The 72,089-nt window shown below is 44.1% G+C and overlaps 3 protein-coding genes, 1 long non-coding RNA gene and 1 pseudogene across 9 annotated transcripts; 3 read left to right on the top strand and 2 right to left on the bottom strand.

The window, feature by feature from the left end:
• The first annotated feature begins 147 nt into the window (after positions 1-147).
• On the top strand, positions 148-2,464 carry LOC144103551 (uncharacterized; annotated as a pseudogene).
• Positions 2,465-21,846: 19,382 nt separating this feature from the next.
• LOC144103910 (uncharacterized) lies at positions 21,847-47,156 on the bottom strand. Of its 6 annotated transcripts, XR_013308368.1 has the most exons (5): positions 46,952-47,156; positions 34,596-34,755; positions 32,033-32,078; positions 28,507-28,603; positions 23,355-27,664 (listed from the first exon to the last, which is right to left on the bottom strand). XR_013308368.1 is itself a non-coding variant. In XM_077636627.1 (4 exons), exon 4 carries the CDS (start codon positions 23,637-23,639, stop codon positions 22,860-22,862), a length of 780 nt encoding a protein of 259 aa, XP_077492753.1. In that variant the 5' UTR covers positions 23,640-28,603; positions 32,033-32,078; positions 34,596-34,755; positions 46,952-47,156; the 3' UTR covers positions 21,847-22,859. The 6 variants fall into 6 exon arrangements, 5 of the variants coding, with proteins under 5 accessions (XP_077492753.1, XP_077492754.1, XP_077492755.1 ...); XM_077636627.1 differs by having other exon boundaries at positions 21,847-28,603; XM_077636628.1 differs by lacking the exon at positions 46,952-47,156 and having other exon boundaries at positions 21,847-27,664; positions 34,596-42,487.
• A 1,992-nt stretch (positions 47,157-49,148) lies between these two features.
• LOC144103912 (uncharacterized) lies at positions 49,149-54,897 on the bottom strand. Its single transcript, XM_077636632.1, has 2 exons — positions 54,779-54,897; positions 49,149-53,830 (listed from the first exon to the last, which is right to left on the bottom strand). The coding sequence occupies exon 2, from the start codon at positions 53,822-53,824 to the stop codon at positions 53,060-53,062; it is 765 nt and encodes a 254-aa protein (XP_077492758.1). The 5' UTR covers positions 53,825-53,830; positions 54,779-54,897; the 3' UTR covers positions 49,149-53,059.
• Positions 54,898-64,956: 10,059 nt separating this feature from the next.
• On the top strand, positions 64,957-67,183 carry LOC144103917 (uncharacterized). Its single transcript, XR_013308372.1, has 2 exons — positions 64,957-64,995; positions 66,937-67,183. It is a non-coding gene; the product is annotated as an uncharacterized LOC144103917 (long non-coding RNA).
• A 1,295-nt stretch (positions 67,184-68,478) lies between these two features.
• LOC144103908 (uncharacterized) lies at positions 68,479-71,714 on the top strand. The gene is made up of 4 exons (XM_077636622.1): positions 68,479-68,765; positions 68,876-68,952; positions 69,351-69,404; positions 70,060-71,714. Exons 1-4 carry the CDS (start codon positions 68,746-68,748, stop codon positions 70,782-70,784), a joined length of 876 nt encoding a protein of 291 aa, XP_077492748.1. The 5' UTR covers positions 68,479-68,745; the 3' UTR covers positions 70,785-71,714.
• Positions 71,715-72,089: the final 375 nt, after the last annotated feature.

Here is a 72,089-nt window from a genome sequence, read left to right as displayed (position 1 = left end):
ATAGACATTGAGTCTAGGGGAAACTAACCAAATGCTTTCACATTTTCTTTTCCGAGCAACCACCCTAACCGAGTTCGTCTTAATGGGAGTCTACTTAATGCGGAAGACATGCGATCTAACAACTTTTTTTTTCATGTACATAGAACGATGAAAAATGACTGCTCAGCCAAGATAGTCCTCACATCACAGCGTGCCAGTGAACAGCTAGAGATTACAGAACTCAAGCTTGAGCACAATCACGAAGTGAACACCAAGATATATCGCGCTTACCCTGAGTGCCGCAAGATGACTCCAGAAGTAAGCTCTGTAAAACCGTTCGTGGAACTAAATGCGCCTCCGAGCCTGATTGTAGAAAAGCTAATGGAAGAAACTTGCTATTACCAATGACAACAAGGGGCGCCAAATACTGTTTTTCCAAACCCTGCACGTGAAACACGCCTTTCACACATTCCCAGAAGTTCTCATCCTTGATCCCACATACAGAACAAACTGTGGATGGGGCCCCTTTTTGTGCACGCTCATTGTGCGAGACGGTCTGGCTGCAGCCACATTGTCGCATATGCTTTTGTTTTCTCTGAGCAGCAGCATGTAGTGACACGGCTCTTGGAGGTATTTGTTGAGAAGAATCCTCCAGCAGAGAACATGAAAGTAGTGGTGGTTGATAAGGACTGCACAGAAATCACTGCTGCAAGAATAACATCTCCAAGTACACCAGCAGTACAGCTATGTCAATTTCATGTGGCTAAAGCCTTAAGAAGTGGAGCTGGGCAGTTTGCCAGGTCAGCTGATGAGCGAGACCGCCTTTTGAACAGTTTTAATGAAATGCTGCATTCACCTGCGCCACAAAACTATGTTGTATCCCGTACCGTTGGGGAACTGCCCGGTCCGACTGCCCGGAGCAGCCTGAGGATACTGAGGATACTTTCTGTTCTTGACTCTTCATTTGAAAAAATGAACCGGAACCAGAAATACACATCTGCAATGAGGACACTAAAAGCTGTTGCCGACACCTTGGCTGAATGCCAGCCAGAGGTGTTTGCCATGCAGATGCCTAGGTTTTCTAGAATCTTTAAATACCTCATGGCTGTGAGGGGAGGATGTCACAGAAACAAATTTTCAAGAGCAACAAATGACGGCAGACGTGACACCAGGTATTTGCCCTGCCATCAGTACATAAAGCGATGACCTGGAGAAAATTGGAGAATAAATCATTGATGATGCCATAGAACATGCCTGTGACAACAGCATGTCATCCACATCAGCAAAAGTCACAGCGAACAATGAAAACTTAGGCAGCATTGATCGTGAACATGCCTGCGACACCAGTCTGGCATCCACATCGCAAAATGTGGCAGCGAACAATGGACACAATAAGTGCGCTTCTTCAAACAGTAAGTACACCATACAACTTCCTGATGTCAGAACACGTGGGCGGCCCTCAAAAAGAGTACTGCAGAACAGAGTAGTAAAAATAATAATAATAATAATAATAATAATAATAATAATTGGTTTTCTGGGGAAAGGAAATGGCGCAGTATTTGTCTCATATCTTTGGACACCTGAACCGCGCCGTAAGGGAAGGGATGAGGGAGGGAGTGAAAGAAGAAAGAGAAATAGGTGCCGTAGTGGAGGGCTCCGACATAATTTCGACCACCTGGGGATCTTTAACGTGCACTGACATCGCACAGCACACGGGCGGCTTAGCGTTTTTCCTCCACAAAAACGCAGCCGCCGCGGTCGGGTTCGAACCCGGGAACTCCGGATCAGTAGTCGAGCGCCCTAACCACTGAGCCACCGCGGCGGGTAGTAGTAAAAAGGAAAAGTGGAAATGAGGATGAGCCTGTTTCCTTCATGCGTCTAGCAGAAAAGGCCCAAGAAGAAAGTAAGATAATAATAATAATTGGTTTTTGGGGAAAAGAAATGGCGCAGTATCTGTCTCATATATCGTTAGACACCTGAACCGTGCCCTATGGGAAGGGATAAGGGAGGGAGTGAAAGAAGAAAGGAAGAAATAGGTGCCGTAGTGGAGGCCTCCGGTATAATTTCGACCACCTGGGGATCTTTGACGTGCACTGACATCGCACAGCACACGGGTGCCTTAGCGTTTTTCCTCCATAAAAACGCAGCCGCCGCAAAACCACTTCTTGGTGTTTGATGCCTTCCCAACCTTGTCCTCCATTCTTTTTACACTGCTGTTGTGTGGAATTGCTGACAAGAGCTTGTGTCAGCGTGTAATTGACGGAATGAACTTGCTGGAGGAAAGTGATGTTGAACTTCGCCCAGAAGCCTTGCCTAGTGCCTTCCTGGATAACAGAGTTTTCCTTCCCAACCTTAAAAATACATCACACCGATTGCATGGACTGCCTTGACATCCTCAGGTGTGCAATATTGTAACTTTTTAAAAGTCATGCTTCAGTACTTGGCTGGACATTTTCATGTCTTGCTTCTTTTATAGTTGCAGTGAAGAAAAAAAACGAAATGTGGATTTGCAGTCCCTGCAAAGAAAAAAAAACACGACGGAGAACTTAGGATGATCTGCTGTGACCAATGCTTGGGGTGGTTTCACTGGTCAGTGAATGTGTATTAGTGCGCCAGTTTTGTTTGCCGCTGCTGTTGTGAAATGTTTTGTTTATTCCAATTAATAACTAAATCAGTGGGTACTACTTGGTGATGCCAGCAAAGCTGCCCGCACATCATAAAAATAATAATTGGTTTTTGGGGAAAGGAAATGACGCAGTATCTGTCTCATATATCAGTGGACACCTAAGCCGTAAGGGAAGGGATAAAGAAGGGAATGAAAGAAGAAAGGAAGAAAGAGGTGCCGTAGTGATGGGCTCCGGAATAATTTCGACCACCTGGGGATCTTTACACTGACATTGCACAGCACACGGGCGCCTTAGCGTTTTGCCTCCAAAACGCTGAGGCACCCGTGTGCTGTATGCAGGTTTTGTTTTTAGTAAGGGCATGACGTGGCACCTGAAAATATTCTACGATGATGGAACAACGTTCAATTTCAGACACTCTTTGAGAGAAGGATTTAATGAGCATTACAAGAGCTTTTCAATGGCCACATTGACAAGGTTGTACACATCATGCCACCACAATTTTTTGCTAACCTTCTGTCACACTTATTTGTGGTTTTGCTCAACTTGCAAAACTTGTGCTACTGTGAATAAGGAGATGACGAAGAAGCTTTGGTACTGTGTACACTGCACTGGACACAATTAGTACTTGTTTTTGGTGGCTGACTGCAATAAATGCAAAGAAATGTTCTGAATCTCCTCAATGTTTTTAAACAAATGCAATGGTCTACTAACCATAATAATCCTGTACTGATGTAAGCTTTTAACTGTGTTGTGACTTCGCATCCTAAGTGGTATTCTTTAGCAGCATGTCACATTTCTTTTTAACATTCAGCAACAACTGGGATAGGCGTGAGTAGTGACTGCGTCAGCATGACTGAGAGGTCAGAGTTTGCTCAGCTGCGGTGTCCAAATCACAGGACAAGCAGCCCTGTATCATGAGCTATGCACTGCTAGGTAATTGTGTATCTATTGGTTGGTAGATTTTTCTTCTTTGAGAATAGCTAAACCTCACTCATAGCTCCAACAAGGCTTTCTGTAGTATATGAAAAACTGTCCTCTGTAATCTGCATATCCTGGCACATATAACCAATTTTTTTTCTATTTTCCGATAACTCTCTGGGTTCACTGCCATCTAGGAATCGGGTCGTGCATGTGATAAGAAGTGGTGTATTGGTGGAGTCTTCCGCATGCGGCAAACTATAAGGAAGGTGGTGAGGCCGAAAACTACTAGGCTAGAAAAGCGAAAGGTGCACGAAGGTCAGCAGCACGAGGACCGGCCAGCCGGCACGTATCTAGCTAGCTCGCTTGCCAAAAAGCACTGCTGAATGCTGCGCCGTACAAGCCAGAGTAGTTTAGAGAAGGCAAGCGGTGTGCCATTATGAGAGTGCCTTAATCATAACAATCAATATGAAGCTAAACACTAGCAACGTGGAGGAGGCCATGCGGGAGGGCGCGCCTCAAAAGAAGCTTAAGACGGCAGGTGGGGATGAGCCACGAACAATGTGCTTGTTCTGACTTAGAAAACCTCTGAATGCTTGTTTCGCGAAGCTATCACACTTCTCCCCTACACAGATCTCCATCACAGCAACGCCGAAGTGCCTGTCGCCCACGATAAAAAACCGATGAACTGGTAGAGGCCACCAAGCATGGATGGTAAAAAAAAAATACTCGGCATGCAACTACGCGCCACGACAGCGGACGCCAATTTTTGTCGTCAGATGGCGCAAGCATGCAACGTCATGCGTGTACCATAGAGTTTCTTAATAGTAAGAAACTATGGCGTGTATTCGTTCGTTCCAGTGACGTTGGCGGCGCCACGCGGCCGAGCCGGTGATCGCTCTGCGTGACGCGTGCAATCGCAGTGGTTTGGAGCGTAAGATATGCGTCAAAAATTAGCATATTTCGTTATTCTACGATGTGCGAACATTCCAAACAGCAAACATGTTGTTTCTGCAAACTCATAAAGAGTTCAAAAAGCAGTGATCAAGTGCACTCAGCAGGCTGGTTACGAGTTTCAGCCCAATGACCCAACTCACCGACGTACTCTGTTGATGCCACGTCACCGTGTCGTCAATGCATTCCTATTCGGTACCTTGTTCATGCCACCAACGTAGCGTATTACAGCTGCATGAAAGCAGTGCAGTGCTTATACAATGACCTGATATGAAGTACATTGGTTATATTTTAAGGCAGACGTTTGCAGCAAACAAACATTTTTCGTCCAGCTTCAGTCCATTTTGGCCTATATTAAACACGGCTTTCTGGCCAAAACGTGATTCCTAAATAGCGATATGAATAGAAAGAACCTCAAAACTGTACTACCTTCATTTATCGGATAGAATGCGCTAAGTGGATGAATAACCGCAAGCACTTCCTGATCACAGCATTTCCCTCGCTAGTCAAAAACACATTTTGAGCGCTATTTCGACTATATTATAAATAAAGCTCGAATGACCTCTTGGCTGTCGCTTCAAACAGCAGCTACATTGCCTCTTCTATTACCGTGAATATGCGACCAACGTACACTGCAGGTGGACTATAGTCGAATACAATTAAGGCTGCAGTTTGCCCACATCCAGGAGCACCGGACAGAATTCCTCCATGAGAAAATGTAGACCACTGGTAAAACTTTTGTGTTTACCTAAACAAGCAACCAATCACGAGTCGAGATTGTAGGCTCAGGGTTTTGATCTTTCTGGCTTGTTTGATGTAGTCCAACATTAAAAGGTTGATTTTGACCTCTGTTCTAATTGGCAAGTGCAGTTATATTACGCCACAGACCGTGGCCAAGGTTACGAACTGTTTATTTCCTTTTCAACTGTGTCCTTATAAGATCAGTGCGCAGTTAATACACACAGTATTTATGCAGGTAAGGGCCGCACGAAATATAGTGTCAGACTGTTTGGGTCATTAAAGTAGTTTCTTTCCGCTTTCGGGTGAGTGCCAAAAGAATAAAAGAGTCAACGCGCAAAAAATTACAGTTCAGAGTGTTTATCGCACTCTGCTCAATTCGCAAGTTTCAGCGCCGACGGAGTTTTTGCGGCACGTGCGAAGTAGCGATTCCAAACTCGTATCGATAAAAATTTATTTCGAGCTTGTAATGCAGCCAAACTTAAGCATAGGGTCTTATTAATAACCGACAATTACTTACTACTGCTTATCTACACTCTAAAAATCACACGAAAGGTGCCACGACGTCAAGAAGCCGCAATGCTTCTATAGAGACGCACGCTATTGCATCGGCGCCATCACCGCCTCGTCCGCCATGTCGTACAGCCGCCGCACCGAGCTGAAATGACCGAATAAACTTCCGGTCAATGAACACGACGTCGTGCGTATACAATCACTCTTTCATTCACCGTGCTTTGCCGGGCTCGCGTCAGTGCAATAAAAAAATTTACAAAGGTTTCGCAGCGCCAACACTAAAATTTTGGTACAAACAAAACTCCACCTTATAATTTAAAAAATAACAGTGCATAAACAACAAGCATAAAATTTTTAATTTTTTGATTGCCTTCCTACTTTGCAGAAAAAAAATTGACCGTTTGCTGAGTTTTGGAAGTGTCGTGCTGCCACTCAAACAAGCCTCTGCAATGGCGTGCTATTTAAACTGGCCGGCTTCAAAGTGTGCGTGAGTCTCGTTGTGGGTCCTTTACCGATCATGCAGTAAAGGCAGCGTTCTTCATCGAGGTCAAATATATATGTACGAAAAATGACAGTATTCACAGACATCTTCATATTTCTTATATTAAATATATACCTCATGATTTCATTGCATGCTTTCTTTTCTGTGAGCATTAAAATTCCAATAAGTATGGATGCCAGGAACATTGACACGATCTCTCGAACGTTGTTGACCACCTGTTTACTAGAGCTCAATCTAACAGGAGATATTGAGAGACCTCAGTTGGGAATGGAGGATGACAGTCAATGGAAAATATCTCATTATTTTGCTCGTTGATGGCATTGCCTTGCTAAGTCACTAAGTGGATATGTAATGCAGAACACGATCAGTGACATACTTAACAGGTAGAGCTGAAAAGGTGGGTCTAAAGATCAATATGCAGAAAACCAAAGAAACGTTCAACTCTCAGAAGTGAACTGCATGTTTACGATTGGCTGAAAGGCACTGGCAGGGGTAAAGAAATATCTTTGCCTGTGAAAAACAAAAAAATCTAAATTTCAACTGCAATCAATTGACATTTCAGTTGGTTAAAATTGGATTTTACAATTGGTTCTAGGAGTTTTTTTTTTCAGCCGCCCGACAGTAGGATGGGTTAATAAACTGAGGACTTCTATTCGCTATTTGATAACTCAGATTTTATCTCTGTCTTGGCTACTTGATTTAGGTGCAGTTATTGGGAATAGAGCGATGAGTCTGCTGTGTAACGGATGGAAAGGCGACGCTTCACACGCGAGTCGTCGTCTAGTCAGTGTTTACGTGAGAGTGAGGAGGAAGGCGCTTGCTGAGGGCCCGTGTGCCTGGCGCCTGGCTTGCAGGTGTCACCCCACTGCTTACGGGCCGCCCAAGAAACTCCTATGACGAGCTGGAGCCAACAAGTAGTACGGGACTGAAAATTGAATGCGGCCAGTGGCTCGTGCGATAGACAGTTGTCACATAGAGGGGATCGATCAAGTTGATATCAACTAAATATCGAACTTTTTTCAGCAACTTTGACAGCGAGTATGACGCGACCCGCATGCTTCGAAGCACAACCTCCTCTGCACTGGTAAGACTGCGGGAGAGGTTTACCACACATGGAAGGATGATAGCACATGTAGCCGAGGCAATTACTTGGTTGGTGCACGACCTACTGTATGCAGTTGGTCGTGGGTTGGTGTCGCTTGGCATGTCGCAGAGTCTGCACGGCTTTAGGAGCTAAGGAGGTCACGTGGTATCCACTCGATACAAAGTCTGCAGAATACGGGCTGCCAGACGGCTGGATCCAACTCAGTATAACGGCAAATTTCAGAAGACAGAAACCACCTTCCTTGTCTTTAGCACTAGTTATCATGTGCCTTGAATCTCAACATCACCATCTAGCCCAGCTTTCCGCTTTAGATGCAATAGATATATCTCTCATTAAGGTATGGGTCTGGGCTAGTTGCAAAAACCGCGTTTGACGTTAAGCGTGCAGATGACACGGACGAGTGAACACGACGGGCAACTGTCATTCCAGCTGCTGTCATCAAGAGGCAAAAAAAGAAGTAAGCTTCAGGACACACGTGCCGAGAAACATGCGTGACGAATTTCCCTGATGTTACTGCATGCTGCCAATGAAATGAGCCTGTATTCCTCAGTGGTGAGTTATTTAAAAAAAATAACGAAAAGCAAGAAAGATAAATCACTACAAAGGAGAAAAGGCTCCTTTTGTTGCCGTCTCGTAACGACTTCTTTGGTTACTGATGCACTGAAAGTAGGTATTCCAGGATATCAGAAATGAGCGGGCACAAAGAATTAGAGGGGGGGAGTATCCTGAAAGAATACAATACTTGTGTTTGCAATCTACTTTAGTGCTGTCATATATATATATATATATACGTTTGTATAACTGAATCGAATAAACTTTTACTTTTGGCTCGCTTATGCACTGTCATCAAAGACCATCAAATACAAAAAAAAATGATGCAGTGATCATCGGTCCGTACAGACATATAGATTTGGAGTGCACGATTATCGAAATTTTCGAATATGACTCGAATACAAACATGAAAAATTGTCTTTGAATATCGCATCGAATATTGCATATCTGTTCAGTATAAAAAATGTTCAGAAAAAGATCAATGGGCAAACGTCTCTATTATTTTCAAAACAATGCACAGGAAAACCTGGATATTTCAAACTCCGTTAATTAGAAATCTGATAATTCGAAGAATTTATGCGGTGTCATAATTTCTAATGCAAAGTTGACTGCATAATTCAAAGCAGCGGTCTGCACAAGGCCGGTTACTTCGAAGGATTGGGGTGCTACGCGAGGATCCACGATCCCGATTTTGCTGCAAGACCGGTGAAGCGACGGCGTCTAGGAGCCGCAAGGCAGCACCACAGAGCGAGGCCAACTGGAATTACAGTACAAGGACCTAGAGTTGCACGTTTGCTTTTCCTGCGCTGCTCGAGCCTCTATTGGTTAAACGTGATCACCTAGTTTGAAAAGCATCCTAGCATTGCGGAGAAGACAACTCCTTTGTATCGTTTATAGCACTACACCACTGCTGAGAGGCCATTCAAACAACTACTGGTCTCGTGCTTTGTGGCATTTTATTTCGTGCAGCAGATACCCGCCGCGGTGGCTCAGTGGTTAGGGCGCTCGACTACTGATCCGGAGTTCCCGGGCTCGAACCCCACCGCGGCGGCTGCGTTTTTATGGAGGAAAAACGCTAAGGCGCCCGTGTGCTGTGCGATGTCAGTGCACGTTAAAGATCCCCAGGTGGTCGAAATTATTCCGGAGCCCTCCACTACGGCACCACTTTCTTCCTTTCTTCTTTCACTCCCTCCCTTATCCCTTCCCTTACGGCGCGGTTCAGGTGTCCAACGATATATGGTACAGATACTGCGCCATTTACTTTCACCAAAAACCAATTGAAAAAAAGATGCACAAGTAGCATGCTCGATCATTCAATGCAACTGTAATCGGCCTGGAATAAAGCAAGTTCGGGAGCCAGAATCAAGCAGATTGAGCCTGCAATTGGTGTAAATTCTACATCAAATCCGCCTCCTACATGCAAGAGTCGTGGCTTTATCTCATAATTTGGAAGCTAGGGAGACCAATATGGCGTACCTACATGTAACTGTAGTACCGATGCTTGATATGCATAGCACCCCAGCCCTGATACTTACAGCACATAAAAGGAGCGCCTGCACTTATCCCACAATATGACGCTTCATTTCCCGCCTGTGAAGTGTTGACTGCACCCGAAACCGGCCTGCACCATTTCTTTGAGCAGTACGTGTGTCGGGTTTAGTGGGTCAGGTTACTGGCATCTCGGACTACTTTACTACCACCACGTGTGTCGACCTTTCTTCGAAAAACAAGCTGCCAGGATGGCTCAGTGGTTATGGCGCTCTGCGGCTGACCCGAAAAACGCGGGTTCGGTCCTGGCCGTGGCGGTCGAATTTCTTCTCCAACAAAATTCGAGGCCCGTGTACTGTGCAATACCAGTGCAAGTTAAAAAACCCCAGCTGGTCCACATTTCTGGAGGCCTTCACTACGGTGTCCCTTATTGCCTGAGTCACTTTGGGACATAAAACCCCTATAAACCAGGAAGCTTTCTTCGCAAAGTAACTATGCGGCATTGTTGGGGTCAGCCCGAGGTAGTTTTGGAGAAACGGTTGGTAGTGCACGCCCCGCGCCAGCATCAGTTTTAGAGAAGGATCTACAGTGCTCCAAGCAATTAAAAAAATTGATGTGGCTCAACTCAGCTGAGCCAGGTCATACGGAGCGGAAGCTAGCCACTGCGGCTTCGAGCCGTTCTCTGTCGCAGGGATCGGTAGAAGCAACCCAGAGCCTGAAGTGCTCAGTCAAAGAACCCGCCCCGGTGAACGTTTCTGGCTCCATATCCCTGCGTTGTCTAGGCTAGCTGTCATTGCACGGGCCTGCCAACTGTCTCTATGTTGAGCCACCACCGCTGTCTGTTGCGGATGGAGAAGTTAGATGATGGGGAAGCGAGCACAAAGAGAGAATGACAGAGAAAAAGAGAGAAGGACAGAGAAAGGAAACGCGCCTCGCAATAGCCACCGTCTAGCCGGTGAAGCAGCAAGAGCAACGATGGCATGAACTACAGATACGCTCTGTTGCAAGAGGACCCCCGCCGCAAGTGGTAAGGGCCCTTTAAGTTCAGGAGGGCATTTTGGTGGGCTAGTTGATGCATGAAGCTACAAACGGAAAAGAGCGCAAACAACAATGGCTTGGCGAGAGAATGAGACAACAGGAGTGCTGACTATGAACTGCAGTTTAGTTTCAGAGAGAAGGAACTTATAATCACATACAAAAAACAAAGAACACGATACGGGCCGCTGATAACTTGCACAAAAGAATGAAAGGCGTCACTTAATTGCGGAAGATAACGCGTTAGAGCAAAGCTAATCCGTCAAGAAAACAGGATAAAAGGAAAAGGATAAATACTGCGAAATTAGATTGGGGAATGACGGCAACAAAAAGACACGCAGACAGATCAATGCGGATGAATATGGTCGCCAAGGAAGGCAAGCTCCTTTTCGTGCAGTGCGATAGACGGGGTGCTGACACTGGCCTGCCCAATCTTGTGAATGCATAGCACATCATAAATCTCGCTTATACATTTCTCTGTAGCATGTTAATATACTGCACTGGTCAAAGTACTGGTGGTAGCCTTCGCATGGCGCACAGTGCATGCACAGCCATATTACTTCCAATTCTAGTTCTGAGGTCGTTCTTGTGTTCGAGCAACCGATCATTTATGCAATGGCCGGTCAGGCCTACGTAACACCTGCCACACAAGTGGGGGACCTTGTAGATGACACCGGTCTTGCATGCAATGAAGGGCCGGGTCCCTGTGCTTTTTAGGGCACTCCACTTTCCTCTTCACTCTGCAGCAAAAGCTGAGAAGGCTTTCTTGGGTCAAGAATAGAATTACGAACTCTTGCTTGGCCTACAATCTTCTTTAGCCTATGGGAGAGCTGATGTACATACGGAATTACCGCTGTCTTCAGCTTAGTATCGCCTCTCGCCTTGATAGAACACTTACCCTGAAGTTCTCCGAAGAAAACTTGCGTGATGTTCCGTAAGAGATGGGTCGGATACCCTGCCGATTTCAGCCTTTGCACCTGGGCACGAAGACTTGAGCAGACTTCATGCTCACAGGACCTGTCGACTGCGCTTTTCATAACAGCCACGACAATGCCATGTTTCACCAGCTTGGAATGTGACGATGTGAATAGAAGTAGCTTCTTTTTTAGCGTGGTTCATACCACCAGCATACGTGCTCTGGGAGGAAAATTAGTCGGAGGTCAAGGAAACGAAGATGCCCTCCATTTGGTGCTTCTTTGGTTACTTTAAGAGGGTTTAGGGTGTCAGAAAATAGGTTAAAAACCGTTCTGAGATGATAATCTGAAATCTGGATGTTGCCCTTGTAAAGTATTAAAAAAGTAGTCAACTAATCACAAATCTGACGCCTCTGAATGAGGAGCGGCGTAGAACATGACCCAATGCATACCATTTCTTTCCGACGAAAAGATGCTCTTCATAATCTACGAAGGTGGACTGCAGACAGAATGACATGAGCTCAAGGAAAGAGGCTCTGCACTGGCTCGACGCTGGCACTCAGCCTTGGAAAGGACGACAAAGCCGCCTTCCTTGCCTGACTCGAGGCCGGCATCACGAAGGCTGGCCGCTACAGAACTGACTGCTACTCACAACTTAGATTGCACAAATCTTTTTGTAAGGTGTCAATGCCTTCGACAATGCATTTTTTCACTTCATCACTTCTAGCCTTGGAGGCAGAACTTCTCACCAACGACACCATTTCTGCCTTGCCAAGGTTGGGCTTCACGCAGAAATTCGGCCTCAGAGCGTCATTAACATGGCTCGGTAGGGTATCTGGCCCAATCAGGTAAACATCTTGGCCTGCAGGCGACCGGGGCAGGCGGCGTGTAGGTAGTGAGGTCAAGATCTTCCCCCCTCTACCAATGCGAGAGGCAGTACTGAGGTGAATATGGCGGTTAACACGTATATAGATCAGTTCTCGCATAAGCTAAGAAAGATTGTAGGACAAGCAGGAGTTCGTAGTTGTATTTATGGCCCCGAATAAGCTTTCTCAGCTTTGCCGCAGGGTTAACGTCACCAAGAGGAAAGTGGAGTGTCCTAATAAGCACAAGGGCCCGCGGCCCTTCAGTGCATACAGGACTGGAGTCATCTACAAGATCTCCCTCTCAAATGGCAGGTGTTACGTTGGCCAGACCTCATCATCATCATCAGCCTTACTACACCCACTGCAGGGCAAAGGCCTCTCCCATGTCTCTCCAATTAACCCTATCCTTTGCCAGCTGCATCCACCCTTTGCCTGCAAACTTCTTAATCTCATCCGCCCACCTAACCTTCTGCCACCCCCTGCTACGCTTACTTTCTCTTGGAACCCACTCCGTTACCCTTAAAGACCAGCGGTAATCTTGCCTTCGCATTACATGCCCTGCCCAAGCCCATTTCTTTCTCTTGATTTCGACCAGGATGTCATTAACCCGTGTTTGTTCCCTCACCCACACTGCCCGCTTCCGATCTCTTAACGTTACACCTATCATTTTTCTTTCCATGGCTCGCTGCGTTGTCCTTAACTTAAGCTGAACTCTTTTCGTTAGCCTCCACGTTTCTGCCCCGTAGGTGAGTACCGGTATACCGGTATGGCCAGACCTGCTGTTGCACAAATGACTGGTTGCTGGAACTCAAGAACTACCTCAAAACTAAAACCGGAAGTAATATGGCAGTGCATGCAGTGTGCACCATGCAAAGGCTCATGCCCATACTTTGACCGGTGCACTTTATTAAGACAATAAAAAAAATGGACATGCAAGATTAACGAGGCGTTGTGCATTCACAACATTGGGCAGGCCTGAGACAGCACGGCGTCTATCGCACTGCGTCAAAAGGAGCTTGCCTTCCTTGCTGACCCTTTTCATCCCCATTGATTCGTCTTTGCTCGTCTTTTGAAAATTGGTTTTTGGGGAAAAGAAATGGAGCATTACCTGTCTCACATATCGGGGGACACCTGAACTATGCCTGTGTGAAAGGGAAGGGGTAAAGGAGAGACTAAGATTTTAGAAGGAAGGAAGAAAGAGGTGCCGTAGCGAAGGGCTCCAGAATAATTTCGACCACCTAGGATCTCTTCATTTCAGTCATTCAACAATCTAATGGACATTCTTTAATCCTTTTCCTTTTATCCTGTTTTCTTGACGGATTTGCTCTGAGACTTAATTTTCCATGTTAAAATGAGGCCTTTCAATCTTGTTCGCAGATTGTCAGCAGCCCCTATCTTGTTTTTTTTTTCGTATGTGTCTAAGTTGCTTCTGTAAGAAAATAAACCTCAGTTGATAGCACTCGTGTTGTCTCGTCTCGTCAAGTCGTTTTTTGCGGTGTTTTCCGTTTATAACTCCCTTTGAGTTCCCAGTCCCGTAGGGCCAGGAGCAGCAGCCCTCCACCGCTGTCCACCTCGTACTATATATAGGCGGCGAACGCTGCCCTTTTATCTAGCAAAAGCGAGTAACCGGATGAACCACGTGACACAACTGCCGAGAGCGAACGGTTGGAGCGACGGTCAATGCAGCGGCGGACGTGACTGCGAAGCACAGTTGTGGCGCCAGCGCGCCTCACGTACGAGGTCATTTCAGCAACAGATTTGCCCTTCAGCTCTGCATGCGAGAAGTGGAGCTTCGGACCGAAAGTCGATAATTCGCATGCAAATCGGTGCCTCTACAGAGAAGTCGAATTGCGCGTTTTTAACCTGGTTTGTTTGCGCTGGCGGACGCTTTCCTTCAGCGAGCAATCGGGAGCGCAAAAGTGAACTTCCAATCATCTGCGAGGCGTGCGTCGCACCGGAAACTGAAACTTCGGGACTCATTGCATTTCGGTTTTGACCTTTAGTAATTCAGGCCACACAAGACAGAGCGCCATTGGCTTCAGACTGCCATTGGCTTCAGACTGCAGTCCTGGTGATCACAATTTTAAACATTTATTGCTTTGAGTTGCGTGCGTGGTGCGAATTCATCCAGCGGGAAACTAGAAAACAAAGTGCAGCGAAGGGAGGGTTGCATGTGCCTACTTGTACTTAGAGTCAACATTTCTTTTTGGCCAGCAGGGGCTGCGAGTCTGGGGTAGACTTTTAAGCGGCAATATATACAATAATCCCAAGCCTGTCCATATATATATATATAGAACAAGAGAAGGGAAATAAGGGACTCGCTTGATAAACATATGAAGGAAGCCAACAGTCACCGAAACCAAAGTTCTTAGGGGAAGGCCTCCATTTTTTTTAATTTATAGTGCTGAAATGGGAGCAATCCATTTTTTAAAATTTGTAGTGCTTAAATGGATTAATTGAAGTATTATTCTCCCATTTCAGCACTACAAATTTAAAAAAATGAAGACCTTCCCCTATGCAGCTTGGTTTCGGTGACTGTTGGCTTCCTTTGCATTATATATATATATATATATATATATATATATATATATATATATATATATATATATATATATATATATATATATAGCATACAAGGCAAGGAAAATGAGGGGCTCTCGTTATACATGACAGAAGACAACAGCCACAGAAACCAAAAGCATAGGGGATTTTGTTTTTACTTATTATTTATAGTTTGGTCAATGGATATTATTAGTGAATATTTTATTGCTTGAAGATAACTGATTAGGAAAGCAGAAAAAAACCACATGCCAACAGTGGGAACCAAACCCACTGACGCTGGTAAACACCCTCAATGTTAGGTCAAAACGTAAAAAGTTTAAATACCCCCGGAAGCAAAACATCAAACATTCATCACTGTAGCTCAGTTGGTAGAGCACCGGATGCGTAATTCGGAGGTCATTGGTTCAGTTCCCATCGGCAGCATGTGGTCGTATGTCCTTTTACTTTTATAATCAGTTATCTTTAAGCAATAATATATTCACCAATATTTATCCATTCATCAACACCCCAAATAATAATAATAATGAAAACAAAATCCCCTATGCTCGTTGGTTTCTGTGGCTGTTGCCTTCTGTCCATTGACAACCCTTGACAGCCTGGTCAGGTAGTCCACCCCTGAGATAAGGAAAAAGAGAGTAGCATGAGCATGCGCTTCATAGTCTGATTAAAATCGATCAGACTGGCACATGTGTCCATGCCCCTTAGAGTTGCCCACAAAAAATAGCAGCAAAGGTGCAGGCAGCACAGGCAGCATAACTGAGCATGAGCAGCAAAGAATAAGAATGCAAGGCATGAAGAGGACTGCACCATGTGCGACATAAAACAGCGGGAGAAATTTTTTTTAATTTGCAAAGAAAGTTACCATTGTTTTTTTATTAGAATTGATCTATGCAAGGGTTTTCATGGTTGCTGAGAGAATGAAAGATTTAAAATTTTCTCCAAAGCAAGAGTTCTGACTTCAACGCGTGCGAGAACGGGTTAAGCGTAACCCCGACATCGGACGCCGGAGGCCCGCCGTCGTGCTCGCGGGCCCCCATAATTGCTGCCATGAAGGTATACCGTGGAAGGCGAGACGTTCACCCCCGCAGACCTCCCCGAGGAAGGATGGAGTACCACCAGTGGAAAATACGAAGGAGCACGCCAAACCAGGATCCGGGAAAGAGCGAAGCAGCTTGGCCTAACGCAGCAGCACGCCGGATCGACCAAAGCCGGACGCAGCCGAAACACAGGCAAGTCATCAGTAGTGACCGATCATAAAAAGTCGTCAACAAGACGTAGAAGGCCACCGCTCCCACGCCTACCGGAATATGACCGCAAGGTCGTAGTCAGGCCGAGGAACTTATACCTTCGCACAACTACCTCGGGGCAGTTGCTCAAAGCGATCTGCCAGCAGCTAAACCTCCCGCCTCAAGAAATCTTCACGAGCGACAGGTTGCGGATCAACCCATAGAACAACACCTTCACGATCAGCACCCCCGTGAAAGAACGAGCAGACGCCTACCGGAGCCTGCCAGGATTCACAATGAACAACGAAGACTACCCAGTAATGGCGTACTTCCCCACGCCAGAGCGATCCGTAAGAGAAGTGATTTACGGAGCCCTCGGCAATGAGACACCGGATGAAATTCTTCATTACTGCATCAATGAAAACCCACAACTCCCCATCGTCAACGCACGCCGCATGGGACGCTCCAGAGCGGCCGTCATCAACTTCGAGGGCACCAAACCGCCGAAGGAAATGATTTTCCAAGCAGGCCTTTTCACCTGCTATCCGTATAAAGAATGGGTAGCAACATGTCTCAACTGTCGCAGGGTCGGGCACCGAGCCGATGTCTGCTACAGACGGAAAAGCCAACGTTGCCGTCTCTGCGGGGAGGAGCACCCGCCACCGGAGGAAAGCGAGTCCCCCAGCTGCGAGGCCAAATGCATCATTTGCGAGGGTGCGCACGATGCGGGAAGCCGAAACTGCAAGCACCGTTTCGTCGAGAAACCGAAGAAACTCCAGGCCAAGAAGCCACCGACCGGAAATCAGTACACCCTGCTCTTGTCGGAAGATGACGACAACCCCGGATGACGCTCGAGATCCAGAAAACGGTCATCGAGCCGACGCCGCAGCGAAAGTCAGTCGAGGGACAGGTCTACGTCCTGCCGCCCCTGGACGGCCGCGGAATAAGCATCCCGAGAAGCAAGAGCAACGAGTGCAAGAAACCTCTCCTGTCAGGAAGCAGCAGCACCACCCGGAACGCTGACAAACAGGTGAGCTGGGCAGACATTGTCTTCCAAGCGGACGCTAGGGCGCGCGCGTCTCTGGAGCAAAATAGAAAGCTAAAAGAAGAGAATGCTGCACTCCGTAGTCGTCTAGACGAGCTTGAAAAACTCGTCAAAACAAGTCCCAATTATATCCCCCTCAACAAACCGGTAGCCGCGCGACCGTCTCAACCTACTCCGAACCAAATCGTAACCGAGGATGCGACGGATACGGACGCTAACCGCAGAACGCTAGAGACAGGCGTCGACATACATAGATGCTAACGCGAAGAGAGTTGCTGAGGCATCGTCAGAGGGTGTGCTGCAGCCCAAACCAAAAACCACCGTCACCTCTAAGGCACTGCGAGCATAAACGAGAGGTTAGACAAACTTGAAAAAGACAACCAGGTAACCAAAGACAATCTTTCACTACTCGGACAGACCCTCCAACCAATCCTACAATGGCTAACAGCACTAGACAGCCTTGCGGCTCCAGAAGCTACCGTGCAAATCGTGCAGAAACTGCCACGAAGCCCCCCTCAAACAACTTGGTATGGTCCCTCGACCTCAGAAAATTAAGATCTGGCAGTGGAACTGCAGGGGCTACAAAAACAAACACGGAAGCCTGCAGCTCCATATTCAGCAGCTATCTGAAAAACCGGATGTCATAGCGCTACAAGAAGCCAGTTACCCGATCAAATTAACGGGTTACACGTTTTACATTCTCCCAAACACGGATCCGAAAAAACGTATCTCGGTCACCGCGACTTTGGTTCAACGCAACATCGCAGCCATACAACACGAAATCGAAGACACAAAGGTCCAGCACACGCTAGTGGAAATCCCGCCACGTAGAAAAGGGGATGGAAACGTCTACATTCTTAACATCTATAGTTCACCCAAGGACAGAACTAAAGCAACCTCCGACAGTATCCGTAAGGCCGTAAAACTAGCAGGGAAATCACCAACTTGTAGTGGTAGGCAATTTCAACGCGCAACACCCGGCCTGGGGATACCGGATAGCGCACGTAAAAGGAATGGCGCTATGGCAGTCCATACAAGACGAGGGTATGATGATCCTTAACGACGTCAAAGCACCTAGTAGGATAGGAAATAGCGTCAGCATGGACACAACCCCCGATCTTGCCCTTAGTAAAAACATTACCTCAGCCATATGGACAAATAAAGGCCTCACGTTAGGAAGCGACCACTGCATAGTGGAAACAACTTTCTAGACAGCCCCATACAAACCTCCCCCGTTAAAAACGAGACTCACAGATTGGGACCGCCTGCACAAAATTAGGGACAAAACCGCTCCGAAAGAAATCGGCAGTCTGAACGAGTGGACCCGCGCCTTGAAGGATGATGTAAAAGCCACCACAGAGGACACAGAAGCGATAACCTCGCAACACACGACCGACCGTAAATTGAAACATGTGGGAAGCCCACCTGAGCTTACAGCTGAGGCAGAAAAAACAAAAACACAATCGCGCCCTAAGGAAGAGGATAACACAGCTGCAAAGGAAGATAGAAGCGTAAGCGTTCGAGCTGGAAAGACAGCAGTGGGGACAGGTATGCGACAGCATGAACGGGCACCTGGGTAAGAAAAACACGTGGCTTCTGCTGCAACACTTACTCGACCCCACACAGACCAAATCGGCTCAACGCAATAGACTTGCTCAAGTAGCACACAAACATGCAGGTAACACAGAAGACTTGATCAAAGAACTCAAGGATAGATACCTAAACACCACGCAATCCACCAACACCCTTCCTTGGTATAAGGGTGAGCCGAACCCAGAATTAGACCAGGAATTCAGCACGGCGGAAGTAGAGAAAGTCATGAGCCAACTAAAAACGACATCAGGCACAGGACCCGATGGCATCACCAACAAAATGTTAAGAAATCTAGACCTTACGTCAGTGACTGCCGTAACTGACCTAATCAACAAACTCTGGCAGGAGGGTGAAATCCCTCAAGAATGAAAACACGCCAGAATCATCTTTATACCTAAACCAGGCAAGAAGCTAACAGCCGAAAACCTAAGACCCATCTCCCTTACATCTTGTTAAGGGGAAACTAATGGAACACATGGTTCTAAACAGACTCCAATAATACACGGAGGATAACGACTTCCTACCCACCTTCATGCTAGGCTTTAGAGCCCAACTGCCCACGCAGGATGTCATGATTCAACTTAGTGAACATGGCTTTTTAGCAGCGCAGGGGACAAAGGACGTGACAAGTGCACAGACACGGCGCTGTCTGTGTGCCGTGTCTGTGCACTTGTGACGTCCTTTGTCCCCTGCACTGCTGAAAAACCATGTCACACCAACTTGCCCAAGCTTCTACAGTATTAGTGAAGATGTAATCTCTAAACGCAATAACACGAGAGCTATCCGCGGATTAGACTTACACAAGGCCTTTGAAAACGCGTCACACGAGGCCATCCTCACTAACCTATCGAAGCTAAATCCAGGATTCAGAACCTTCAATTACATAAGATAGCTTCTGGAACAAAGGACGGCAGAGATATTGGTCGGTGGGGTGATCTCGGATGCCATACGCATGGGCTGTCGGGAGACCCCGCAGGGCTCGGTACTCTCGCCGTTCTTATTTAACCTGGCACTCGTAGAACTACCAAAACACCTCGAGGCCATCCCTAATCTCAGACACACTTTCTATGCCAATAATATTACCCTCTGGATTACGAAGGGAAATGATGGGGAGATAGAAGAGACCCTAAAAAGGGTAGTTGATACCATAGAAGCCTACGTCAAAACGGTTGGACTAGAATGTTCACATCCCAAATCGGAGTTCCTAATTAAAAGAGACATTCTGAGAGGACAGAAATCCAGCCTCCCACCAGCCAACACAAGCATACAAGTGCAAAACAAAGTAGACGAGTGAATTCCATCCGAATCCTTGGAATAATCCAAGAGAACCGCCAAAATACCGAAATAATCGAAAAATTAAGCACCTCAGTTCACCAAATCATTAGACTGATCCGACGCATAGCGAACAGCAGTTAAGGAAAAAGATCTATGTCGGTTGGTGCAAGCCTTTGTCATCAGCAGGATAAATTACGCTCTTCCCTATCTACAGTTATACAATGCTAAGAAGCTCAAAATTGAAGGACTCGTAAGGCAGGCCTACAAGGCAGCCCTAGGTGTACTCCACACCTCCACTGAGAAGTTACTGCAACTCGGCCTACACAACACGCTAGACGAATTGACTGAGGCCCATCGTAGAATGCAAGAGCTCAGACTCACTCGAACCAATGCGGGTAGAGCAATCCTAGAAAGGCTCGGAATAAACGCGAATACTTGAAAAATCCTATCCAACCTCCGAAGGACAATCACGGTAAAACCATTACCGAAAATATGCACCCCGTCCATCACGAAGGAACACACAAGGCCAGAGCAAAAACCTTAGCTAAGAAACTTAAGGGCCGACAGGACGTAGTCTACGTAGATGCGGCAGCTTGCCCAACACCCGAGAGAGTATTCACGATAGCCGCGGTGACCAAGGCCAACTCATAGCAAATGCGACAGTACACACCAACTCTTCAGAAATAGTCGAAGAAGCGGCAATCACCTTGGCGTTGACAAACCCGCGAGCAGAAGTGATTGTCAGTGATCCAAAAGCAGCCATTGGCAATTTCGCCAAGGGCAGAATATCGCCCATCCCCTTGGTAATTCTCAGGAATTACCCAAAATACAGGACAGACGTGGGATTGGTTTGGGTACCGGCTCACTTGTCAAACCCGGGGAATGAGGCAGCCCACGGTAAAGCTCGAGGATCTATCGGCCAAGCCGTGGATGCTAACTCGGACGTCGAAATGACGAGAGACAGTCTTAATACCTACGGTGAGATTACTCAGCATTACAGGCTAGAAGGGCTAACCTTCCCTGCTCCGCATAAAAGCCTAAACAATTAAAAAACAGGAGGTACTGTGGAGACAACTTCAAACAAAAACTCTCCCTAATCCAGCTGTCCTAAGTCATGTGTACCAGGACAGATTTAAGCCGGAGTGCAGCAAATGCGGCGGAAAACCCACCATAGACAATATCTTCTGGGACTGTCCGAGAGATCCCCCACCAATATCGCTCAAGAGGCTCACGCTCCCGGGCCCGTGGGAGACATTGTTGCTCAGCTCCGACCTGGAAACCCAAGTACAGGTGGTGACGAAAGCCGAAGAGGTCGCCACCAGTCTCCATTGACGGCCACCTAACAAGCTCAACAAACCCATTTATAACTCAAGCCGATAATAAACGTTTTCCAATCTAAAATCCAAAGGAACCACTAAAACTAAAGCAAGTTGGTCAAATTATTTAGGGAAATCTCCCAAGCTGGAGTAGATTTGTAATGAGGGTGTAATAAGTAATTAGCATTAAGCTAATTGCAACCTGACAGCTACAAAAAAAGTTATGCAGCCTCCACAGAAGCCTCTTTGTTAAATAAAATGTTGGCACAGCGACCGCTCCAGTAAAGCAGTTGTCCCGGGTTTGAATCCCGGACCACGACTAATTATTCTAATACTTCGATTAATTATTCTAATTAATCTGATTAATATTCTAATTAGCTTCAACGAGGTTTTCAAGGAAGCTGAAAAAGGAAGCAATTCCATCAGATAGAATAGCCTTGCTGTGAGGAAAAGCACTGAGTGCAGAAGAGAGCAATAAAACTTCCATCATGAATACAAGGCACAATGATGGCTGTGGATGCTTGAAGTATGATAGTGAAAAATATGAACCGCAGGTTTGTGAAGAAGCAGGCTAAAGAACTGCACTGTTTTTGAGTTTTAATGCACATTATGTCAAGTGAGTCATACAAACAGCAAGAATGTATTCAATGTTTTGTAATGGCAAATGAACGCTCATGTGCATTAAGCAATTTCACACAATTGACCTAAATTAGGAGCTTCATAATACACTACAGTTTACAATATTTTTGTCTGCAATATGTAATTATTTTCTATTTCAATAAGCACAGATCATTGCAGCTTATGAGAATGGATAAACCTTTTTAAGCAACACAAATAAAACAAAGATAGCAGACTCAAAGTACACAAAAAAGCTGATATTTTGACAAGCAAAATGATTGAAAATGGTGTGCGCCTAATAGTCTACACATGTAATGCCACTATATCCAGCAGAGACAATGCTCTAAGGGATCGTGAGGCAGATGCTGGCGAACTTTTTTCGTTAGTTTTCGTTCCAAGCAACACTGAAATCTTGATGCCCGCAAACTAATACAAAACACAAAATTCTGAGGCTGAACACCTATTTGTCCCCACTGGTTCCTGCCACTAACACTGCTAGAATAAACACACAAAAAGTTTTCACAGGAGCAGATATTCATGTCCTGTCAATTACAGGGGCAGTGATGTCAATGAGCGAACTTAAAACGAATGTCACTTATTATAACCCACTCAGACGGCAAGATTAAAAAGAAGTGTTGTGCGCGTTTTGACTCCCCCAAATTGCTTCACTGAGCCAGGCTGACAACTGGCACCAGCCGTAAATATTGGGTATAGTGTTTCAAGGTCTCTTTTCAACAGATAGTGATGCCATGCCTGTATGCCATTGTTTTATATACTCTCAAGCAAGTTTACAAGCTTAGCAGGCTCGCAATCGTTGTTCAGGAAAGACTTAGTCCGATGTTCTGTGTGTTATCTAAAGGCAAAGCAAATGTTATCTCATGAGTCTGTCAAAATGAACCCAAAAATAGAAATGTAGCCAAACACAGAGGTTAGCTACCAACATCTTTCATAGGGTATTCAGCTAAAATCTTGTTAGCTAGAACACAAAACAGTAGCTAGCAAACATATTGATTAGGGGCATCATGGACCACTGCTATTCTTTGTGCATTGTATCCTTGTGGTGTTTCAAGGTTGCCCTCCTAAAGAATGTCTTCTGGCACAAGTCACATTGGAAGGGCTTTTCACCCTTATGGGACCTCACGTGCCTTGCAAGGCCCGAGTGTTTTATAAAGGCCATGGGGCACATATGGCACTGATAGGGCTTTTCACCCGTGTGGGTACGGATGTGCGCCACCAGCTGACCCCTCACTGAAAAGCTGCTACCACAATGGCCACAATGATAAGGACGTTCACCAGTGTGAGTACGCAGGTGTACTACCAGGTGACCCTTATATGCAAAGCTGCTGTCGCAGTGGTCACAATGATAAGGACGTTCACCAGTGTGAGTGCGCCGGTGGTCTGTCAGGGTTTTCTTGACTGCAAAGCTGCTACCACACTGGTCACAACGATAAGGACGTTCACCAGTGTGAGTGCGCCGGTGTTCTGTCAGCGTTTTCTTGGCTGCAAAGCTGCTACCACACTGGTCACAACGATAAGGACGTTCACCAGTGTGAGTGCGTAAGTGGCGTTCCAGGCTGAATTTTCCAGAAAAGTTCCTTCCACAGTGCTCACAGTAGTATGGGCGTTCGCCGGTGTGGACTCGGAGATGCATCACTAGATGGGATCTCTGTTTGAATCCCTTGCTGCAGTGGGTACATTCATGCAGGTTCTTTCCTGTGGGTTTACCCTGGCGGCTCCCTATGCCAGGAGATTCCATGCAATGAGTGAGATGGGAAGAATCTTGGCCAGGAGATACACTGTGTTCGGTCTGCATAATCACAGAACCTGCATTATAAAGGGAGAATACTTTCAGTAAAATACAAGAACCAACGGTCCACAGTTCACTTGGAGCTAGGAATACGAGATGAACGTGGAGGATAGACTCATCAAAAGCTGTGGATGTCTACTAAAAGTTTTATTCAGTAGGTTAGCCTTAGAGAATTCAGGCTAGTAGCAAGACCTCCCTAGAGCGAATTCTGCACGCAGCTGAAGAGAACACTTAGGCTGCTATAAATATCATCATTGCCAACAAGATAGGTCAGCCATTGTAATCCACGCAGTCACTGCCTATCACCCTTGAAATTGCATTACTAGCAACATGACAGTGTCTCAAGTCAATCCAGGTGGGCTTGAAGACATCTAACTTTTGGATGTGTGCTTTCTTGCTTGTAATGATGCATAAGGCGTTATTATACATGAATTACCACCTGGTATTCTCTGAAGACCACTAAATAATTTATAATGAAATTTCAGTTATTGGTTTCAATAGCTGAATGAGCACTCTAATGTTAGTGTGGTTATAGGTTGCGTGAGGTATGAAAAAACAGATATAATCTCTGATTCCGCATTCGTTGTCATTCTGGCTCTTGAGGAAGGCTGGCTTCAGCACTATAATGAATTATAACAATGAAGCGGTGGTTATATCGGCATTTCTCCATGCCTCCCACGACAGAAAAACACACTGACCATCACAGCCATCGTTCAGCTATTGAAATGAAACTGAAACATTATGACAGAAAAATATGATCAATGATTTAGCAGTTGTAGGTGAATAACACATGGGGAAATTCATGCGTAGTAGTACCTTCCACATCATTGTAGAAAAAACATGCCACCAAAGTTAGGTGTCTATAGTCCTTTATTAATTAAACGAGTGGCAATCAGCTATGCTTAGCATATCACTATTTTTTTCCTTTATTTGCTCCTCAGACAGTGTCAATGAGGAGGCCAAGGCTAAAATTTTGGCGGAACAGAATTCACAAGAGTGACAGCTCGATCAGTAGTTCACATATCACACAAAATACCTTCCACAATAGCAAATGCAAATATCACCATCATTCGCCACAGTTCAGTGAAATAATTATCCAGTATCCTTCATAGTCATCTTTGAATGTCAACCTTCAAGAACTTGAGGAGAAAACCTGCAGAATTTAATCTGGCAAGTTCTTGCACATAAGGTGCATTATGTGTGCAGTCCCTGATGAAAGCCTGAATGTGAAAGTCAGATTATATGCACTGAGACAGAAGTCAACACACGGCACTGCTCATTTTGTGTCGCATAAATGAGAAGGCGAATATGAAATACAATCTCGTATAATGGCTGTGCAAATTCAGTAGGGTCAGCTCATAAAAAAGAGAGTCTCAAAGCAAACATTCCTAACTTCTAATTCTATGTGCACAGGACAGCTCGACTTGTGCTCATAAAAACTGATGATTGCCTAAATATTCAGGCATATTGGATTCAAGTCAAAAGCCACTTTACTAACCTGTTAGCTTGCACAATTACTGGCTTCATGGGAAAGATAGTGCAAGTCTACCTTATCAGGCTATGAACTCATGAGTGTCAGTTATGCAATGAATGACACAACACACTGGCACAGCACCATAATGAATCGAAACCCATACATAATGAATTACAGATGTTCAGAACAGCAATCAGTATTTTGAGAAAACTAAAGAGTTTCTACATCACAGTACGCTTCATGCAGCCAAGTATCGCCTGTTATTAAAAACACCACAAAACCACATGGAAGATGTCAGAGTGAGGATAAATGCACACAACGAATACTGTTTTGAATACAGTGAGCTATGTGCATGAGGAAAGAAGGTCTGTCATTTGAGAACAACCACAAGCAATCTCAGGTGTTCTTTTCAGCAATGCAAAAAAATTCTTTTAAACCAGTGAACAGTTACAAATAAAATAATGTGTAGAATTCACCACACGATACTGATAGCACAGGTTTTGCATAGCTCCAGTCTTTAGAAAGCCCCAGCCAGCAGGAGTGAAATGTGGTGGAGTCACATAGATTGACGTAAGCTAGAATTTCCAGATTCATGGCTGTACAGCACAATCATCAAGACAATAATTGATGTTATGCCAAACACAGATGCACCAAAAAGGTTATTTCAACTCAAGCAATTTTCACCTCTATTTCTGCTCTGAGTGAAAGACAAAAGGAAACATAACATGGCAGAAATGAAATCAAATTGCAGGCTTAAGAGAACGACTAAACACTGTCCATCATAACTCCATTTAGAACTCTGATATATGATGTGACACGTTGTTTTACAATGGCGATCAAGTAATCTTATTTTGAAACACTCAATAGGGTATGATTCACCAAATTTAGCACCTAAAATAAAGCCATTATAGTCTGCTATTTGTATTCTTAATTCAGCATAAAGATTTGGAACCAGTGAGCTTTTTTTCCAAATGGTGAGCTCGAGCTGCAGTTTTTTCTATAAAGTGACATGGAACGTCCGACTGACACCGGCACAGACTTTCTTGCAGCAGTGTACAACTCGTGAATGTAAAAACTGTTCTAAAACTTTCGCCAAGTTGATTCATTGTCTTCTGTAATGTCCCACGGCCAATCAGACCGCTTGCCTCCCCTTCTTCCTTATTCTCGTGGGGTGCTTGGCTTGCCATCGATCACTGCAAGATGAGCTGGCCCTCATGCGCCAGGCCTCCCCTCTTAACACTTGATACTGAGTGACCAAATAATGTGATTCTAATACTATTGCTACTACTAAGTGCACATCACAAGAGTACACAGGTCGGAGAGTCTGCTTGACCGCTGTGCACGTGAGGTGCTCTGTATGCACCACGACTGACATGGGAACCTGAGTGAGAGCTCAATGAAAAACGTGCAACCAAAGTGCACCAGTGGCTTCTGTTCTACGACACTTGAGCCAAAAATAAAGAACATGGTACCCCCAGCACCACAAACAGCTGAAAAGAACCCTATGCAGCCATCTATTACTCCCGTTATTCCCTCTCATTTCCAAACCCGTTGTCATTCCTGTGGAAAGAAATATATTGCTTACGAAACAAGTTCAATAAACAAGATTTCTGCTTTCAGGGTGATGCCCATTTCCCTTTGCATTTAGATCCCTGTGATTCAGACAATTACATGAAAACCATTTCGATTCCACCCTGGCCATAGACACAATGCACTGAGTTCAACGCAATGGAGTCATGGAAAGCTCGCGGGTGCGGAACTGAAGGTTTCTTCCTCTGGAACCATGTATGCATTGGCTCTTCAATCATGGCCTGAAAAATAACGAAGAACACAGGAGGGTAATTATAAAAAAAACTAATCCCACAAGCAGCGGTGCTTAGTGCTATTATATAAATGACAATGCCCAAATCAGAAGTGAGAATTCACAAAAACCACATCTGACTGCACATTGTCATTTTACCACTTCTGTAGGCACCAAATCTGAAAGGATCTGAACAAGAAGGAAGTGCACCTGGCATTGTGCAGTAAAATATGAGAACAAACTTTGAAACTGATGTTTTCTAACGTGCTAAAATGCAATGTCAACTGTGGTATTTTTAGCACAGCTGGTCAGGATAGCTTCACATAGCGAGATGGATTTTCGTGCACCTAAATTCCCACATGCAAGTAAATGAAGGTAAGTTTCTGCACAGTTCGCAGCACTCGGTTTCTTTCAAAGGTTCTTTCTCAGGCATGCACTCTTTGTCCTCGTAATACTTGTCCTCATGCCTGCTCTTTGAAACACAGCACAGTAGCCCAAGCAGGAGACTCCAAAGGCACAGCAACATTGTTTATATGCTTTGTGTACTGAGCACGTACAATGCAGCAGGCACTTGCATGCTTGAGAGGCATCACATTATGTTTATGGCTTAATGCTTATGCAATACCCGATACTACTAATGGGTATGTGAATTTACAGCCTTTCAACAGTAAGACACCCAGAATGTAAGGGCTGAAAGCAACTTGAAAGGTTCATCCTTGGCATATTCTATTCCCTGGCATACGTTGGTCTGGAAAGCTAAATAAAGCAAAGACAGTAAAAGTAAGGAAAAAACCCAAATGCCACTAGCAGAAATGCCTATGTGTCCTGTACATTAACAATCATACAATAGCATCTAGGTGTTGATTTCAAGAGCAGATTAGTTAACTTCAACAGCCATGGGTAATAATTATCTGTGGAGCAGCAGTGATTATAAGCTAGAGATATGCTTTGGGTACAATGGAATGATTTATTTACTGGAGAAGGGATAAATTTTATCATAGTGTGAAAGGGCCTGTTAAAATGCAGCTACCAAGCTCCATAAGCCACCAGAGTGGACATAGAATTGCATGACGTAATGCAGCATTGCCTTTTCATGCCTGCCAAAGTAAATCTGCCCGATTGTATTGAACAATGCAGCAAACTCACTACATCACTGGATGTGTAATTAAGACCTGAAGAAAAGGCATACATGTGAGAATAAATGAACATAGAGTGTTTTGCCAGCACCCAAGAAGATCATCAGGCCAAAATTCTAGGACACGTAACTGATTAAGTACTCAGGGGAATATGGGAACAATTTGCTTTTCTTAGCCATGTATTTTTGCAACCCCTGTTTACTGCAGGATCAGCAGATTATCTCGGATGAAAAAAAAACAATCAATTCAGCTCAACACAGCCAAAAGTAAAAGCAATAAACACAACTCAAATCCAACCAAAGATAGTAACCGTAAACTTCGAAGTGGTCCGCAGCAGTATATAGGCACTGCAAATCTAGACCTCTCGTTTTCGTCACAAATTACCCAGCAGGATTCTGATGTGCCTAACTGAGAACAGAGTCATCAGAAATTCAGAGCTTAAGACACAGTTTGAAAGGATACAAGCACGAGGATATTATCTGCACAGTTTGGCAGCAGTTGTTCATGCAGGTTGTTCCTCTATCATCTAGCAGACTGTCTCTGGCTATGTTTGATTTGCCTGCAAAATAACACACAAAAGCAGAATGTGCACAAAGAAAAGTGTCAGTTACACAAAGCAGGGTTTAAAAGCAGCCACTTGTGCATGGGTAAGGCAGAGAATATTTAGTGTGATCAAGAGGCACCATGGCCTCTTAATGTCTCAGCTGCAGCCATCAAAATCCAAGAATATATTTAATCTTGCGATCAACCCACGCCAGCAGAGAGACAACTCCCACGCATACGAGACCCGTGGTGTGATGCATCTAGGGAACGCTGATGTGATTTCAGATGCAGACACCTGGCTAAGGTAAAACTAAGATCCACCACATCAAGGAAGTGCCATGAGCCAGCAGAGTGCAACCTAAATTGCATATCATACGTATTGCAGCTGTTGCCTATTTTATCAGCACAACATCCCTTATGCATTTCAAAGCAAAGCTATTTTTGTGGATATCATCTCCGAGACAAATTCGGAAGGATAGTCGATAATATGCAGTCATAACATGATATGCAGCTCGTACCCCAGCAGCAAAGTGCCGTTACCTGCACTTGTTATGTACAGAAGTGGTCCCATGACAAAAAGCCTACAAGCTGGAAGAAAACTTTCACTGTATTGCTATTGGAAAAAAACTGCAGCAGACACTTTAGCCCCGCCTTAAGGGTAGGATGCAAGAGGGTTACAGAATTAATGAGCATATATGTTGAATAGGTCATTCTTTAGCTTACACTCAGCACAGTAAGGTGATTGAAGTGCTCTACCACTTTAATTTTCACTTTTCCGGTGTTCATGGGAGGTAGCTATTTGGATAGCTATAATGGATTAATGCCCAGATATGAGGAATTATCATTCTGAACATTACATTCATAGATCCCTAGAAGTCCTCGTACTACTCCTGGTGCAGTGGAAGAGTTGTTAAGCAAGGTGCCTCTGCCCTGCCATGGCAGGTCCTGCCATCGGTGTGACTTGGGTTGCTTGGGGCTGTTAACGCGCAGCCTCTTGCGAACCTGTCACTGTCGGCAGGTTGCTAGGTGTGTGTGCATGCATGTATGCGCACGCACACACACACACAAACTGGGCAGGTTCCCCACAACCCAGTGAGCAGGTGGCAGCAACCATTGAGCCATCTGGCACAAGGCAGGCTTCAGACAAGCAAACATACAGACAAACACGCAACGGCTAAATGTGGGGAATGCCCATTATAGGTGCCAGCTTATAACAGACATAAGCTTTGTTCAATATGGCAGGTAGCCTTACATTTTGAACTAGACCGCTTAGTGCAATCAAAGGGTAGCACGCATTTTTCATTCCTGGGTCATGGCTATTAGGACATGGAAAATATTCTAGAGTTGTATGCCACGCGAGCATGCACAGGGGGACGACCTCTATATACAAATTCCTAGTGATATGCAGTGACTAGTGGCTGTTTGTATGTTTTCAACGCAAGCTGCTGGCTGCAGCCATCGAGATATGGCTCACCAGCTTCCAAAAGTCACAATAGTACACCGTGAACTGTTTTCAGACATACCGCTACAGATTTAATAAAATATCCCACTTTTCACAGCAACTCGAAAGGACTAACTGTTGCATTTGCGCTGCAATTAAGGACACAGAAGAATGCGTAAATCCAAAAACTGTGAATGGTGCGATCTCCACGCACCTGCCATCTTTTCCTAAAGCACGCTACAAGAAAAATAAAGTGTGGAAAGCTCAGTGGCGACCAAGTCAATGAGATGGTCCTGGCTGAAGACACACTCTTCATGAATTTAGATAGGTTAATGTCAGTTCCACCCTTGGAGCCTCTATTGTGTTTAACTGTTTCACAGATGCACGTATTGAAATAACCGGCTTAAAAAAATAACACCGGCAAGTTTCACCGAAGCGAATTAGTCTGCAATTGCAGCTATACATTTTTCCAGCTTTAGAGGTTAAGGCGTGAACAAGGCCAAAACTGTCCTGACTTTGCGGTGGTGCACAAAGACGAACCACATTTTTACAGCCGTACAATGCAAAAGTGACATTCCCCAAGTCACTCACAATTACACATTCTCTGTGGACATACAGATTTTTCTGCGAAGCTTTGCTTTCTCACAGACTAATAACACACGAAAATGAATACGTAAAGCACCACTGTGGAACCGGAACAACCGGTGACACACGAATTTTGTGCTAATGTCGATGCAGCTAGTGTCATCATACAGTTTCCAGCATGGTTGCCATGGGCATGTTTCAATACAAATGAACACTATGAAGACTGCATGGAGAACCTAAATTAACTATATATATCTTATGAAGCAGGAAGTTTTATCTGTACATAAGGTATTGTTGATTGGAAACTGCCTGTCAGTTGTGACCCTGCAACGTAAGCGTGACTTAATGACAATTTGAAATTCATCAACTGACACGTATTGGGCCATAAATTAATACCATGATAGGCAGCAAAATTTTCATAATTTGGATTTTAAGAGACCAAAGTTCGATAATAAGAAGCGCAAAAGGCACCAGTGTGCTGTACATTGTCACAGCACCTTAAAGATCCCCCAGGTGATCAAAATTATTCCAGAGTACTACACTATGGGTTTACCCGCTGTGGTGGCTAAGTAGTTAGCATGCTGGGCCACTGAGCCGAAGTCCCCAGGTTCGAACCCGACCGCGGCGGCGTTTCAATTGAGATGAAGGGCAAAAGGGACCCGTCTGCTGTGCATTGTCACTGCACTCTAAAGATCCCCCCGGTGGACAAAATTATTCTGAAGCCTTCCGCTATCGGTCTACCTGCAGCGGGGGGTAAGTGGTTGGTGCGCTGAGCAACTGAGCCGAAGTCCCTGGGTTGGAACCCAAGTGCAGCGGCCACATTTCGATTGAGGCAAAGCGCAAAAGGCGCCTGTGCAAAAGGCAAGCATTGTGTAATGTAACACTGCAGTGTATTTCAGCATGCAACTACAGTGGTGGTTCAAGGTTGATTGGGGAGAGATCGTCATTCTGTGATGTAAGTGGATCAAACTTTTATGATCTGGCAATGTGTGTGAACTGGTATGCTAGTAAGTGTGTGAGCTCTCATTTAACATCATTTGTGATGATGAAACAGTTCAAGGTTGTGTGTGGGCTGTATGCTGGAAGCCCTCCGTCTTGCATTGCACAGTCAGAAGTAATTTTTCTTTAGTCTATTCAATTTTAAAACAGCGAACAAGAACCATGACGTTCATGCCGATGCTTTGCTTACCACCCTCTTCTTTTATCACGAAATCATATTTGCAGAAATGAAAAACATGTAAACTGCCTTTTATGCAGTCACAGAGAGGGCATCGTGTGTGCAGAGCTGGTTTTGTAACTGTGACATGCTTTGGAATCGTTCTTTGAGTACATAAGGTGCAAGGCAGTCTATATTGCAAGATACCAATTTCATTTACTCAAACCCAACTGCAGTTATGGATAAATATATACGTCACTTACTTGAACCTGAATGAACAACTGTTGACATCCCAGTCAGGCAGTCCACCTTGGAAGTATGGAAAAGATGATAGCATGAGTATACCTTTTATAGTGTCTTATTGAAATCGATCAGACCGACACCTGTGCATGCCCCATGGTGCTGCCCACAAATAATTACCTGCAAAAGTGCAGGCAGCACATGCTGCACAACTGCGTGTGAGATTCAAATACTAACAGTGCAAAACATTGGGAGGACTGCACAATGTGCAACAAATAAAAAACGGGTTATCTTTTTTTTTTAATTTACCGAAAAGCATATGATAGTTTGTTAATAGAATGGATGTATGCAATGGCATGTCTATGTAAAAGGGCGGTTGTTGGGAGAACAAAAAATTCAAAAATTTCACCCGCCGCGGTGGCTCAGTGGTTAGGGCGCTCGACTACTGATCCGGAGTTCCCGGGTTCGATCCCGACTGCGGCGGCTGCGTTTTTATGGAGGAAAAATGCTAAGGCGCCCATGTGCTGTGCGATGTCAGTGCACGTTAAAGATCCCCAGGTGGTCGAAATTATTCCGGAGCCCTCCACTACGGCACCTATTTCTCTCTTCTTTCACTCCCTCCTTTATCCCTTCCCTTACAGCGTGGTTCAGGTGTCCAACGATATATGAGACAGATACTGCGCCATTTCCTTTCCACGAAAAACCAATTTTCTCCCAAGCAACAAACAAAACTGCAGTATGGACAAATGATTGAGGGGAATCCCCTAAGGTGGAGCAGATTCTAATAAGGAAGTAATATGTCATTGCCATCAACACAATTGCAGCCTTACGGCTACAATGAAAAGCTGTACAGATTCTACAGATGCCTCATAGTTAACACTAGTTTATGGCTTTGGTTTATGGGGGTTCAACGTCCCAAAGCGACTCAGGCTATGAGGGACGCCGTAGTGATCGGCTCCGGAAATTTTGATCACCTGGGGTTTTTTAACGTGCACTGAAAAAGCACAGTACATGGGCCTCTAGAATTTCGCCTGCATCAAAACTCGAACACCACAGCCAGGATCGAACCCGTTTCTTTCGGGTCAGCAGTCAAGCACCGTAACCACTGAGCCCCTGAAGCGCTCACTCGTAGTTAAGGAAAATTTGTTGGCAGAGCGACTGCTCCAGAGAAGCAGTTGTCCCAGGTTCGAACCCTGAAACTAGGACGAATTTTCTTTAACTGCAAGGATTCTGCAGAGGCTGTAAGCTTTCATTTGTAGCTGAAGGCTCTGCATAGGTGCATGCCAAGGAGTAATTACCCCTTTATTACTAAGAGAAGGCGTGCCACTATAAAGCAATGCCAAAGACAGAATGGCCTTGTTGTGAGGAACAGCACTGAGAGCTGAAGACAGCAATAAAAATTTGGTCCTAGATGCAAGACACAATGATGTCTAAGGATGTTTGAAGTATAACAGTAAAAAAAAAACGGCACCTTTCTGAAGCAGGCTAACCAAAAAACTGCACTGCTTTTTGAATTTTAATGCACAATATGCCAAGTAAGTGAGTTTAAAAACAGCCAGAATACATTCAACATTTTGTAATGGCAAATGCAGTAAATCCAAATCTGCACTAGGCAATTTCACACAAGTGACCTAAATTAGGAGCTTTACAATACACTACAAGATTACAATATTTTTCATCTGCAATATGTAGAGTGTTTCATTTTTCAATAACCATATACCATGGCAGCTTATTATCATGAACACCTTGAACGAATACATGAGCGTTTTCAAGGAGCACCAACACAAATATAGCTGAATCAAAGTGAAATGATCACAAACAGCTGATATCCAGGCCAAGAAAACAGACTGAAAATGGTGGTGACCTCATTGTCGACAAATATTACACAACACACAACTTATATCCAGCGGACACAATGCTCTGACAAAGATGCAGATGTTGGTGAAATTTTTTTGTTAGTTTTTGTTCCAGACAATACTCTTAACACCTGGCGACTAAAACAAGACATATCAATTTGATGCTGAACACCCACTTGTCCCTGCCACTAACAGTGCTTGAATAAACACAAAGATTTTCACAAGAGATTTTCCTGTGTCAATTATAGGGGCAGTGATATTAATGAGCGAACTTGAAATAAACTTGTACACAAAACGGCAGCCAGCTAAACATATTGATAAGGGGCATCATGGCCCACTGCTATTCTTTGTGCATTGCATCCTTGCGGTGTTTCAAATTTTGCTTCTGAGTGAATGTCTTTTTGCACAAGTCACATTGGAAGGGCTTTTCACCCTTGTGATCTCACATGCCTCAAAAGGCCTGAACTATCTTCAAAGGCCATGGGGCACAGGTGGCATTGAAACGGCTTTTCACCCATGTGGGTACGGATGTGGACAACCAGGCTACCCTTAAACTGAAAGCTGCTACCACAATGGTCACAATAAGGACGTTCACCAGTGTGAGTGTGCAGGTGTACCACCAGGTTAGTCTTCAATGCAAAGCTGCTACCACACTGGCCACATTGATATGGGCAGTCACTGGTATAGACTCGATGAGCCACTAGCTGGGATCTGAATTTGAATTCCTTACGGCAGTGGGTGCATTTGTGCAGGTTCTTTCCTGTGGGTTTATCCTGGTGGTTGCCCATGCCAGGAGTAGGTTCCACGCAGTGGCTGAGAGGGTGCATTTTATGGGAAGAATCTTGGTCAGGAGATGCAGTTCCTCTCTGCGTGACAACTGAACCTGCATTCTAAGGACAGAATACTTTCAGCAAAATACAAGAACCAACAGCCCACATTCTCTAGGAGCTATGGATACAAGATGAATGTGGAGGACACACTCATGAAAAGCTGTGGATGTTTACGAAAAATTTTAATCAGTAGGGTAGCCTTAAGTATTCAGACCAGACGCAAGACGCCCCCAGTAATTTCTGCATGCAGTTGAAGAAAAAATTATGGTGCTATAAATACCACCATTGCCAACAAAATAGGGCAGCCACTGTAATCCAGGGAAAGTAATTTCCTCTCGTCCTTGCTGTTGCATTAATGGCATTACGACAGACACTGTCTGATGCCCACCCGGGTGAGCTTAATAACTAAACGAGTGGCAGTCAGCTATGTTTAGCATGTCCCCATTTTTTTGCTTAATTTTCTGCTCAGGGAGAGCTTAAGAGGAGAAAAAGGCCAAAGGCTAAAAGTCTGACAATGCATTGACTCCTGTACAAGTTTTCACATCAAAGAAGAGAACTCACAGGGGTGACAGATCAGTAAGTAGCTCACATATCACACAAAATATTTTCCAGAATATCAAAGGCAAATATCAGTCATTCACCACGGTTCATTGAACTGCAGCTTCCGTGCCCTTCACACTATACATTGAAAGACAACCTTCAGGAAAGCACTAATGGAGAAAAACTGCAGATTCTAGCCTGCCGAGATCTGCCCATGAAATTTACCACGTTTGCAATCCGTAGTGCTCAAGCCTGCACGTGAAAGCTAGATCATATTCACTGAGACACAAGTCTAGAGAAGCCACAACTCATTTTGTGCTACGTGCATGAAACGGTGAATAGGGAATACAATCTCGTCCAACAGCTGTAGCGGGTCATGGAAATTCAGAAGGGCGAGATTAAAAAAGTTAATTTCAAAGCAAACATTCCGGACTTCTCATTCTATGTGCAGAGGAGAACTACACTTATGCTCACAAGGAACCAGCAGCTGGCTACAAATTCAGACATATCAGATTCAAGTCAACAGCCACACTTCACTGACCTGTTCACTTGCACAATTACTTGCATCATAGGAACGACAGTATAAGTCTGCCTGTGCAGGTTCAACAACTCCTAAGTGTCAGTTACGCTTAATGACACAACACATTGCTACACCACTCCTTTTCTTTACTGAACCTCTTACACTCTTTGCGCTGTACATGAGAAAGAACGTTCAGATAAAGGCTACTGTTAGAAAAGCCCAGATTACAGCTGCCTAGGAATGTTGCCAATTTGCCCTAACATGATGCTTACCCTGCAGGGTCTCCAAACGTGATATTAACCAAGTCAGTAGCAGCATATCTGAGAATGCGCGCTCCTGTGTCTCGAGTGCAGTAATAGCATACCACATTTACTCGTGTAAGCCCCCACCTATAATTCTGGGATGAGAAATCAGAGGAAATGAGAATAAACTGTCATGACCAGGTTTCACAATGCACTACTTGATGGTAATTTGTAAAACAGTGCACTGCTTGGAAGGGTTTAAGGTGACAGGCTTTTTCAAAACCACAGACGGCACAGAAGAACGCAATCTCTGGGAACATGCTGATGAGGGGAGGTCATCGGACAGCAACGACAGTGGAAGTTGATGATGACAATGAATTTTAATGGAGCAAAGGCAGCTTTGGCCAAAGAGCACCATGGCACAAGGCACTTTCATCTACATATGGTGAGGTGAAAGACCGATTTCCAAGCAATACATCCAGTAAAAGTCAGGGGGAAACCTTGTACAGTGCATCACTGGTGGGTGCTCAGTGGGACTGGGATTATAACCCGCACATCCTGCATACAAGGCAGATGCACATATGAGCAGGCCTCCACTGCAGAGAGCGAATGCGGGAAGATATAGTGAATACAAGTGAAAATTGTCACCATCTGCTACATTATTATAAGAATCGCAGCAGCAACACATTTCTTTTACGGGCATTTAATAATTCATGAAGACCTGACTTGTGCAAGGACCCCAGTCGGGCAAAACTAAAAAAAAATATTCCAGGTAAGTGAATCTGGTAAAACTGGAGCTGCCTTGTGCAATAGTGTGCAGCATCAATAGAACAGAAGCATTGGGCAAGCAATTTTTTTCAAACAGCTTCACCCGGTAATGAAAAAATTCTAGCACAAACTTCATTGAAAGTCCATCCTGATGGGCAATGAAACAGCCTTGGACGTCCTGTGGACATTCAGGATGTCCAGGGAATCTCCATGGGCTAGCCAAGAGAGTTTCAATGCCGAATGGGATACCACCACCATGAATTGAAATTTATACACAAAGAAATACAGAGGTGCAGAAGAGCATTCACTATCAAGAGAAATCTAAGAAAGAACTGTCACAGTACATCCCATGCAGATAAATGAAAAAAAAAATGGCTCAAAACAGAATGCAAGATGTCAGAGTGCGGGCTGAATGCACAAAGGAACGAATACTGTTCTGACACAGTCAGTAATGCTATGCGCATGAAGAAGGTCAGTCGTTAATGAGCAACCAAGAGCAATAACAGAGCACTCTTTAGCAATGGAAAAAAATTCTCATAAACCAGTGAACAGCAGCACGTAGAATTCACCCCGGAATACTTAGAGCACAATATCTGCAGAGCTACACTCTTCACAAAGCCCCAACCAGCAGATAAAGCAAGAGTGCAAAGTGATGGACTCATACTGAATAACGTAAGCAAGAATTTACCCATTCAAGGCTGCAAAGCACAATTAAGATAAAAATTGATGCGTCAAACACTGATGCACCAAAAAGGTAATTATTTCAACGCATGCAGGTTATGAGCATGAAGCAATGGAGTCACAGTAAGTTGCCAGATGTGGTATTGAAGGTCTCTTCTTCTGGAACTTTGTATGCATTGGCTTTCAATAATGGCGTGCAAAATAATGAAGACCAAAGGAGTCACTACAAAAAAAGAAATCCCGCAAGCAGCGATGCCGGTCTGCTTTCGTATAAATGACAATGCACAAAGCAGCAGTGAGAATTCACAAAAACCACATCTGACCGCAGATTCTGTCATTTTATTCCTTCTGCGGGAAAAAATGTAAAGGATCTGGACAGGAAAAAAAGTGCAAATCACATTCTCCAGTAAAATGAGAACAAATCTTCAAAACTGACATTTTCTAACAGCTAAAATGCAAGGTCAATTGTGATATCTTTAGCACAGCGGGCATGGATGTTTCTTTTGACACAGTCAGATGGATTCTTAAGCACCTAACTTTGCACACGCAAATAAGCGAAGTTAAGGTCCTGCATAATTTCGCAGCAGTGGGTTGCTTTCGAAGGTTCTTTCTCAAGCATGTAGGTACTCTTTGTTCTCATAATACTGGTCATCATGCCTGCTAATTGGAACAGAACGTCACAGCACGACCAGATTTCTCCAAACATAAAACAGCATTGTGTACTTGCGTTGTCCATTTAGCACGCATAATGCAGCAGGCACTTGAGTGTTTGAAAGGCATCTCTATATTTATAGCTTAATGCATATGCATTACCAGATACTAAAATAGGGTATGTGAATTTAGAGCCTTTCTAAAGTAAGACATCTGCTAGAAGCAGTTTGAAAGGTCCATTCTTGGGAGCTTGTATTTCCTGCCCTACACTGACCTGTAGTCAAGCAGAGCAAAGACAGAAAAAGCAAGCAAAAAAACCCAACTACCACAAACGGAAGTGCATATGTGTTCTGTAGCTTGAACAACAATAAACTGGCATCCAAGTGTTGACTTTAAGAGGCATTTAGTTAACTTCAACAGCCATAAGTAATAGTGGTTATCTATGGAGCAGCAGTGCTTATAAGATAGAGATGTGCAATGGGTACAAGAGAATGATTCTCTTACTGGAAAAGAGACACATTTTATCACAATGTGAAAAGGAATGCAGCTGACAGGGAAGGGAAGATTTCTTGGCTTGAAAGCCTGTTGTAGTAGCTCTAATAAGTTCCATAAGCGAGCAGTGTGGACCCAAACTGGTGCGGCAGATACCGCAGCCATTGCATTTTCATGCATTTCATGCTCCTGCTTACATCAAATGCTGCAGCGAACTCAATCCTTCATTGGGTGTGTGATTAGGATCCCAAGAAAATGTATATAAGTGAGAATAAATCACAGTCTGTTTTGCAAGCACCCAAGAAGATCATTGGGGTGCAATTCTCCCAGGATACGCAACTCATTGAGTATTCAGGAAAATATGAGAATAATTTGCTTTTCTCAGCCCCGTATGTTTGAAACCCCTGTTTATTGTGGCACAGCAGATGATCTTAGCTCAAAAAAAAACTCTCAATCCATGCAGCTCGACAAGGCCAAAACCGAAATCATTCAACAGGAAAGAAATGCAACAAAAAGTCGTAAACGTAGGCGCCAAAATTGTCTGCAGCCCGTATATAAGTGCTGCCAAATCAAGACCCCTTGTGTTATTATCAGAAATTACCCAGGAAGATTGTGATGTGCCCAACTTAGAATACAGTCAATAGAAATTAAGAGCGCCAGATACACAGCTGAAAAAGATACGAGCATTAGGATATTATCTGCATAGTTTGCAGCAGTTATCCATACAGGTGGTTCCTCTAGCAACAAGGAGACCTCATCTTGACTTGCCTGCAAAATAACACACAGTAAATGAGAATATACATAAGGGAAAGCCTCAATTACACAAAGCATAATTTAATGCAGTAGCTGACATTATCAGTGTAGTCCCTCAAGAGACCACATCTCAATAAAATCCTGCTTATCTGTTTTTAATCTACAGCGTTCTTTCTTTCGAGTGTTCATGTCTTGTTATAGTTCACACTCTCTCTAGTGCGCCCTTCAACAAAAAGCAATGCTCCCTTTGCATTGTTGACCATTTGCCTTTTGCTTTTGTAACTAGATGGCAATACAGTGTTTTGAATTTCGTTGACAAGAGGTACATCACTCTGCCATAACAGCTTTGGGTGTGGAAACTAAAATAGACACTACTTAAAATATCTTATTAGTGTCTGGCGGGAGAGATTTGTATTAGCTGTTGTCACAGCCCTATTGCCGACATGCAATCGCCATTGTGCTTCGCTAACCATGGCTTCCAGCATCGGGGTAGATAAAAACAGCCCATGCTCAGACTTAACAATTCTTAGGAAAAATTTCCTACACAGTTTCCAACAAAACCGTTGCAGGATCCAGCACCTTAGATAGTAAACTTTCCACTGTGCTGAAAAAAAAGATTGGGTCCATAAATTCAGTGTTGACCTCTTTAACACATGCTATAGCGCTCGTTCGTGACTGGTCTGATGTAGGTAGTGTCTATCCTTCCCGTCCATTGTCTTTCATGAACGGTAGAAAAAATGCACTTCAAGACAGTTGACAAATATCCCCAGAAAGGTTAAATATTGTCTAAGGCAGTTTTACCAACCATTGCAACCTTGGCCTTAAACCAGTAACTACAAAGTGCATTAACCAATTTTAGTTCATTAGGACCCCTTCAATGTTAATCAAGCCAGAAAGATTATAGTGAAGATCCGGATCTTCAGAGGACCCTATTTTTTTTTAAAGGTGAAGCTCTTTATTTCTGTAGAAAAATATGGTATATGGTTTTTTAAAACTTGACAACGCGTACATGTGTACCTGGCAGACTTGCCATCATGTAGCAACATAGATGACGTGCATGCAGGCTGGCGTAGAACTCAAACTTTTTGGTAGGGAAGACTGTCCACAAAGAATTCAAAACAACAATCTTCTAAAGCAGCTGTCAGGACTGAAATTACTGAGTCTGTCAGTCCTAGTTTATTGAAGTTTAAGCACAACTGAGAATATTTCTGGTAATAGGCACGCATATTTCCAAGAATGCCTAAATGGTGAAGAATTAGCCACACACAATCGCAAATCATCGCCAACCAACCAGTATTGTTCAACAGCCATAGGAGAGACAACTCGCCCCGTGTAGAGAAAAAAGCGAGATAGGGCTATCTGCTGGTGGCGATAAACAATACTGTTAAGACAATCAATGTGACAGAACCCACAGCAATACCATGGTCACGCTAAATTAGAATACATAAGCTGAAAAAGACACCACATAACCATTGTTCGCAAGCCAAGTCCTATGAACCTTGGATACGAACTCTTTACACCATGTAGTAGTAACAATACTGGCACAGCCCGATAACTAGATTGCACCTCCCCTAAAACCATAGATCAAGTATAGTGCTAGTGAAAGCTTATCAAAGAGCAACCTGTGTGTGCTACCACAGTTTATCTATTCACCCTCAGGGACACAGGTACTCTAACATATGGTTCGCATTGTTACTAATAAAATTACAATGCAGTTTCTGAGAGGTGAGAAGGCACACCGAGGTATTTGTACGATGACAGGTGTTCCAGAGGCGTATTATTAAGTTCGTAAGTGGCTGTTATAATGTCATGTTGAGAAACACGCAAGTGTTCATTCTTATTAATGTGCAAACACTAAGACAAACATCAGAGCCGAGCAAAAATCTTGCTTGTTCGTCTTGCTTGTGCATCTCCCGTTGCCATAGTAACTGTGATGCCAAGCAGCAAGAATTTCGGTCGATACATTGCCAAAATTTGATCTTGGCCTATCTGGACCAAAATTGATGTCCAATCATAACTGAGTGTGCCCAGCACAATGGCAACCTGCAAATTTCCCTTGGGCAATTTCGGAAATTTGGCTTGCCAACCCAGAAATTTGACCTTGGCCAACCAGACCAATCATATTTGGGTATTCACGACAAAAAGACGACATCCAAATTTTGCGTGGGGCACTGCCAAAATTTGACCATTCGGACCAGAATAGATATGCAGCCAAAAATGAATGTGCCTGCAATGATGGCAACCTCCAAATCTGGCAGGAACCAACCAATTTGACCCAGGTGGCCCCCAAAATTTGACCTACCTTGGACAATTCAGACCAAATAGGAGGCCCAGTCACAATTGAGCATGCACAATATGGCAACCTCCAAATTTGGTCCAGGTCATTTCCAAAATTTGGTCTGGGCCATCCTCGAAGCTAGACCATTTCTGATATGACCAATCATATTAGGCGTGCCTGACACGATAGCAGCTTCCAAAATTGGGCCAGGCCATTTCCAAAGTTGGCCCTGCCAATGCTAGCCACAGCTCAAGAGCTTCAGGTTTCAATGGGAGATGCCGTGGAGAGCAACATCTTTTCCTTCCTTTAAATAAAAAGCCACTAATAACAAAAGACCCACCCCCGAAATTTGACCTTGGCCAATTTGGACCAAAAGCGATGTCCAACCATAATTGAGCGTGCCTGACACATGACAACCTCCAAATTTGACCTAGGTCATTACCAAAAATTTGGTGCCGGCCACCCCTGGAAAAGCTGTGCATAGCGTCGTGATTTGAGATATCTCATTGCTATGGTATTGATTGTGGCGACACAATTTACGTCGCCATGCTTTCGCACGTCACACATCGCTTAGTTAAGTTAAACTCTGGTTAATGGTTAATATTTAAATATTAAATTCCAAGCACCATGTCTTACAGCATTCCAAAGCATGGTTGCTATCAGACTGAAGAGAAGCATGAAAGTCACTGTTAATCTCATGGTAAATAACAGTCAACAGCAAGAAGACACACAGACACAGCAAAGTTAGTAGGCAAATCATTTACATAACCAAGAAAAAGTAGGGGCCCAAGAAGCGAACCCTGGGAAATGCCCGAGCCCACTGGAGAGAAACGGGAGGTAGTTTGATTTTCAGTCACAAATTGAGAATGATCAGCAAGGAAAGACTATAGCCACAAAACAACATAACAGTCGAGATTAAGGTTACTGAATTTGAAAAGAATTGTTGCAAAACTCTGTCAGACGTTTGAGAAGTTGAAGATTGTGCAGCCTGACAATTACCCTGGTCAAGAATGAAATGCAGATCATGTGTAATACAAAGAAGCCGTGCCTTGCATGAAAATGTTTAATGAAACATTTACTGTGTATGACTGGGAAAAAAATATGAATTTAAGGAACTTGCAAGGTGAGAGAAGATTTCATGTTTCATGATCTTACAGGGGATGCTAATAAATTAAATGTTTGGTAGTTAGTAGAAGAATGTCTCCACACCTGTTAATTAGAACCACCTTGCCCAGCTTCCAATCAGTGGGGACACAACCAAACTCAAGTGATTGATCAAATAGCTAGAAAGAATATTAGCACTGTACACTTTCACATTTTTTAGATGTTTAGACTTGATGTTGCCATAACCACAATAAAGGGGCCCCGAAACACATTTTCAGTGCATTGTTTTGCCTGATGGTGGCATAGAATGAGTTATAGTAATGCTATTAGCATCCGTCGTACCGCGTATGCTGCAGTTTTTAATATTTTAATTAGCTCGCAAAAACAAATTTGTGGCGCTGACAGTGTCATCTTACTGTGGCAGTTTTTAGCAGCAAATATGACATCACTTAGTGGGAGCTTGATGATCTGACAAAGAGTAAATATACTGCAAATTGTGTTAATAACAAGAGATATGTTTTGTCAAGTTTTTGTGTTTTATATTACATTAACAAAACCAACTTGTTTGCCCTAGATAAAAGCATTGTAAAGCAAGTAGAACAAAAATACACCACCAGAGGCGCTGGCTAATTTTTGCATCGAAGGACTTTGTACCTCTCTGTAAACATCCTAAGACCTAGCACTCAACACTTATGGCTACTCTCTATGTATCTGAGAGCGGCTTTGCGGAATCGATCTGATCGAGCCATTGCACTCTATAAGCGTTCGTTTTGGTCCCAAGGAAGGATGCATTCATTTCACATTTAGCAGGCAGTGCACACTGTCAGCGTGTGGAGGATCACCGTGCGGCGGCGCCAGATGGCGCTACGTTCCTGTCAACAACGCGCGTTCCTTGCTTGCTGTGACCAACCAGCGTGCTAGGAGCGACGGGCAATGGTAGGTGGTAAGCCGTAGCGGTACGCGCTATGCTAAACGTGTCTGATATCTTGCGCAGGCTGTCACACCGTTGCAGTACCTCGAGTTCAGATCTGTAAGTAAGGGTACGTCACTGATCAGTATTCCCTTCTGCGCCATCGACGTGACGAGGCATCACTGGGTCAGCTGGGTGTTCACATGGTTGTTGTAACCATGCAAACGGCGCTGCCAGCCTTGGCATGAACGAGTTAAAGAGAACAGGCAACCATGGAGTGCAAACTTCAGCCACGTGCTCAGATAGGCTGCTTTGATTGGTTGCGCTAAGTGTCGTCATTGGGAGAGTGAAATGGGAATGGGAAGCTGCGCAAAAATCGAGTTGAGGGCAGCATTTTGTTTGCTAGTATTTTAAGACTTCTTCATTGAATAATTGTTGTTCCTATACATCGATTCTCGTAATTCTTTTTGAGCCAGAATTTGTGCCACATGAACCCATCTGAAGTGTAACCGGCATCCATTCAAGCAGTGTTTCGCAGCCCCTTTGGGATGACATCTTCAGACGTTCATTTATTTCTTCAATCGTGGTAGGATCTACAACAGGGTTCATAAGAAAAAAATTACAGCATGGATAATGAGGATATGCGATATCTATATTGCTTTTAAAAGCACCCTCAAACGTTAAGAACATCCAGGTAGATTTATGATATTATCTGGCCACCTGAATTTTTAAGGGGAACTGTAAAGTTATCCATTTGGTAACAATGTTCCAAAATTGTTTAGCATTATTAAGTCACAACAATGGAAGAGTGACTTCATTATGATTCCTTAGTTTGTTTCAGAGCCATTTTAAATTGAGAAGCACAAAAATTATATGTATCACACCAGCGTACAGAATTACATTTTGGCAGAGCAAAGGAGACGTTTTTTTGTGGTTATACAGCTTTTTTAGCGGTAAGTAAAATAAACCTTCTTTTGTGTTTTGCACACAGAATTGCAATGTTAAGCATGCTAGACAGTAATAACCGGCACATCAAGCTGTTAAACGCATTAAAAAAACTAAGACATTTAAGGGTATGATGCAATAGGTTTAATGGGTAAATCTCCATATATGTGGAAGCGGATACTCTTGACTTTACATTCATAGATCCATGGGACTCTCATACCACTCCTGGCATAGCAGTGCAGCGGTTAAGCAATGCACCACTGCCCTACAATGGCAGGTGCTGCCTCTGTTGGGGCTTGTGGAACCCAGGATGTTCTTCCCGATCATTCATTAAATTGCCACCTGCTACGGTGGTCAGTTTGCTCTCAATCCGGTGAGAAGGAGGTGATGATGCCAAAAGGTTACGTGACCTAGGTGGCCCACCTAGCTTGCCTTTGCGGGAATTTTTCACTCCTGACACTGCTGACTCTGAAGGATTTTCTGCAGAATGGGAGCTTGAACGCTATTCCGTTAAAAGCCTCTGCCAAATTGCAGCTTTGCCTAACAGTAACTAATTTGTTCTGAACAGTAAAACTCAACATGCAAGAGGGAAAACTTTATTTTGTACACGTAAAAAAAATATTGATGATGAATTCTTATGGCACAAGGGCACCTGTGGCCAAAGAGCGCCATGGCACAAGGCTTTTTCTTTTTCTCAAGGTGGGGTCAAAGACCCATTTCCCAAGCATTTCACTCTAAAGGAGCCGAGCACCAGGCAGGGGAAGGCTTGTACCCATTGTATCACTGGTGGGTACCCGGCAGCACTGGGGAGCGTACCCCGCACCTCCCGCATGAGAGGCAGATGCTCAAATGATTAGGCCACCCCCCCCCCCCCCAAAAAAAATATTGCTTATACTGACTGCACGTACTTACGTGCTGCAGCAAGGGTTGAATGCTCTCGTTAAATGCTGAAGGTCCCTTAAGGTTTTTCGATGTTTATCATTTGAGCAATGCAAAAATGCATGAGTGAACTCCACAAAAGATGTCAGAACAGAATTACCACTGCCCTTTCTGAGAAACATTGCAGCGAAGTGCACAATGCTGGGCTGCATCAAAGCAACACGATGCAGCTGCCATCTATAAGATGACTCATACACACCACAGAGCCCATCATGTTGGACCATACATAGATTATAAAGGGCAGGCAGCTATCAGCGGATTAGATAGACCAACAGGCTTTATCCATGTTCTAGTCCACCAAAATGACGATCCTAACAGGCAGAAGGATCAGCACTGGAAAGTCAAATGGCTACTCACAATATTCTGAAGAAAGTGAATTAAGTATAAATCCAGTCGACAATCACATGAAACCTACTGTCTTTAGATTTTGGCAAGAACAAAGGAAGACCCTATGGACTCTCCATCAGCAAGCCTATCTCAGTGCTTTCCCTAAAAGCATGGAAAATAGGAGGCACCACATTTTTATGTGGCTCTGCTCAGTTCATCAGTGAAAAAAAATACACAAGGAAAACCCAACAGCTAATACACCTACATCAGTGCACAGCAGTTACAAAGATCAGGCTAACGAGTATGTGATACCTTCAGCTAACGAATCATTACGCCTTCCTTTCGTTGGACAGTGCACCATTTAAGCAAAACTTCCCATTTGTGCAAAACAACAAAGCTTCCTTTCTAGTGAATTAGCATTCCACTTCACAATGAAAAGCAGCAGCCGGCACGTTTAAAACATACATTTTCATTTAGCCGGAAAGCTGCTAGCATACGCTGATCAAGCATAAAAGATTAAGATGCCGAGACGCGCACTTGAAATGGGAGCTCGAAATGTTGCGTCCGATGTCGGCAGCGAGTGTAAAGCCGACGTTGGTTTCGATGATGCGAGAACTGTTAGTCAAAGCCGCGGACACTATGCTCATGCTAATTTCAAGTAAAAGAATTTCTGGCATAAGTTCTGCGCAGACAAGCTCATATGCAGGCCGCTAAGTTGAGTGTAATTTAACCTCCCGAAGTAAATCGTTCCCGCCTATTTCGAACAGCGATTTGCGGAGGAAACGCGAACATGAACGCTGGATTGCGCGTCCTGAACCGTTATTACAGCCCCTGAGCGATGGGCGCAGAGTTCGAGACGATGCTGCACGGTGTGTTTGCGGAGTTTGGAGGCAGCTCGTGCCCTTCCAACGGCCGAGTATTGTCTCAGACCCAGCGGCTCTAATCTCAATCAAAGACCCGCTCGAGCGTGCTGCGGTACGGTACCTTCTAGCGCAAGTGAACACCCCACATGACATGCAAGTATGCTGAAATTCGAGAAATCAATCATTTTAAACACCCACCACCTTTTTCTTCCCCAGAACTACCAGTCGTCTTGCTGGACTTACCAAAAGGATGCTCATTGCGTGCAAGGTTCATCGGCACTGCACCGATGTGTCTGAGCAAAGCCATTTTATGGTTCGTTAGCATCGAAAGCAAATAAAAAAGACATACGACAGGCGCAGCGGAGCACGAAAAGGACAGTAATCACAAACAATAGCACGTCAAACTTCGTTCTCAACACATTTCATTCAGCGTGCCGCAGCTTTGCTATGGCTTTGCCGGGCTCGCGTCAGTGCATTGAAAACAAGGCGTACGCAGTGCCAACACTAAAATTTTGGTACAAAAATCTACCCTTTCATTTAAAAAATAACAGGGCATAAACTAGAAGCATAAAAATTTTATTTTTTTGATTGCCTCTTTTTATTGAAAAAAAAATGACCATTTGTTGAGTTTCGGCGGCGTCGTGCTGCCAGTCAAACAAGCCCCTGCAAAGGCGCGCTATTTAAACTAGCCGGTTTCAAAGTGCGCGACTCACGTTGTGGGTCCTTCGTCGATCACGCAGTTAAGACAGCGTTGCTTCATCGGGGTCAATTATATATGTATGAAGAATAACAGTATTCACAGGCATCTGCAAATTTCTTGTGTGCAATACATAGCGCATGATTTCATTGCATGCTTCCTTTTCTGCGAGCATTAAAATTCCAATAAAGAAGGATGTGAGGCCGATGGGAGACACGATCTCAAATGTTGTTCACCACCTGTTTACAGGAGTTCACTCTAACAGGAGATATTGAGACCTCGGCTGGGAATTGGGGGTAAGTGTAAACGAAAAATATCTCATTAATCTGTGCTCGCTGATGACATTGCCAACTACCCGAAATTTTTCAACGGCATTCGGTTCAGATGCCATTCGAGTCGACGGAGCTCCGCGGAGACATTCCAGATTTTGGAATGCCTTCGAAACGCGAACACAGCCCGAACCGGCCAATAGGCGTGGCCGCCGCCATCGCTTCGCCCCGCCCACAGCCGCGCGTCTGCTTTCGGCTCTGTGGCTGCTCATTTTGATACCCGCTGCTCGCTTTTTCCTGCTCTTTGTTTAGCAAATAGCTCGTGTTCTGTCTACGTAAGTGCTTGAAGGTAATAGTACACCAATGAACATTTACCGCATGAGCATGAAATTTCTCCAGCGGTGCGCCGGTGAGGACGGCCGCACTCATACTGTTGTTTACATCGCTGCCTACGAACAGCTAGCTTTCGTTTTCAAGACATAAAACGCATTCTGCGCTTTAGTTATATTAAATAAGCTCATCTCTTTTGTACCGGTTTCACCCGTGCTTGTTAACGCAGTGCGACAACCTGTGGGAGGAAGCGTCGATACGATCGCTCGCCTAGAAACACTTGACAGCCGGGCTACTGACATCGCCTACGACCGGCGCTTGTCGCTAATTGTCCCGACTTCCTCCGACACGATCAGTAGTTTATTTTAAACTGCTTTGTTCAGAAGTGTGATTGGTGAGCATTCGCGGTAATTGAAACGGGATAACTTGTTATCCACAAAAAAGCAACGGCGACGACTGCTGCTGACCGTAGTGCTCGGCGGTCTCACCGGCGTTTCCCGTTCATCGTATGCGCGCCCTGCGATGTGAGCAATAGTTGATTTCTGGTCGCTGTTGTCAAAACTACACTCGTTTATCATTTTCATTCGCTAAAACTTGTGAATTCGCTCTTCACAGCCGCCGAATTCACAGACGTAACCGTGCGGACTCACTAGGCATAGTCGCAGCGGAAGGGAAGGGAGTCGCCATCGATTAAAATTAATTTGGCAAGCGCTTATTGGTGGTGAGTGTTCGAGTGTGCACATGTGAAATATACCCGTTAGTTTCGCTTGTTAACAATATGTATAAGGTAGAAGGGCGAATATATTCACACCGTCTGCTCATCAGCGTGTTTTTGCTCAGCCGCCGGCCTGCCGAGGACATGAAGGCTGACCGTCTGCCGTTCGGATTCGTCGGTGTCGTTGGCCTCAAAAACTTGTCCCACTACAATCATATATGCTGCTGTTGACAGTGACAGTGTCGTTGTCGCACTAGTGTGACCACCGCCGCCGTCGTCATCGTACACTGAAAACGAGCTGAGGAAATTTCAAATGTGTTTTGGAAAGCGTCGTGTAGCACCGCGGGAGTCCGAGGAGTCCGAATGTCATTCCAAGTCTCGAATGCCATTCGACTCAGATGTCATTCGAACGTGCCCGTGTAGCACAGGTATAAGAAACTTTAATGAATGTGTGGCAAAGTTGGGTGCTTTGTTTTAAGGTACACAGATTTGGTATGAAGTGGGAACCATGGTTCGTTCACTGCGGGCACATTGCAGGTCATGTCAAGTGCAATAGTACATAAAAACACAGGCATGCAAAAATATTACAAGCATTAAAAGCAAGCAGAGATGCACAACGCACACAGCAATTGTGTGAAAATGTGCCATGATTTATGGACTACAGTCGACACGCAGTGTATTTTTACTACATTGTCTGTGCCTGGTATACATTCCATTGGACGCAGTTGTAGGGATATGGTCATTGCATTCAACTCCAGAAGTGCACATATTGCGGCAAACATGCCTCTTTTCAGAGGAATCACAACTGTTACTCACATATGCTTCACTATCTTCCTTACTGTGGCACAATCGAGGCTCTCAGCAGTACATACAATGTGGAAGTCAGTTGCCTATGATTGGCCGCATGTGTTATTTTCACTTGAAAGACAAGTCAGGGGAATGCTATTCCTCAAAATCAAGATTCCAACTAGTGCCACTAAGCAAGCATAAAAACCAGTCAGTTGTGCAATGGTGACAGACTTGTACAGTGCAAGTTCGACCATAGAAATAAACTATCATAATGAGAATCATGCTGGACAGTAGGACATGCTATGGGCACTTTGGAAACAAGAATAATGCATAGTCTACACCTGTTGATCATCCAAGAAGCACAAAATATTAACTCTTAACGCGAATAGATTGTAGATTCTATACAAGAAATAATGCTAACACAGACAAACTTTTAATGCCAGTAAAGATAACTTTACTTCTAATGTACAATAAGACCACAACCAAGAATTCAGCACCAAAAAGTTTTTTCAAAAATGGTACTTAATTTTCAATTTTTACAGTGCTGTATTATTTCTCTGGTGAGGGGAGAGGGAGTGCAAATGTATCACCCTAAGCCATCATCATCAGCCTGACTACACCCACTGCAGGGCAAAGGCCTCTCCCATGTCTCTCCAATTAACCCTGTCCTTTGCCAGCTGCCTCCACCCTTTGCCTGCAAACTTCCTAATCTCATCCACCCACCTAACCTTCTGCCACCCACTGCTACGCTTGCCTTCTCTTGGAATCCACTCCTTTACCCTTAAGGACCAGCCTTTGCATTGCATGCCCTGGCAAAGCCCATTTCTTCCCCTTGATTTCGACTGGGATGTCGTCAACACACGTTTGTTCCCTCACTCACTCTGCCCGCTTCCGGTCTCTTAATGTTACACCTATCATTCTTCTTTCCATGGCTTGCTGTGTTGTCCTCAACTTAAGCTGAACCGTTTTCGTTAGTCTCCACGTTTCTGCCCCGTAGGTGAGTGCCGGTAAGATGCAGCTGTTGTATACTTTTCTCTTGAGGGGTATCGGTAACCTGCTATTCATGATCTGAGAGAACCTGCCATATGCACTTCACCCCATTCTTATTTTTCTAGTTATCTCCCTCTCATGATCCGGATCAGCTGACAGTACCTGCCCTAAGTAGACCTTTACCACTTCCAGCACCTCACTGCCAATTGTGAACTGCTGTTCCTTTGCTAGACTGTTGAACATTATTTTGATTTTATGCATGTCAATTTTTAGACCCACCATTCTGCTCTGTCTGTCTAACTCATTGATCATGCTTTGCAGTTCATCTCCTGAGTGACTCAGCAAGGCAATGTCATCAGCGAATCGCAGATTATTTAGGTGGTTTTCATTTACTCTTATTCCCAACTGTTCCCAATTTAGGCCTCGAAATACCTCCTGTAAACAGGCGGTGAAAAGCATTGGCGAGATCGTGTCTCCTTGCCTGACGCCCTTCCTTATCGGAGTTTTATTGCTGACTTTATGGAGGACTGTGGTAGCTGTGCAGTTGCTATATATATCTTCCAGTATTTTGACATAAGGCTCTTCTACAGCCTGGTTACACAATGCCTGTATGACTGCTGAGGTTTCCACTGAGTCGAATGTTTTCTCGTAATCAATGAAGGCTATATATAGATGTTGGTTATATTCTGCGCATTTCTCTATCACCTGATTGATAGTGTGAATATGATCTATTGTGGAATATCCTCTACGAAAGCCTGCCTGATCATTTGGTTGACTAAAGCCTAAGGTTGCCCTGACTCTATTAGCGATCAGCTTAGCAAATACTTCGTAGGCAACGGATAGTAAGCTGATCGGTCTAATTTTTTAAGTCCTTGGCGTCTCCCTTTTTACAAATTAAGAATATCTTTGCATTCTTCCAAGCTTCTGGTACAGTTCATTAGGCATTGCATACACAGGGTGGCTAGTTTTTCTATCAAGATGTCCCCTCCATCCTTCAACAGATCTGCTGTTACCTGATCCTCCCCAGCTGCTTTTCCCCTTCCATTGCTCCTAAGGCTGTCTTTACTCCCTCTTTCGTTACTGGCGGGATGACGCATTGCTGTGCGCTACTGTCTCTTATAATTAACGCTCTGATTACATTGGCTACTCTACAGGTTTGTGTAAAACTCTTCGGCTACGTTAACTATCTTATCCATATTGCTAATGGCATTGCCCTCCTTGTCTCTTAACGCATACATCTGGTTTTTACCTTTGCCTAGTTTTCTCTTTATTGCTTTCGGGCTACCTCCATTCTTTAGAGCATTCTCCATTCTCTCCATAATAAACTTCCTTATGTCAGCTAGCTTGCCTAATCCAATAGCCAAAATGTCAATCATGCTGCAGGCGCCTTCGTTTTGGAAGGGGTTTCAAGGAAGAGCACCCCTTTGTTGGTGAACTTCGAACATGGACACCAGAACATTCTGGCACACTGCTTGCTAACCTAGCAAAAGCATTGTCTAGCAATTCACTCACTTCAGACAGCACTTCGTTATCGTGGCACTGAAAAAGAATAGAATTACACTTCTCCCAATGTTCAAGAACTTTTCGGTGCAGTGCCGAGGGCGTTCTGCTTATACCAAGTTCACACACGGTAGTCCCCGAGGTCAGCTCCGTAACACTGGTTTGTTCTATACTGGCATCACTAAAGTCTGTTTCTGTTTGTTGCGTGCACTGGCCCAATGTTACGTGTGGCCCATTGAGATATTCATGAGGCAGTGACAGGAAAGTCCTGCCGTCAACAAATTAAAAAACTGCGCAGAAATGTTTGCCGGGTCACTTGTGCTTACAAAAATCGAGGCATGTGCCTGAGGGCTTGTTGAAGTCCACAATGTGCGATGCATCAGTCCTCTCGGAGTGAACGGAAAATGTCCCATTGATGGGCAGCTCAGCTACATCAGCACGGGTGTATTCTTCAGCATTTACAAGCCTCCTCAACATGTGCTTAATAATGTTTGAGGGCGTCCATGCAAATATGTCGGGATATTTTCATTGCACTCTCTGTATAGTGCTGACTGCCTCATCTCTGACTCCATCAATTTTTTCTCACCCTCTGGCAAGTAAGAGCAAACAAGGGCTGTAATAAGAGATGTAAGGGAACGCTTCCTGCTCGCGCTCTTTACATAATGTGCCTTTAGCACTCTGTTCTGAGCTTCAATCCCGTTGTTCGTGGTAAGCATGACATCAAATTCAAGCCGGTAGTATAAAACCCACAGCTCTTTCACAGACAGCCACACCGTTTGAAAATAAGTTTGGAATTTTTCATTTCTTCAGTACTGTGAAGTCATGAGAGCTCCCAGTGAATTCTCAAATTCATCTTGATTAGAAGCCTTGGCTATGTGCTTCATAAAATTAAGGGCATCATCAGGATTTGACACATCATTTTCTTTTCTGTGGAGGCATCTCTGCCACGCCTGGCCCCTGTGGAAATCACAGATGGATATCTTACTTCTTTGAAAAACTTGGTGGATGGCACCCATCTCTGCCTGACTATAATCCACCATCCAGTATTGTGGAGGCAGATTTTAACACCATTGTTTGAACACATTTAAAGCCTCACCTATGCAACAAGCAGTTTCAAACTGCACAATCAACATGACAGCAGTTGCGTAGCCTACTGGTGTTTTGACTACAAGAAAAAGTGGCAATGCGTCGTCACTGGTGTTATGGGTAGAGTCCAAACAAACGACTGCAGTTCCATACTTTAGGAGCATGTTTTTCATAAACTTTGATTGGAAACAAAAAAGCAATGTCTCCTCACACTCACTGGCAACATTCTCTTCCATGTCATCATACATGCTACAACCTGCATTCTTGCTAGCTGAATATGGCCGACACACTACTGAACTTTCAGGTTGCTCAGACTGGATTATTTTTATCTGATTAACTGCATATGTTTGGTTGACAGTGCTAAACCGGTCTCTTCTAAGAGCAGCTTGAATGTGGTTGCTGATGTCCTTAGCAGTAGGGATAAATGCCCTGCAGCTGCTGTCAGGTATTTCACCAGTCGAAAATAGCACATCGTGTACATGCATATGCAAACACTTTTTGACGTCCGACACAGATGTGATCCCTTCTCTGACTAACAGGGTTATACGTTCAGCTAAGCTCTTATCCATGGTTTCGCTGAACCCTTCAATGTCGCCAAATCCATGGTTCGTGTGGCTACTCCTGGCAGCAATGGCAACGTAAATTCTCTTCTCAGAGACTGCTGCTTCACTTCCTTGCAGCTGGCTAATCTTGGCAGATTTTAATTTCTGCTCTTTTATCTGCCCACATGGCTGAGGCATGTCCACCTAGAAACAAAGCACCACATTTTCAAATGTGTACATATCAATGAAAGCACCAATTGCCTTTCCCTAATAGCATTCACAACACAGACCTAATTGCACAGACTGCCAGGTTGGCTTGAATGGGATGAAACGTAATAAAATGAAAAATATTGCGATAATATATTTGTGCATGTCACTGAGACCAACATGCTTTGCATACAGTTGCATAATGACTTAATAAATGAGCAGTGGGTTTTTTTGGCTGCAAAACAAATGAACTGGCCGTCTTTTTGGCTGCAAAGACTATTAGCTATATGCAAAAAAAAATGTTTTCTCACAGATGTGGTAAGCAGTGTGGTTAAAATGAGAAAAAATTGTTCATGCACAAAAATTTCCCTGCATTTACACTTGCTCACATATATTCACAAAATCAGATTACCCGATTTTACAATCTGATAAGCAAACTTAAGTAGCTGGCAGTTTGTACTAAAAAAGGTGTGGATTGAAGGTGAGGATGAGGGGATTGAAAAGAGGAATGGAGAAGGGGTGCAAAGGCATTGTCGCAGCGCATATACCCTTTGTCGAAATGTGCAGGCCATTGATTTGCCGCATGGGCACTTGGCTTTAGTTAGAAACACTGCACCATGACTTTCAAGACTAGTGGAGGAACTTTCGTTCTCACTACTATACATAACTCAGGAGGAAAAAAAATCTAGTTGTGGAGTGAATAGTCAAAAGCAAGCTTATTTGTACTTGAATTTCAGCTCAAGAATAGTACCTATTTTTTGACAGCTTGATTTTCAGAAAAAAAGTAGCAACAGAGTTTCTGTGCAAAAAAAAGGACTATATGCTTTCACAACTAATGGTTACAGAGCTGCTTGGGCTGCACACTAATGTGAGAATGTATTACTAAGGCAGAAGAACATAGCTGAACTGCTAAAATTTCCTTGCTTGTTATGCATATGAACATACCTTAAAATCTGGAAAAAGTTCAATCCACTTCAGGCTCAAGGTCGCATGGCACCCTTTCTTTTTGGTGCCTTGGACATTCAGCCTCTTTTTTTCAAAGGTCTTCTGCGACCAGTCAGTTGCAGTAGCTTTAGCCTAAACGCAAGGATAAGTTACTGAGATCAGTATTGGGTCCCCAACGGCCTTTGTCAAAATTATGCAGCCCAAGGCTTCTGAGCCCTGCAGCGTGCCTCCTCTTGTACACTCAGGAACCGTAATCTCACGGAAGCAGGAGGAACTTAAAACCTTGACCCTCCCAAGCTTACGACTGTCAGATGTGCTTAGGAGCCGCGCTACATGGCTTGGAAGCAAACCCCTGGGGCTGTATATTTTTTGGAAAAGACTGTACAGTACATGCACCTAGAGGATCGAGACCAGTGCCACATATCATGCAAATGTATAACTTTTACTGAAAGAAAGCAGAGATATTGTGTGTCCTTGACTGTTTCAACACTGTTGTGAGCTGCCAATTGATTAACAGCAATTAAGAAATCAGATTAGAAATTAGCTTGAATGGTGCGGCCATGACTGACAGAAAAGAGTGATTAGAGGTTTGTGATTGGCCTTCACTCTGCGATGAACTGAGATTGACTGTTCCAAATGGTGGCCAACAAAACACACTTTAGGAAGCACTGGCTCATTCACCATACTCTCGCAATTGTAGCATGTAGGCAAAATGATTGATATAATTAACGATAAAACACAGCTGCATGCCACCTGCATGAGATAGATGTCACTGCAGTGCTGGCTCCTTTTAAACACATTTTCATCAGTTACATGGCCGAACCTTTCTGCATGCTGCCATATTAATTACCAAAAGGCTATGGCAGAAGTGCATCTGCTTGGTGGATATTTTACAAAGGGCAGCTTACTGTAATATGGCATGCATGGCACAGTCCAAAATGTACATGCGCTCAGTCAAGTTTTAAACAGTGGAAAGTCATATTTGTTTTATTATCTTTAAGACCGGGCCCCTTTGGCGTATTACATAAGGGGAATTAAATTTCGTGTACTAGGATCAATGGGGCTGAATGATATCGAAAGCGGCCTGCAAATAACAGAACTTCATACTTGATATTTTTAATATGTGTTGTTTTGTGTTGCACTCTTTTTATATATATGATGCAATTAAGGGGGTTTCCCCCCTCAAGAAATGCATGCAATATGAACAGATGTGTTCATATTGCCCTTCTTTGCTTTCCCTGCTTGAAGCATACGCTTTCTCAATAGCCCATACCTCCATCCGTCACCGACATGCCTAGCTTTGCCGCAAGTACGACATCATGGGGAAAAAAAAAATAGGTTTTTGGGGAAAGGAAATGCGCAGTAATTGTCTCACTTATCTCGGCGGACACCTGAACCGCGCCCTAAGGGAAGGGATAAAGGAGGGACTGACAGAAGAAAGGAATTGAAAGAGGTGCCGTAGTGGCGGGCTCCAGAATAATTTCCACCACTCCTGGGGCTCTTTGACGTACATTGACATCGCGCAGCACACGGGCGCCTTTGCGTTTCACCTCCATTGAAAAGCGGCCGCCACGGTCGGTTTCGAACCCGGGTACTCCGGATCAGTAGCCGAGCGCCCGGCCTAACCACTGAGCTACCGTGGCCCCCAAGGCAATTGTTAAAGGTTTGGCCTCTTCTAGCGGCTCGAAAGCCTAGTGGCGAAGGTCGCCTTAACTACCTTCTAACAGCTAACATTTACAGACAGCTAACAAAGATAGCACGAGATGCATTTTGAAGTATTCTTTAATATTTCCTGCAGAATACTGCAGATTCTTTGTTCTAAGTTCGCGGAATGGAAAATTTTTCTCCGCAGAAAGTAATCGCAGGATAGGACCAGTCCGGCCTGTCTTATGTCCGCATACGTGTGAAATAAAATTAAGTGGCACATATATATGTTTCACAAGGCAGCAGTGGGGGCCAGTTGGTTGTACATGCTTGATATGAAAAATATATATGACCAACTGGCCCTCATAACGCGCGAAGCGAAGGGGCGCACGGATGTGACAACTGCTGATGATCGAGTTTGTTTGAATGCACTGAACTGAACATGCATGGAATGCATGTACGTACCCCTTTCTCAATAAACGCAGTTGTCAGTGAGTGTAAAGATAGCAGTATTCGGTCTGATATACGTATACATACAACACTGCTGTTCTGCGATGGAGCCACATACTACATTAACAAGCTCTCGGAGCACGTTGGCCTTTTCAAATTTTTCAGCGTCGGTTTTTTTTCTTTTTTTGCCCTGTGAAGCTTCCCTTGTAGCAATACTATATAGCATATCTTAGAAAGAATAATGTAGTATATCGCATATTTTCATGCGCCACAGCATATCCTTGTAGCCCGGTTATGTGGCTTCGCCGCAGAGCAGAACTGGCATGCGGCGAAGGAGCACATCAGGACGAAGACGCACCATCAGTGAACCGCTTCATGCACTGCGAGTATATTTCTAACATGCTAGTACAATAATAATGCAGACAATACCCAAATAAAAAGTTAGTACGCACTGGGTTGTCACTTTTCCAGAATTCTTCTCCAAACATGCAGACTTTTACCGTCTCTTTGGTCACCCTAAACGGTACGCCAAGACCAATTTTGTGCCCGCGGTGAATCATTGATAAGACGAATCGTGTTGAAAAAAAGAGAAAAAGGAAATACATTATCTGTGTTAATTAACCCGCAACAATCGGAACCGCGAAATAATCATCAGGACGCGCGAACATCGAGCGGTTAACGGATATATGATTTAAATTAGGCTGCGGCAGCACTTTGTTCTGCATTAATCTGCATCACAGAGTCTTCGAGCGATTACAGTAGTTGCGCCATGTGCTATATATAGATACCAAGAAGCAGCCTCACCTTCTGGCGCTGCATCGAACTCTCTTGACGTCAGCACAGAGTATTTCTCGTGGCGAGCAGCCAGAGACATCTCAAATTGGAGCAAATCATTTTCAGATTTTAGATATCTGTGCCAGTAGCCGCCTTCAATGCGCAAATTTCTGAGGTAGCGTCGCAGAATGAGCTCCTGCCGTTCAGGATCGTCGCTCATCGCTACGCGAAAAGTTGCAGGCGAGGCTCGTTGCTTGGCAGAACTGCGCGAAATGGCAAAACGGCGCGAAAAGTTGCAGACGAGGATCGTTGCTTGGCAGAACTGCGCGAAATGGCAAAACGGCGCGAAAAGTTGCAGACAAGGTGCCTTGCTTTGTTTCTTTTTTTTTTTCGAAAAACCGTGACGCCGTGATCCCGGTTGCTGACGTTTAGTCATGTGAAAAAGTCGAGGCCCCGCCCTAGCCGGATTTGTTGAAAAAACAGCCCATGGAGGAAGTAATAATTTTCCTCCATGAAACAGCCTCACACTTTCCGGGTTGCGTGTTGGCAACCTGTTGAATACATTCTGTGCAAATAACATTGTGTGCCTTCCTGGCGGAGGGTATATAGGCCGCTTACCTCAAATATACGGCCTTTTGGGCTTTGTTTGCTATACCGTGGTTGGGCTACGTGCCCTGTCTTCTCTTACTTTCGCGCCCTTTTCCTTCGGGCCGCGATGCAGCAATACGCAAGCTCTGTGTGCAGTTTCACCGCAAATGAGGCAGCGTTTGAGGCGGGGAAATTATTGAAAGTCTTCACGATAAATACGCACAATACTGTATATAGCTACGGATTCATGGCAGCTTTCCCGCGCACCTCGGCGTGCCCAAATAATTCCTTTGGAACTGATGCAGCGGCGCACCGCAAGTCTTTTGCGCAGCTTCACTGCCCTAGACCATAACGGCGCTCTTACACGCGTCGTTCGCGGCAGCGGATCTCAAGGCAATGGGCGACTCCTAGCGTGCACTCTGCACCCCTCAGCACCTCCGACGACTGTGGCGTGTTGTTTGTGGCAGCGTGGCCATCCACTGCGGTCATAGGCGGAAGAGATCTTCAGAGGCCCACCAGGCTCTTACGAGTGCCCATGGATTAACCTGCTCTACCTACATTGCCGTCCTGTCGCAGCGGTATAGTTTGTGTTGTGTTCGCGTCGCTGACTCCCAACCCACCCCCAACCGATTACTTGTGCCTTGATCGCCTTGATCTCGCCTCCCACGCCGTATTGTGCCGCACACGCGGTCTGCTGTACCATATGGGTGGGGCGCGAGCTCCTATCTCAAGACGTCCCCCCTTTCCACCCGGCTCCAAGCAGTCTTATCTCCACACTTAGTCACAAGAAAACAAAACGGGGGTGTAACGAGGATGTAACGCATATGTTTGAGCGTTCGCTGTGCTGTGAAAATGCGCAGGACAGAAGGCTGCGTTGAATTCATATATATAGTTGCAGCATTTTATTTCATCTCCGGGTTTCCGTTGGCAACGTTGTCAAGGTATGTTGGTTTATGCTCGTTATTTATTTTCTCCTAGTAGAATTAATTTTTTTTCCCTGTTTTGATAACACGCTCAAGCTTACTCCGAGGCTCGTGCGAGAGGCAAAGCGAGAGGGAGGTTTCACCCTACAGAACATTCGTGACCTGAAGCCGCGTATCTGTATCGTACGTCCATACTGTCTTTTCTTTTGGCATCCAGGTTGCTCTTTACATGCGCTTGCTTTTGCGTGTGCATATATGCTTTAAGACGCCAGGCGCACGGGCCCTTGGAAAGCGCCTTCCTCCTCGCTCTCACATAAACACTGACCAGACGACGACTCCCGTTGCAAGCGTCTTCTCTCCATATCCGCTGTGCAGCAGACTCATTACTGTTTTCCTCTTAACCGCACCTTAACGCGCATACCACCAGGCTTTTTTTTTTTTCATATAGAAGTCATCCCTCTCTCCATGCTGGCATGTCATAAAAGCATAAAATCCTTATTCCGCGTCCCAATGGCCGCTACACAGGAATAAAAAATGATTGCTACTCTTCGACTGCACTAAACAGCCTACTTCAAAATGGAGGACTACCTGCCATATTTACAATTCTGGGTTCGTATTATTACCTGCCGCGTGGGCTCAGTTGTTAGAGCACTCATCTAATTAGCCGGATTACCCGGGTTCGAGCCCGACCGCGGCAGCCGCGTTTCGATGGAGGCGTGCGCCCGTTGCTACGCGATGTCAGTGCACGTTAAAGATCCCCAGGTGGTTGAAATTACTCCTTCCTTTACGGCGCCGCGCTTCAAGTGTCCGCCGAGATGTAACACAGATACTGCACCATTTCCTTTCCCCAAAAACCGATTTTCATTTTTTTTGGCTGGACCTCTTTGTTGTGTCCTCTTTTTGCAGGCATTGGAGGACTACCAGTAGCCAGGGGGAAGAACATTCCAGAGGAACTGCAGCCAGCTATGCCGGCCCATAGCTGGATGCTCCTATCCAGGAAAACAATGTATTGAGTGATGTGTGTTTGTACCACCCACCAAGAAATCTCCTCTAGATAGATAACTATTGGCATCCTCTTTATATCAGTTTGGTGGAGAGCGCCAGTTCCTTTTTTTTAGACTTTAAATTCTGTTGTTTATTTTTTTGCTATTCGTGGCTATTTCTCATCCTCTATGCTGTATTTTTTCGATTTCTGTGACTTTTCATGCATTTTCTCTGTTCTGCTTTCACATCGCCTGTTAATTTTGCTCTATCCTTGAAACCCAAGGCTACAGGATGGTTTGTTCTCTCTTGATATCTGGTTGTGTAGCTTTACAGTCCACCAGAACTTGTTCAAATGTTTTCTGCACTGCTGCTGTATGCTGCACAAATATTTCCCTGTTTGTACTTGCTTCTATGTATTGCCTGGTTCTAAGACAACCTGATCTAGCCTCAGGTACATGGGTATTGACTCTTAAATTACCATATAGCGCTTCCTTCCGGATTTTGTTCTTAGCAGCTCTGTATTTGTGCCTTCATTCTCTTGTTCTCATTTTTTTTCCTGCACTTATACTCAGTGTCATAAATAGCAGGCAACGCTGCAGATTGCAGAAGTAGTGTGTTTGTGAAACCATACTCCACCAGATATCATTCATTTTTACAAAAGTCAGGTGAGTGTTTGGACAAAAACAAAGTTATGTAAAACATGGTATTAGCATTGAAAATTTAGGTCGAAACTATGAGGCGACCAGTGTTCAGGCCTTCTGGCTATAATTTTCACTGAATGAACAACTACTCAGGCACGGATTGAGTTGGAGTGATTTGCCCTGCCAACCTCGTGTCGCATCACCTCATGTAACTTTTGCTTCCCAAAGATGTATTGAGTCGCAAGGCGAATTTGCGGCAAGAGGTAAAACAAAGTCCAGGAGGTGCCATTGACGGCACTTAAAGTTTGTCACAACGAAATGTGCTTGTGTTCACTTTAGTTGTATGGCGAACAACTTTTTGGGTGCGGACTTAGCCTGCATGAACAGGCAGCATTGATGGCTACTAATGAAATGGAGTCTTTTTTATTTATGCAACTACCAGCAGCACCACAAGGACATTATTGCAGGGGGGACAATTGGAGGAAGATGAACATGTGACAAAAACTTAAACAGCTAAGCACAGTTGGTAAAAGCAAGAAAGTAATAAAATATGTAACATCGATAACCCACCTCGACGGCAAACAGTCCTCAGTGTACTGCGGTGCAAATGCAGAGGAGTCTGTTTTACATTTTTTTTTTGTGTTCCATGGGCGTGTTGCTCCACTCGAAGAGCGATGTTCTATCGGATTAAACTCCACAATGCTTTTCTCTTTTCCGACAGACAGAAAGTGTACTTTCTGAAGTAACTCACTGCTCCCAAGATCCTTTGCACATCGTGCTTGGATGATGGCCGTGGAAAGTTGACAACACACTGAATGAAATTTTTATTTGTTTTAATTCCTTCCCTTGTGATTGCATCTCCCAGGAATTTTAATTCTTGAGCACCAAAGATACACTTCTCTTTGTTCGGGGTGAAACCAGCTTCATGAATCGCTTTAAGCACTTCCCTCAAATGACTGCCGTACTTGGGCTTTGTTGCGTCCGAGATCAATATGTCGTCTATGTACATTCTCACTTTAGGCATGCTGTCCAGTGCTTTACTGACTCCATTTTGAAATATTTCTTATGCAGAGCTTAAGCCAACGCCCGTACAGTGTACTGAAGATGCAGATTTGGGACAGTTGTTCATCTAATGGCATCTGATAAAATCCGTAGTTGACATCAAGTTTGCTAAAGTAAGTGGCACCGGCCAACTCTGCTACAGTATCCTTTCTTCTATGAAGCTTGTAAATTTCACATTTGATGTTTTCGGTGGTATCCCATTTCTGACACAATGCTTCGAGTTACAAGACGCTGACACTCTGACGCGTAGGAAGAACCACCTGTATTGCACTGAGCTTCTTTTTATGCCCCATAGATTTGGCCAATGCGGCGGATGACAGCGTAATCCACAACATAACGATACAGAGATGTGTCTTCGGAAGTCAAAATTTTTTTTGAAAGAGCACAGGGTCACATAATGGACTGCCAGTCTGGCAGTGGCATGGTCAACAACCGTATTGTTGGCGTGCCCCATCATCCTCTGATATCTCTACAGCTGTGTATTTGGCCAGAAAGCATTACCACCTCTGATCGTTCATGATAAGTAAAGCTGTGAGATAGTATTTAATATTTCTGGTAAGTCAGCAGTGATAATGTAGCATGTTCCAATTTTATTCTGCAGCTTCCTGTCTCCTCCATGGTTGGTAATACCATCATAGTTTTTTGTTACATATAAATATATGTGGCCGCAAATATTCAAATGAATGGTCAGAAATGAATATGCCTACTCTGATGCTTTTGGATTAGGTTTGTATCCTGAGGTTTTATTAGAGGTTTCAAGTTCTGTAGACCACATTTTCAAGTTTAACGCAGATTAGTGCTATCTGTGCCTTTCTTTATGCCAAAATTAGACAGCTTGTATATGTTTCAGAAATGGTATACTGACTGCAATTTGTCATGGTAATACAACTCTCACCAATATTAAGTTACCTAGTTGGCCGCCGCAGTGGCTCAGTGGTTATGGCGCTCGGCTGCTGACCCAAAGGACGCGGATTCGATCCCGGCCACGGCGGTCGAATTAGATGGAGGCGAGATTCTACAGGCTCATACTCTCTGATGCTGGTGCATATGAAAGAAAACCAGGTGGTCGAAATTTATGGAGATCAAACTATGGCATCCCTCATAGCCTGAGTCACTTTGGTTTCAACTTCGATATTACAGGTTTCAAGTTGGATAGGTCACATTTTGAAGTGTAACACAGATTAGTGCTGTGTGAGCGTTGTTTTATGCCAAAATTAGACAGCTTATATATGTGTCACAAATGATATACTGGTTGTAATCTGTCATGATAATACAAACTCTTAGCAATATCAAGTTAGGCAATCTTGTAGGTTTCAAGATCAAAATATCTCTAAGAACTAGCTTCATAATGGTTTCTCCGAGGCTTTCATAAAGCCGCTTCCTTCTATGTTAGAATTATTTGTGCCTCTAGACAACATTTAAGACTGTATGTACATAATCGTACCTAATGCTGTACGCATGGGCAGACGCTCTGCTGACGACTTGATTATCAGTCATGAATGCTACAGGACTGACTAGGGTGGACATGCAACAAATGCAGGAAATAGCTCTGCGCTTCATTAAATGTCTAACTTATTATGACTCATGTTTTTTTAGAAAAATCTGGGGTCCGACAGCTATCTGAAGATGTCATTATGATGGCAGTGATTGTATGCTCATTGATTCTAGGGTCCATAAATTTCAGCTTAGCTTCATTGTTCATCGATTTCCTTCACTTTTCAATTCCTTGAAAACTAAGATGTTGGGATGTACTACCACCACTAAAGCACTAAAGTAGAAAAAAAGCATTGTTTCTAAACAGACATTACTGTAGTGTGGTGTCATTTCTCTAGTCGGACACTAATTGTACGTTCACTATCACACAGCCAGGCAGCATGTGGTCGCAGTAGAAGGGGAGTATATTGGCAACAATGTGGGAATTCCCTGGGTTCTCACATAAGCAAGAACCAAAAGACCACTTAGACACCAGTGCTGTTAACATGTGCACCTAGTGAAAACTATGGCTAGAGGAGGTAAAGAGAAGAAGCGTGTGTATTATGCACACTTTGAGCAGGACTGTAAACTCAAGCTGCAAGCTCGGATGCGAAAAAGATTAAAAAATGCTGTCCTGCCTTCCTTATACTGTTAGCGTCGGGAGTACGAGTGGCTGGAAAAGTTTCCGCGAGTCCTCGTGGAATGTCACGCTGACATGTTTTCATGCGATGAGTTTCTGAGGCAAAAAGAGAGAGCGCTGTCTCCTCAATGCCTGTAACAGTCAACTCCGTCGATCAGCGCTAGGGTTGCTGCAACGCATGTGCCCTCTGTTGTTGGTTAAAGTAACTAGGGAGGAGGACATTGTTGGGAAGTAAATCCAAGGGCACAGAGCAGGCACAGTGCCCACAGCAGAGAGAATGCGCTTTCTAGTTTAGTTTTTGACGCCAGCACTTCCTTGTACCCCTGAATGCATATTATCAAAACGAGAGATCACATACACAAGGATAGCTTTGCTTTGAGATGCATAAGGCTATGTCTTCTGATAAAATAGGTAGCTGCCTCAACATGTCTGATCTGCAATTTAGGGTGCACTCTGCTGGTTCCTGGCACCTCCTTAAGGCAGTGGATCCGAGTTTAACCTTAGCCAGGAGTGTGCATCTAAAATTGCACCTGCTTTGCCTATATGCATCACACCATCGGCATCCTATGCATGAGTGTTGTCTCCGCTGCCATGGTATCTTGGCAATATAAAATGTATTCCTGCTTATTAGTGGCTGCCTCTCCGACATTATGGGGCCATGATGCCCATCGATCACGCTAAATATTCTCTGCCTGTTCCATCTACAAGTGGCTGCAGTATTAAACTCTTGTTTTGTGTAATTGTGGCTGTCCCTTGTGTATTTTATACTTTTCTATGTGCCTTTTTGCAGAGAAATCAAGCGTACTCCCCGAAGGAGTGCTAGGTTCTGGAGGAACAACCTGCGTGGACAACTGCTGCCAAATTATGCAGATGATATCCTCAGCCTCTATCTCTTCAAACTGCATATCTGTTGCTCTGAATTTGTGATCACTATGTGCCGAGTTAGGCACATCAAAATACTGGATAATTTGTGATGAATACGGTGGATCTTGATCTTACAGCACCTCTTTACGGTCTGCAGGCCATTTTGCAGCTCAGGTCTATGACTTTTTGCGGCATTTCTGTTGTGTTCATTGATCTCGCTTTTGGGTGTGTTGAGCTGTATGCATTGACAGTTCTTTTGCAGTCAAGATCATCTGCTGCTCCCACAATAAATGGGTTGAGAAAATATAGGTCTGAGACAAGCAAATTGTTCTCACATTCCCCTAACTACTCACTCGTTTGCGTGTCCAATATGAATTTGGGCCTTGTGATCTTGAGTGCTGGCAAAAAAGACACTGCATTTACTTTATTATGTATCTGTATCTTCTTCTTATCCTAATCCCGCACCCAATGAATAAGTTAGTTTGCTACGGTGTTATGAACAACCAGGTGCAGTGTTAATTTGACAGGCAAGAAAAAAGTCGAGTATGTCCATTCTGGGTCCACTCTGGTGGTTTATGGAACTTGGTACAGGCACTAAAACAAGATTTCAAGCATGGCAATCTTTCCTGTCACCTGCAACCCTTTTCATACTGTCATAAAACGTATGCCTGCTCCAGTAACAAAACAGTTCCTTTCTGGCACCCAGTGTATTTGTCTATCTTCCAAGTGCTGCTCCTCTGCAAATAACTGTTATTACCTATGGCTGTTGAAGTTAGGTAATCTGCTATTGCAAATCAACACAGGGATGCCAGTATATCGCATTTGAAGCAGCGCAAGGACTGGAAGCAGTAAGGAGACGCCACGAATGCTGGCTATCAACTGGTTTTATTCCAGAACGGTCATAGCATATATAGGTTTGCCATATATATGGGCAGCATTCATGATTTAGAAGGAAGAACAACTCTGTGTGATCACACCATCTATCACCCTGTTTCCCAAGGAGGCCGCATTTCCAGATCATCGGATTTATGACGTGCGTCCTGACGCTAGATTTTAGCTTCCTTATACATTGTTGTGAATTTTTGTTTTTCTTGTTTACACTTGTTTTTCTCCTTTTGTTGCTTCCTCTCACATCATCATCTTGTATCTGATGCATGCCTTGTCATTACATTTTAGCTGTTATATAGACCTGTTATGAATTTTTGTTGCTCTTTGTGGCTTCCCCCTTGAGATCTTGTTAGCAACTGAGCTGGGAATGTGCCATTTTCTCCATCATGCCACGTTTAAATTATCTTTTTTGTTGTCCTTAGCTTGCCAAACCTGTTATAATATTATAACATGTGTTCTTCACCTTGGAGTAACACTATTTGATGCTCACCACTCGTGGTGTCTCCTTGCTGTGTCTTGTCTTCGCTCTGTTTCAATAATAGTCGGTAACCAGCAAGCCCAATTCATAACACTTGTGCCAATCTATGGTTATTGAATATATAGAGCATGTAGGCACCTCTGCTATTAGCATTTGGGTTTTTTGTCTTCTGTCTTGCTCTGGTTTCTTCAGACATATGTAGTCCTGCTACTCCCCTCTGTCAAGCATTAACCTTTCAAAATGCTTCCAACCCTTACTTCACTTGTGTCTTATGATTGAAAACATGTAATTTCGCATCTTCAGTAGTAGTAGTAGTAGTATCTGGCTTTGTACTTGCATTAAGCCATAAACACAACCAGATGCATTTCAAAAAGACATGTACCTACTGCATTATAAGTGCTGTATGCATTATAAGCGCTGTACAGCTATTCAGACCAGCTGTGCTAAATATACCACAATTGACATTGCATTGCATATACCACAATTGGCATTGCTGGTAGAAAACATCATTTTCATGTATTTGTTTTTTGCACAACAATGCCAGTTGTACTTTATTTCTGACCATATCCTTTCACATTTTGTGCTTAGGGAAGAAAGAAAATGACACAATGTGTTGTCGGATCTCGTTTTTGTGAATGATTGCCACTGCCCTGTGCATTACTGTTTACACAAAAGCATACAATCACTGGTGCTTGTGGCATTTGTGTTCATTGTAAAGTGACACTCCATTTCTCTCCATTATTTTGCAGGGCATTATTGATAAGGGAATGTGTACAGCGTTCCAGAGGAAGAAACCTTCAGCACCATGCCAGCCAACCTTCCATGTCTCCATTGCTTCATATTCATAACCTGATAAATTGCATGTGCAGTGGTCTCAGTGCATTGTGTTTACGTACAAAGTGAGATGAGAATGGTTTTGATGTATTTGCATTAATTAATGGAAACTAAACGAAGAATATTGGCATTGCCCTCGAAAGAAATGTTTTGTTTAGTGAACTCGTTTCGTAAACTAATTTTTTTCTGCGGAAATGGCAGTCGCGTTGGGAAAGGAGAGGGAAGGAGGGAATAACGAGAATAATGGATGGCTTCAGATGTTACTGATGCTGAGGGGGCACCAGGTTCTTTTTCTTTTTGGCCCAAAGATTGTCGAGCAGAAACCATTGGTGTACATTGGCTGAACAGTTTAAATTATGCTCTGAATGAGATTCCCATACAGAGCATGCGACCATGTACAGCAATCAAATGCAACCTCCGACTTGTGTGCTCTTGCGGTGGGCACTTAGCAGTACTAGTATTAGAATCAATGTATTTGGTCACTGAAAATCAAGCACCATGGAGGGAGTGGGACCTAACAAACAAGTGCCCGCTGGTTTTGAAGCTATCTTAGAGAAGCCAGGCACTCCATTAAAAAGGGGTGGAGAGGCAAGGAGGTCTAATGGCCGTGGGGCATTCCAGAAGACTGGGTCAAACTGGTATGTTTCAGGGCAGTTACAATGTTCAGGACCTGTTTCATTCTTTTGGAAAAAAGTAAGCCAGTGTTACAGAGACATTGCATGCCATTCGTAAAGTAACTTTGTGACTTAGAGAATTGAAAAATAAGCAGCTGGAGCTCACTTTGATAAAGGAAGATCATTGATTCCGAAACATTATGCTTAAATAAAAATTCAAATTGTAGAAAATGACGCCTTTAATTTTGGTGCAAAGTAAGGTGAATTAGAACCCATCCTGTTAAACAAAGGTCAAAGCAAGATCTGTGGAACTGAAGTGTTGGTCACTGTGAAACTTCATATGAAGGACAAAATGCAATTATGCTGGACATTGTGTGATCGTTCTGCTTAGTGTGCAAATTGATTCAATGTTTTTTCTTGCTTTTCAAAGCAGAAAATCAAAGACGAAGATCTGCATGCACTGGAATAATCAGTCTTTTCGTGCATCTGTGTTTGACCCTTCAGTCTTGATCTTCATTGTTGTGTTGTATGGTCTCAAATGTATGAAAATTCATGTTAATGTAATTGAATGTGACTTCACCACTTTGCACTGTTGCTTTGTGCGCTGGTTCTGGCCTTGTGATGACTACAGCTGTGCAAAACCTGTCCTGTCAGTATCATGCTGTGTATTCACTATGTTATTGTATGGGCAGCTGTTCACTGCTTTATGGGCATTTTTTTCTGCTTTCTTGAAGATTATAATATGATTCCTTGTGATTAATCACCAGTGAATTAACTCATTTTGTGATATGCATATCATTACTTACTCTCAAAACGGTATTTGTTGCTGTATGGATTTAGCCTGCATTCTGACATCTTCCGTTCCATTTGGGGCTTTTTTAAGAGCAGGTGACATTTATGTGTATAGTTAGTACTGTGAGAAAGTTTGTAGTTTTCTCACAAAACTGATTGTTCTGCACATCTGTTCTACAAGGTAGCACCAGTCTTATCAGATTTGCTGACCCACTGTGTTTTTTTTTGGTTGCCCAACTGGTGCCCTTTCACGAGTCAAGCCTTCATGCACCACAACTATTCTGTAAAACCAGTAGTGGACTGATTTTGCCCAGAATAATGCAGCAGCTGATAATAAGGTGACCATGAACTTTTATTCACAACTTATTGCCATGTTCACTCTACATCGGTGGTCTAGCCACTGGAGCATGCACCTTTACATGTAGGTTGTGCGGTGTTGGATTCGCAGTGCCACTGGATACCCGCCAGTGCTACAATACACAAGCTTTGTCCCTGGCTCCTGCTGGGCAGAATGCCTGAAAATGGGTGATTAACCCCACCTTGTGTAGACGAAAGTGCCTTCCACCATGGTGCTTTTTGGCCAGAGCTGCCCTTGCACCATGAAAATTCACCATTGTCTTCATCAGCTCCCACTCTCGCTGTTCCGATGAGCTCACCTCATCATGGTGTTCCCAGAGATGGGCTTCTTTTGTACCATCCATGGTGTTAGAAAAGCTTGTAACCTTAAACTTTTCTGAACAGCACATTGATGAACTGATCCGTATTTAGTAGTGCATTGTTGAATTCGGTCGTGACAGCTTCATCCTTTCTTCACTTGTCCTAAAATTCGAGGCGCAGGTATTAAACGAGTAAATATAATATGCTCTAACTGCACTGAAGAGAATCTTTTGTGTCAGTGGATGTAATCTGCTTTTCACATGCAGGCCTGAGCTCCAGGGACCGCAAGCATGGTGTTTCCTCTGGACAGAACTTGCCAGGTTAGAATCGGCACTTTTTCTCCATATATGTTTCCTGAAGGGTGTCTTTGAAAGACCAGTTTAAAAGATACAGAAGCTTCAGTTTACTGAACTGTGGTGAGTGACAGTGATATGTGAAGTACTCACCGAACTGTCACTGCTGTGATCTCTGTTTATTGATGCAAGAAATTATATAAGGGACCAAGGCCTTGTCAGGTTTTTAGACTTTAGCCTTGGCCTCCTTAGACTTTATCTGAGGAGTTAATAAAACAAAAAATGGCATTGCGCATTGGCCTAAGCATAGTTGACTGCCACTTGTTCAGTTATATGGCCCACATGGTTGGACATTGGACAATGTTGGTCATGATGCCAATAATGTAAGTTCAGTGATCAAATGCATCAAGTTTGGATGGATTGAAAGGCTGCCCTTTTTTTTGGTGGAAATAACTTTTCTTGCAGCCTGAATGTGTTTTTTGAGTGCGTGCAGAATTTACTGTAGAGACATCTTGTTTCAGGCCTGAACTCTCCTTAGAGCCGATTTGTTGAATAAAACTTTTGGTCAACATCCACAGCTATTGAGTGCACCCTCCACATTAAACTTTTTTCCTAACTCCAAGTGAAGTGTGGATTGTTGGTTCTGGCATTTTATTTAAAGTATTCTGCCTCTACAACACAGGTTCAGCTGTCACCCAGGGCTCCCACGGAACACCTGTCGTGCAAGATTCATCCCCTGAAAGGCGCCCTGTGAGCCACTGCATGAAGTCTACTCCTTCCGGCATGGGTAACCACCGGGGTAAACCCATAGGAAAGAAGCTGCACGAATGCACCGACTGCAGAAAGGAATTCAAACACAGATCGCAGCTAGTGGCGCATCTCCGAGTCCATAACGGCGACCGCCCATACCAATGTAACGACTGTGGAAGCAGCTTTACACACAAGGGCAATCTGAAGGCACACGAGCGCACTCACACGGGCGAGCATCCTTATCGTTGTGACGAATGTGGTAGCAGCTTTACACAAATGGCCACTCTGAAGACGCACGTGCGCACTCACACTGGGGAGCGGCCTTACCATTGTCTGCAATGCGATAACAGCTTTACACATCAAGCCAGCCTCTTGAGACATCAGCGCACACACACAGGCGAGCGTCCTTACCGTTGTGAACATTGTGGTAGCAGCTTTACAGTGAAGCATACCCTTGTGGTACACATCCGTACTCACACAGGTGAAAAGCCGTTTCAGTGCCAGCTCTGCCCCATGGCTTTTGCGACGCGTTTAGCCCTTGGGAGGCATGAGAGGGCCCATAAGGGAGAAAAGCCCTACCAGTGTGACTTGTGCCAAAAGACATTCAGTCGGAAGGAATATTTAAAAAACCACAAGGAGACGAGACACAAGGAATAGCATTGGTTCCTAATGCCCCAAGCCAATGTTGTTCAGTCTTTCCTGTACAAGAAACAAGAGTCTGCTAAGCTCACAAACTTGAATGAAAAACAGCAAAATCGCAGCATTCATGAATGGCGTCACTTACTTTTGACGAGACTTTCAAAAACTTTATATCCAATATTTATCGCTGCTGCCGTTTTTCAGCTTGCCTCAATGAAATTTGGGGGTCTAAAAGTGTGTGAAACGATTCCTTTTAATCTTGAAGCCTGAGTGGGTTACTTTTTGTGACAATCAATATAAATTCACTCATGTATATCACTGAACCTATAAATGTTTGTCTGACAATTGAGGAAACTTGCTGTTGTGTGAATCATTTTGTATTTGTTCCACCTGTGTTAGTGGCATAAATAAGTGAGGAAAAGCAGGTGTCCAACCTCAGATTGATGTGTGTGTTAGTTTGTTGGCTTTATGAGTTGACAGTTTGAAACGAGAGCAAACTAAAGAGTTCACAACCATTTCTCAGAGCGCTGTCTCTGCTGGATATAAATGGCATAATATTTGTGGAGCACTGTTTTTATACCATTTTTAATCTGTCTCATCTGTCAGAATACCAGCTGTTTGTGACCATTTCACATTAGACTAGCTTCTTTGTTGTGTTGGTGCTGCTTGATAAAACCTTCTCTATTTACATAAGGTGTTCATGATAAGCTGCAAGGATCGTGGCTGCTAAAACAAAAAATAGTGTGACTAATGCCTGTGAAAAACATTGTATTCTTGTAGTGCATTGTAAAGCTCGCAACTTGGCTCATATGTGTGAAATTGCTTAGTGCCAATGGTTCAAAAGTGGCATGCTACATTGGAAGTGCCGTGGTACAGGACAATTGGAAAAAACAGTACAGCTATCTCGGTGTGTGTGTCCATCTTCACTGTGGAGTGTTACTTTTTCTCTGTGGCAGTAGAAAAATAATAAATGATAACACCGAGAACAGCATTATTTCCACAGATTCTCTGAGCATACTCCCCTCACTTCACCATACAAATACAGTTCCACCACTATTCGGAGACATCATATACACAACATAAGAGCCACAACAGATCGACATCACAAATTTTGCTGGGTTTCGAGCGAAGTTGGAATCAGTGGCAGTGAGAAGGCAGATCCATGTGCTGCACAAGCTCACCACAAGGAAATGAAGAGTGGCCGTTCCTTACAAATGGTACTCTATAAGCTCTATACTCTGTAAGCTTTTAACCGCCATCGTTGAAATCATTAGCCTATGTAACGTTTGTGCTGCCCAAACTAGAGTATGCATGGGCTGTTTG

This window comes from Amblyomma americanum, chromosome 9 (assembly GCF_052857255.1).
Source record: "Amblyomma americanum isolate KBUSLIRL-KWMA chromosome 9, ASM5285725v1, whole genome shotgun sequence".
Classification (NCBI taxonomy): domain Eukaryota; kingdom Metazoa; phylum Arthropoda; class Arachnida; order Ixodida; family Ixodidae; genus Amblyomma; species Amblyomma americanum.
This window is presented reverse-complemented; position numbering and strand designations above follow the sequence as displayed.

Coding starts and splice junctions, on each gene's coding strand:
- LOC144103910 (XM_077636627.1), bottom strand. CDS start 23,639: ATGCAGACCGAACACAGTGTATCTCCTGGCCAAGATTCTTCCCATCTC.
- LOC144103912 (XM_077636632.1), bottom strand. CDS start 53,824: ATGCCTCAGCCATGTGGGCAGATAAAAGAGCAGAAATTAAAATCTGCC.
- LOC144103908 (XM_077636622.1), top strand. CDS start 68,746: ATGCAGCAGCTGATAATAAG. Junction 68,766..68,875: donor ATGCAGCAGCTGATAATAAG/GTGACCATGAAC, acceptor TTGGATTCGCAG/TGCCACTGGATACCCGCCAG. Junction 68,953..69,350: donor GGCAGAATGCCTGAAAATGG/GTGATTAACCCC, acceptor TTTCACATGCAG/GCCTGAGCTCCAGGGACCGC.